This window comes from Diabrotica undecimpunctata, chromosome 5 (assembly GCF_040954645.1).
Source record: "Diabrotica undecimpunctata isolate CICGRU chromosome 5, icDiaUnde3, whole genome shotgun sequence".
Classification (NCBI taxonomy): domain Eukaryota; kingdom Metazoa; phylum Arthropoda; class Insecta; order Coleoptera; family Chrysomelidae; genus Diabrotica; species Diabrotica undecimpunctata.
In genome coordinates, this window is record NC_092807.1 from 116,295,182 (window position 1) to 116,367,270 (window position 72,089).

Below are 72,089 nucleotides of genomic sequence, written 5' to 3' on the forward strand. Positions count from 1 at the left end.
TCCACTCCTGTGTTATTCTCCATTATTATAGCGCTATTAAGCGCTCGATCAATTGATGCTTTGTAGTTATAATTTTATTAGAAATTTCTTATTCATAAGCTTTCATAGATTTTCTATTGCATTTAGATCTGGTGAGTTGCCAGAGCAGTTGTCTGGTTGTCAGCAAGGAATTTTTGCCTTGTTTTGCCTTGTGTAAAGACGTTGAGTCATGCAGAAACGTGAAACTCTTATTCAGAAACCACTTCTGGGCCTGGGAAAGCATTTTTGCTTGCAGTACTCTTAAGTACTAGTCCTGCCGCATTGTTTCTTCGACAATGTAGAGTCTACCGGTTCCTTGACTGCTTATGATAGACCACACCATGAAGTTTAGGGGGTGCTTTCCCGTTCATACAATACAATCAGCTTTATCTTTTTCTACAGGCCTTCCTCTTACAAATTCAGTTCTATCCATGAGGATCTGCACAATAGATTCATGCGAAAAACAAACCTGGAATATAATATTATTATTATTTTAGAATGTCATTACATACGGCTGCAAAACTTAATAAGGAGATAATATCGAAACTCAAAGTCATTCAAAGGTGAATGGAGCGACGCATGTTAGGTATAACAAAGAGAGATCGAAAAAAAAATCGAATTAATCAGACAGAAAACTAAGGTTATTGATTAAGATATGGTTATACCATAAACTTATAAACTTGTAATATTTTCTAATGTCCAATTACAAAAATAATTTTTATAAAATACCGTCATGTTAATGTTTTTAACTATGACATTTCGACATAAATAGTAATTTTTTTCATCTGTTCCGCTGTATACAAAACAAAAACAATTCACAACACGTTTACTTTTATAACGGTGTTTTTCAGAGCGATTTAATATAAAATTCATTTTTCCTCAATTTATTTCAGTGTGCATGACAGTGTTTATCACGAGCCGCAAAATCGAAAAAGGTCCTTAATATTCTGAGCTCTGTATTATGTTCCAAAAAGCCGTTTTATAAATATAAAATTGTAAAAGGTTCGAAGATTCCTCTACAATGAATACAAATGTGGGTTGTAACCCTTTCCTTAAAAAAATGTATATTCTAACAAATACTGGTCTTTCCTGTAGGATCCTTTGTCTGAAAAGCAGTAACAATTGGGGAAGGCGCTTGCCGGGAACCTGGGCTCAGTGACCGGAAATTATTAATAAGATATTCCCATTTCGCTCTATGATATTCCAGCGGGAATGACTATAGACCCTTTTTAATCTAATTGAGGCCTTTCGTTCCTTGTTATCCCCAAGTGACACCACACAATTGGCATATCTTACAGTTCACAAAGAAATTTGATCATACTCCAATGTCGTTTTGTGGTTATTGACGGAGTAATTGGAAATTGTTAAACAGGTAAATTGTTTTTAAAGTGGATACCGATCCTAATTTTTGCCATCTAAAATAACACACTAGTAATATAGGAACGTACAAATATATATATATATATATATATATATATATATATATATATATATATATATATATATATATATATATATATATATATATATATATATATATATATATATATATATGAAGTTAAATGTGTCGATAGCAATTAAAGTAAATTGTATACCCAAGCTTAATCAAGCCATTCAAAGCGATGCTGGGAATATTTATATTCCACTAAGCATCAACAATTTACCCATATTAATTTACCAAATTACCATCATTCTTGTACTCATTGAGTAAGGACGATAAATATACGAAGACGGTTGCGTTTCGATTTAATTTAAGTCTCTTACCACTCCCTAACACGTGTTTCTGGGTCTACTCGTCATCAGAGAGAGCTTGTAAGAAGACTCAAAGACGCACAATCGGTGCGTTTTGATTTAGTTTGAGTCTTCTTACAAACTCTCTCTGATGACGGGTAGACCCAGAAACACGTGTTAAGGAGTGGTAAGAGACTTAAATTAAATCGAAACGCAACCGTCTTCGTATATATATATATATATATATATATATATATATATATATATATATATATATATATATATATATATATATATATATTTATATATATATATATATATATATATATAGCCTAAATACGGTCAACAACAATAACATTTAAATTTTACATTTCATTTCATCACACAGGATATTTTATTATTTTAGTTGAATTTGGCCTACATGTGAATTTTATTCTTATTTTAAATGGCATACCGTGTATTCCATACTGTTCTCTGGAAGACACTTAAGCTTTCTTTATGTAAACCTAACCATTAAGTAAATTTATAATTAGAACTTTCTTATTTGAATCTTTGTGCCTTTAACTCGAAGACCTTTGAAGAGGCAAAATAGGCTAAAACTTAACCAGTAATATCCCAATCAAAATACTGTAACATTTTTTTTATAATTAAATTATTAAATAATTTTTAATACCTTCATCCCTGTTGCTGAGACGTCCATGGCCGTAGTGGCAAATAGCTATACGGGTGGTCTTGTTTACCATTAGAAAATTTTATTGCAACCACTGACTTTCTGAACCACGGAATTCTCACGTGCACAAGGTCCTACTTATTAAAAGACGCCGCCGAAATAGTATACTTTACGGTAGGGCTTGGATTAATTATTTTCCGGTTTCAAGCGGTTTCTGTTAGAACTTTGGTAAATAAAGTCGTAAAAAGTATTTTATAATATTTTTCTGTAAGAACCTAATCCAAAAGATTTCATATCTCCTCATGTTTCTTCTCGTTACTTCCTATGTCGTTAGAACCACTCTACCTTTCTAGAAATACATACAGGCTGGCCTGTCATTTGTAAGTAGGGGTTATCCCACCACTTTTTTTTTGGAAGCTTGTGGAATTTTGAGAGGAAGAACTTTACTTCTGGCGGGGTGGTTTTGCGTGAAAACACTTGCTACTCTTACCGTTCTCTTTGAATTTTTTCTTTAAGTGTGTATACACTTAAATATTTGAGTTTCTTAATCTAATACCATATTAGATTAAATATGGTTATAAAGTACCAATATTTTAATTAAATTTAGTGCTTGATACTAGTAAAAGTATAATAGAGTCAGTTTAGTGCAGCAGTCATCGAGATTTATTGTAAATTATCATAATCATATTACCTTCGAATACCTGGGCGAATAATATGGTATGTAATCATATTACCCAATTTTGGACGAATCTGCTTCAACCATTTCATCACCTGTAGTTAAGGTTAACTACTCATTTAGCAATTTAATTAAAAGAACATTTAATATTTTAATCCGAATTTTCCATCAGTTATTAAGAACTCTTCACTAATACTTATTACGAACATTTAAGTCTCAGTAAGAACAGTTCATCATTAAACAACAGTGCGAGACAGATAATTAACGTGCGGGTTGGTTTAATTTTTATAATATAGAATTCTTGTAAACTTTTTATTATTCTTTGTTATTATCTTATTTCATTCATTAATTGATGGTGCATTTTTTGACTTGTTTACATACAGCTGCCTATATAGGTAATTGTGTTAAATGAAATCGTAGGCTTCCACGGCCAGAGTCAAAATTATAGTTTATTCGTCTTCCGGGTTTGGACCGTGTCATTTGTGAGTGACCCAAAAGTGGGTTCATCTCGACGTTTCGCTACAATTGTATGTAGCTTCTTCAGGAGAACACAAAAAAAGAAAAAGAAAACAAAAGACAGGAAGATGGGTAGTTAGCAACGGTAACTCAGTTACTCAACGCAACCAGAGGCGAATACTAACTACCAAGATGGGCGTTTGGTCACAGTAACTCAACTACTTAACGCAGCCAGAGGTGAAAACCAAATGCCAGGACAGGGAGGCTCCCCGCCTCTCGACGCGTTAGTGTTCTGAGCTGTTGGACGTGAATCTGAATGAATTTTATTTCTCGACTACTAATAAAATTCCTGATAAAATAATACCTCTGAATATTTACTTATTACATTAAATTATTATTATACCTTCGACCAGAAGAAAGATCAGACGATCAAAGTTTCGTAGGTAAGTAGGTGAACGGAGTCCACCTAATATATTTATTATTTGTTTATGTAGTGTATTCACCAAATTGATTTAATAATTTACTGGTGATATCTTTCCTTGGACTTAGTCTAATAACCTAAATATCTTTCCTTATCTCTTTTCTTTTCTAGAGTTTCTTAATTTTCCCCTCTAACCCCAAAAAGTTAAGTGGCGCCCTTTTTCTATTTTATCTTATCTTTGGTAATTTTACCCATATATCTTTTTGTTTATTTCTGTATCTCTTCTAATATATCTTAATATCCTGATCTGTCTTTACTTATTTTGTCCGATGGACCCATTTGCGGTTCCAAAAATTAGTTTTGAACCTACGACTCGCTCTCAGCCAACCATCTGGCTGCCATCGGCAGTGTCTCCATTGGTGACCTTTCTAGCACCATCCAAAAAAGGATTCCGAGGTTACAATACTTAGTGTATAGATGGACCAAAATATTATAGTTACATTCACAAATTATTTACTTTTCAACGTTAAGTAAATATTTAATTGCAAAATAAGGTTATTTTTTATTTACAAAATATTTATAAAAAATCGACAAATTAAAAAAGTAAGAAACAAAAAAATTCAATAATAAAAAATAAATTAAAGAAAGTGTTGAAAGTGACTAACTGATTTAGATAAATTTGGTAAACATGTGACATTAAATTAAATGTTCTACCCGGAATACTGTTAGTTTTATTATTAATTCCTGTAATAGTATTAATCTTATCTCTAGTTTTAATTGTACTAACCGCGGAAAACTTTCGGTATATATATATTTAGATATATAACGATCTTCTATTTACTTTAATTTTCATCATTTTAAGAGCAATTGTAAATGTTTACCGGTATATCTTACCACAATACTTTTTAGATAGAGTTGAATTTAACACAAATATACTTTAAGTTATTATTTCTTAATGCATTGGTACATATTTGAAAATATGGGAAACAGAAGAGAAAGACCACATTTAAACTTCGTAATTCAAACCTCCCCAAAAGATTTTCCCCCAAATCTTGTAAAGAGTGATGTTAATCCGACGTCGTAATTCTTAGTAGAATTATTTACAGGCAATTTAGCGCCGTACATTGAAGTTCAAATAATTAATTAACTTTCAAGTAAGACACATCAAGAAGATTATATTAAGTTTGTTTTGTATGAGAAATTTTAAGATGGGACATGACGGGAATTTAAATTAATTCAAAACAAAATGTTAGTGCATTTGATATAATAGTCTACAGTATGTACTTTTATTTTCAACCAATTTATTAAAATCTGCTCTACTCTCCACGCATTGATTTTTAAGTCATCCTGACAATAATGTTTCACTCATGGACGTATAAATAAAGAAGGACCGGGCTATTTACATCTTTACATGAAGTCATGAGATCGTCACAGTCATAGGCACAAAGCCCTAATTTGACAAAATAATTTTGTCAAATTATTTTTTTTCCAAGTCAATCTTCGAAATAATTTTCGATTTTAAGTATAATTTATTTTTAATTTATAAATAAAAATGTGAAAAAGACAGCAAAGATTTGATTTCACGTACAAAGCGTCTATGTATTTGTTGATACGTATTTCGACTTAATAAGTCTCATCAGAACAGTTATTCATAGCCGTTCCCATTTTATTGTTGCTTCTAATAAGACAGAAAAGATTTATTTTTCACGTTGGGAACGGCTATGAATAACTGTTCTGATAAGACTTATTAAGTCGAAATACGTATTAACAGATACATAGACGCTTTGTACGTGAAATCAAATCTTTGCTGTCTTTTTCATTTTATTCGGATCTACTCTGTATGAGTACAAGAAACAAATTCGTTAAGGATTTCTGCTTAGTTGATAGACATGTCGTGAAATGCAAATTTTAGATTCCCCATGTCTCTATTAACATCTTTATCAGCGTCTGTTATACCTTGCAATTTTAGAGGGTTCAGATTAAAGCAGAAATCTGAATTTGTTTCGAAACTATCTTACCGATTTTTTTATCAGATGTCGCTATTGCGTCCATAACGAAGCCATTTTATTGTTGCTTCTAATAAGACAGAAAAGATTTATTTTTCACGTTGGGAACGGCTATGAATAACTGTTCTGATGAGACTTATTAAGTCGAAATACGTATCAACAGATACATAGACGCTTTGTACGTGAAATCAAATCTTTGCTGTCTTTTTCATTTTATTGGGATCTACTCTGTATGAGTACAAGAAACAAATTCGTTAAGGATTTCTGCTTAGTTGATAGACATGTTGTGGAATGCAAATTTTAGATTCCCCATGTCTCTATTAACATCTTTATCAGCGTCTGTTATACCTTGCATTTTTAGAAGGTGCAGATTAAAGCAGAAATCTGAATTTGTTTCGAAACTATCTTACCGATTTTTCTATCAGATGTCGCTATTGCGTCCATAACGAAGCCATTTTATTGTTGCTTCTAATAATACAGAAAAGATTTATTTTTCACGTTGGGAACGGCTATGAATAACTGTTCTGATGAGACTTATTAAGTCGAAATACGTATCAACAGATACATAGACGCTTTGTACGTGAAATCAAATCTTTGCTGTCTTTTTCATTTTATTCGGATCTACTCTGTATGAGTACAAGAAACAAATTCGTTAAGGATTTCTGCTTATTTGATAGACATGTCGTGGAATGCAAATTTTAGATTCCCCATGTCTCTATTAACATCTTTATCAGCGTCTGTTATACCTTGCAATTTTAGAAGGTTCAGATTAAAGCAGAAATCTGAATTTGTTTTGAAAGTATCTTACCGATTTTTCTATCAGATGTGTCTATTGCATCCATAACGAAGCAATTTTATTGTTGCTTCTAATAAGACAGAAAAGATTTATTTTTCACGTTGGGAACGGCTATGAATAACTGTTCTGATGAGACTTATTAAGTCAAAATACGTTTTAACAGATACATGGACGCTTTGTATGTGAAATCAAATCTTTGCTGTCTTTTTCATTTTATTCAGATCTACTCTGTATGAGTACAAGAAACAAATTCGTTTCGAAACTATCTTACCGAAATAAAAATGTATTATCTAGTTAGTATAAACTATTTTTAGATATTCTCATTTCGCAACCAAGGAATTAAAAGAAAAACATTAACTTTTTAATTTATTAAAAGAAAATATATTCTGATAATCTTAAATTTTTATATAACTTGGCATCATTGGTGATATAAACCAATCGTAGCGATTTGAGGAAAAGAAACATGGCGTTGTATTGTTTACCTTTGAGTTGATAATTTCCTTATTTGTGACATTTTAGTGAATTTGTTAATATATTTTAAATTTTAATTGAAGAATAGTTAATAGTTAAGTGTAATAATGGTGCGTAACTGTGTTGTATGCAGGAAAACTGCATATTTACATCCAGAACTGTCATTTCATTCGTAAGTATTATAAACATTGGAATTACGTCCATGTGCGTAGTACAGGGATGTGATATTACTTAATTCTTGACATGAATTGGAGTTTAATTTTGTTAAATAAAGTAAATTTTGTAGTATTATAAATACATTTATTTATTTTTTCTAATCTACACTATAATTGCTATAAATATAATAATTTCAATGAAATATCATATGCAGGTTCCCAGTAAAGAATCAACAGATGCTGGATATTTGGTTGTCTATATTCGACTTAGATAAAGAACAAATAACCAAAACTGCTATGGTCTGCTCAGAACACTTTAGAAAGCATGATCTAATAATACAACCAAGTGGAGGGGTTAATTTGAGGAAAGGAACTGTTCCAATAAATATTTATCATAAATCACCAGAACCAAGGTAAGTATAACGAATTTCTATGTAATTTACCATACAAAGTATTATAAATATAATGCATACTCATAGTATTCCATAATTATGATAGCATGTCTTTTTTTCATTAATTTAATGTTTCAGTTCTACAAACGATATGGAAAATAAAGAAACAGCTTTGAGTAGTATTGATAAGGATGATTTTTATGGACCTTCAAAAAGGTGAGTTTGTATCGATATTGTTTATTAAATTTACAAATAAAATCTAAATGCGTATTTTGATTACTTATTTCATTTTAATATTAAAATTACACCATTTTAGGAGTTTCATTGATACTGACGAATGTAATTTGGCTTGGGCTTTATTGTAAAATCTGATTCTCCTAAACTGTTAAAAAGAAGGTGAGTTTTGGCTTAATTTTGTATGAGATTTTTTTAATCTTAAACCAATTTTAATATTTTTCTTTAATGTACATAAATTAAATATTCTAGATGTTTAAATGCCAATGAAGAAAACAAGGAAAATATAGATATAGAAAACGCATCTTCGAGCAACATTACAGCATCAGAAACTGAAACTGTAGAGTTGTTACTTGGTGATAATACTTTTTCATGTGTTCCACGTAATATTTATAAAAAATGAGTTTTACGTTTCATTTATAAAAACAAGGATTATAACTATGAAAACCTAATTAGATCTTTTAGAAATAAAACCGTTGAAGACATGTCTAGCAGCGATTTTTCAATACCTGAAAAGGCCAAGAAACATTTTAGAGTGTTAAAAAATACTTATTTAAATTCGAGGTATTTCTTTGAATTGGTTCAAATCTTGCTTGAGAAATAGGAAAAAAATAGTTAGAGCAAATGATGCTGACTCTAGTCACAAAAGCATTGTATGTGGAGTACTGGGTTCTCTGCTTTTCCTTATCTTTATAAATGACATCACTAACTTAAAAATCGATGGAAATTTTTTTTCTTTTTGTTGATGATACCAGTATTACCTGGAGCAGCTCTAATATTGTAACTCTTCATGCAATTAACTTCTGATTAACTTAAAATAAAAACCTGGTCCGACTCTAATTTACTCTCTTTTAACGTAAATAAGACAGTAGCATTATCCTATAAAGGAGCTCTTCAACCCTTGCTTCTCAATAACAGCCAGATCAGTATCGTTGATTCTGTAAAATTTCAAATATTTTTACAGACAGCAACCCTAAATGGTTCCTTTATATCGATTTGTTACGTAAGAAACTAGTCTCAGTCTTCTATGCAATAAGATCTGTTTCGAAGGAAATCAATTTAGCATTTTCCAAAATAACATATTTTTCTTTGTTCGAGTGTCATCTTCGATATGACCTTCCTTTTTGCGGTTCTAGTACAGCTGCCCAATCTAATGTTTTTAAATTACAAAAAAGAAGAAGAATAACACATTGTAGAAGCTACTGCAAAAATTACGGGATTTTAACCCTTCCCTCTTTGTATATTCTAGAAATTGTTTTTTTAATTGGTAAACCCTATATGTTTTTCCAGCAAGACCCAATCATGACTACTCCACCAGAAATTCAACCTTTGATGTGTATTTATCGATCCCGTCCACTGAGCCAGTAAAGAAATCTATATTATATTCGGCAAAAAAATTATACATACAATTATCTCCCTTTGTAACTTAAATCTGCCTATCTATCTGAAAGACCATATTATTCAGTGAAAGAGTTTCTTAACGAGAAACTAAGAAATTTCAGTATGTTTAGGTACAAGCAACTAAAGTATTTATATATATATATATATATATATATATATATATATATATATATATATATATATATATATATATATATATTAATAAGATCCCCAAATTTTAGATAAAATTAAAATTAGAAAGACCATTAAAAAAATCGAGAATACCCTGTATATAAAAATAGTTTAGTTGTACGTGAGTGGTTTCCGAATAAGTGAATAAGTGATTCGGACAGTTTTCTCCGATAAAAAAAAGACAATACGGTTTGGACATGAGCAGTTAGATTTAGTACACAACTATTTGAAATTTGCGGTTATAATAGATTAGAAAGTAATAAGTAAGGATTATTGGTTATTGAGTTTTCTCCTTTATAAAAGTTAAAAAAAAGAATTCAAGTTCGTTTGAAGGAAAGTAATTTAACGTCAGGTAATTTTTGGAAAAACAAAAAAATTTTCATGGACTAAGAATCCGATGATGCGTTGGATGACGGGAGGACTGTCAAGAGAACTGTCAAACTAGAATGCGAATTGAGAGATGCTCCTAAAAAAATTATTAATTTTTGGTGGTTTTCTGATATTATAGAAAAGATATTCTAATTTAGAATTTATAAGAAGTAGTGTTTAGTGTTTTGTGTGGAAAATTAAGCAGCCATTGTGGTAAGCAGAGACGAATGCCAGTAGAAATAGAGGCATTACTGTAAGTATACACAGATATATTTTCGTTGTGTCTGAGAGGAAGCAGTTTGTTTATCTTGGAGTTTGGAGATTGTGGTAAAGACATCACGACATTTTCACATACTGTTTGTCTTTTTCTCTAATTATCAAAAGAAACAGTAGGCGGAATAGTGAGCAGGGAAATTGATAGGATCCGGGAAGTAAATTGCGATCTGGTCAGGGCACAATCCAAGCAAAGGAACCAATAATTCTTTCTAAAATTTTTATATTAAGAGATATTTGATTTAGAAATATGTGTAGTTAAATTTTATTGATTATTAAGGGATGTGTGATTTGATGGATGATTGATGATTATATTTTTTTATTCTATTTATAGTGTATGGTGTAAGATTTATCCTCAACGGAATTTTCAATTAATTTGATATATTTTAAAATAAAGGACAATTGTTATAATATCAGATTTGATTTTCTAGTATTTCTTTTTTTTTTTTTGTTCATCTTTCTTAAATGGGACTAGCAGAAGATACTTTGAAGCCACGTTTTAATTAAAAAAAAAATATATATATATAAAAATTATTTTCAGCCCTGAGATATTTTTTGCTTTTGATTTGTTTGATAAAGATAAATTTATTACATTTCAGACTATATAAGTAGATTTACCATTATAAGCAAATCACAACAATTGGCGCCCAGAACATGAGGGCTGATAAAAAAGTATTACTAGTTACATTTGGAAAGAGATACAATTTGAAAAATAAAAACAACAGGCAGTTATAGTTTTTTTTTGGTCAAGTGAATAATAATTTGGTACATTTTTTATGACATTTAAAATTTTTATCTAAATTTACATTTTCTAACAATTTATTTAATTTTTTTTTTTGATTGACGTTTGATAACATTTGAAAATTTTTGACAAATATTTATATTTGGGTGAACGGAGGATTTGCCGTATTTGCAACAAATTGAGGAAATTTAAAGTTGGCATTTGGCGGGGATAATATTTCAAGAGATAAACAAATGGCTGCAACGAGAAGCAAAAGTAAAGAAAACAAAAAACAAGAAGAACATTTAGAACAAGAAGACATTTTCGAAACAATAATTATGGAGAGAGAGAGAGAGTCAGGAATTATTAGGATTAGAGAAAATATTACAACTGATGCAAATACAATCACAAAAAATGGATAGAAAGCAACAAGAAACCTCAATGAAAAAAGAGGAATCACAACAACAAATAAAACAAACAATGGAAGAAACAAAACAAACAATAAATAAAAATCAACAGAAAACAAAACAAGCCATAGAGGAGAACAACAAAAAAATGGAGGAACGCATAGAAAAATATGAAAAGGAAATAAAAGGATGTTTGACAATGATGAAGAACGAGATGGGACAGCAAGAAATAAGAATTAAAGATCAAATGAAAGAACAAGAAACAAAAATTCAAAATACAATGAAGGAGATAAAGAACGATCATAAAAAGGAGCTAGAGAAATTGGAAATCAAATTTAAAAATGCGTTACAAGAAGACAAGCGAGAAATAAAAAAAAAAGTTAAGCAGAACGAAAGACAAATTGCGGAAATCAAGACGCAACAAAATTTTGGAGAAAGAAGGGAAATGCTTATCCATAGTACAGATGATGTGAAAATAAGGTTTGACGGGGACGTAAAAAAATTACACCCAGTAATTTTCATAAATAATTTAAAGAAGAAAGTGCGGTACATCGGTAACTTCGAAACAGCCAAAGAAACGATAAGGAACCATCTTAAAGATGAGGCGAGTTTATGGTTTGACAGTAAAGAAGAGGAATTTACCAATTGGGAAAACTTTGAGAAAAGATTTTTGAACTATTTCTGGGGTAAAATACAGCAATTGGAGATCAACAAAGAACTGCAGAACGGAAAATATAATGAAAAGTTGGGAGTATCAGAAAAAGTCTATGCTTTACAGATCTACAACAACGCCAAACATTTAGAGTACAATTATTCATCGGAACAATTGGTGGAATTGATTGCCAGACAGTTTGAGGAAACATTAGAAGACCACATTACTTTGCAAAATTACAAAGACATTGATAGTCTCTGTCAATTTTTACAAATAAGAGAATCACATTTACGAGACAGAAAAACTAGAAGACCACAAGAAATGCAGGAAAACAGAGATAGGAGACAAAATTATCGTCAAGACCGACCTAAAAGAGAATTTATTTCGAGAAGAGAATACGAAAATAGAGAAAACAGGAGAGAGAGATACGAATCCAGGAACCAGCAAGGAAACCGAGACAGATACAGAGAAAACCACAATAGAAATACATACACAGACTATAAAGAAAATAACAATTACAGGAGGACAAATGAACAAGGATATAGGGGCAACAGAGACGAATCCGAAAGGCCAGGAGGAGTGAGAAGAGAGGTAAATAACACACAAATAGAAGAAGTACAGAAAGACAACAGGAGGATTTTCGCGAAGGCGCTCACTAAAAACAAAGAAAAACACCGGAATTTTTTGTCACCCAAAGGAATTTATAAAACTCGCAGGACATAAGGACAAAGAAAATGGATCAAATTTAAAATATATAAACGGGTTTATAAATGAGACACCCATAAAAATTTTGATAGATTCGGGTTCTGAAATTTCGCTGGTAAATAGAAAGTTGATAGAAGAAGTTAATTTGACAAATTTAATTTATAAAATACCTAGGGTAAATTTAGTGGGCGCGAATAAACGAACGTTAGCAACGATAAATGAAGGGATACGAATTAGGATACGATTGGGAAAGAAATTTTTTTCACTACAATGTGTGATAATGCCAAATATGTCGCATGATATGATAGTAGGAGTAGACGAATTATCGGAAAAGCATATAGTGTTGGATTTTAATAATAAAACCATGAACATCGAGAATGAACTGATAGAATTGGAAGAAAAATTGGATAAGGACAAGGACAATGAAACAAGGAATATAGATGAAGCGGATGAAAAAAGAATAGTAGAAATGAATTTGGCAACGAAACAAGGACAAAGAAACATTGAGAAGATGCAAGCAGAGAAGTATAAAAGAAGTTAATGCCTGGCATTCCTCAAAAGAGACGAGTCCAGAAGAAGAAGAAAAGGAAAAGATAGAAGAATTTAAAGAATGGCATTCCTCATATGAGACGAGCCCAGAAAAGGAAAGGATAGAAGAAATTAAAGAATGGATTTCCTCAAAAGAGAGAAGTTTAGAAGAAGAAAAAGAAAAGGGAAAGGAAGAAAAGGAAAGAAAGTTAAAAGAAGACAGTCATACATGGGATGTATGGAATCCAGGGAGCATAAACGAAAAACGAGATGATAAGTTAAAAACAACTGTATTTGAAGAAAAAGTATATGCAAACGAGGACACCGAATACGCGGTAAATATATGTAAACAAGATAAGGAGAACGAAGGAGAACTAATTTGCGGGGAAGGACAAGAAAGGGAGATGCGTTTGATGTTAAAAAACTACGAAAATTTAATAAACGAAGAGAATAGAGTGGTCAGAAATTACGAGCATACATTTGAGGTGAAAAATTTGGGAAGTTTTCGTTCAAAAACATACCCCATCCCGTATAAATATCGACAAGACGTGAAAAGAGAAATCGAGAAAATGTTGGAAGATCAGATTATAGAGAGATGTGATTCACCCTATGTCAATCCAATAGTGATAGTGAAGAAAAGCAGTGGAGATTTAAGGCTATGTTTAGATGCAAGAAACATTAACCAGCATACAGTATCCCAATATGAATCACCATTAAATATTGAGGCTATTTTTGGAAGAATAACTGGGTCACATATTTTTTCCAAAATTGATTTAAAACATAGTTTTTGGTTGATTCCATTAGCAGAAAAATGCCGAAATTATACAGCTTTTTTAATTGATGGGACAGTATATCGTTTCAAGGTAGTTCCTTTTGGATTGCAAAGTGCATGCGCAGCACTGGTGAGAGCTCTGCACACCATTCTCAACCGTCATGAAGATTTTATTGTCCACTATATAGACGATTTATTGATTTTTTCTCCGGAGACGCAAAGTCATTTGAAACACATTAAATTGGTGCTGGAAGAATTGGATCAGGCTGGTTTGAAACTAAACATAGAAAAATGCCAATTTTTTCAAAAGGAAGTAGTGTATTTGGGGTTTAAACTGGACACGAGCGGAATTACTTTAGCGGAAGACCGAGTAAATTTAATAAATGATTATCCGAGACCGAAAAATTTGAAAACTTTGAGAGGTTTTCTCGGAATGGTGAATTACTTTAAAAAACTAATCCCAGATATAAGCGAGAAACAAATACCGCTAATTAAATTACTAAAGAAAGGAGTTAGATGGAATTGGAAGGAAGAACAAGAAAAAGCTTTCTTAAGATTAAAAGAAGAGTTCTCCAAAGAAATCAAGGTGTATCATCCTATTTACCACCAACCATTTATTCTGAGAACCGATGCTTCAATTCAAAAATTTGCTGGGGTTTTATCACAAATACAGAATAAACAGGAAGTTCCGATATGTTTTATTTCTCGAGTAACGAAAACGCATGAAAGAAAATATAGCATTACTGAACTCGAATTCGCGAGTGTTTTATTTTGTGTTGAGAAGCTACGATTCTACCTATTAGGAGCGAAATTTACAATCGAGACGGATCATGCCGCTTTAGTCCACATCATGAAGAATCGATTAGTAAATAACAGAATACATCGAGGAATTTTGTTACTACAAGAGTACGATTTTGAATTCAAGTACATCAGAGGAAAGGACAATATCATAGCCGATGCTTTAACCCGGGATGAAGAAACAGGAAAAAAGGATACGATTGAATTGCATGTCAAAAATTTGCTGGGGTTTTATCACAAATACAGAATAAACAGGAAGTTCCGATATGTTTTATTTCTCGAGTAACGAAAACGCATGAAAGAAAATATAGCATTACTGAACTCGAATTCGCGAGTGTTTTATTTTGTGTTGAGAAGCTACGATTCTACCTATTAGGAGCGAAATTTACAATCGAGACGGATCATGCCGCTTTAGTCCACATCATGAAGAATCGATTAGTAAATAACAGAATACATCGAGGAATTTTGTTACTACAAGAGTACGATTTTGAATTCAAGTACATCAGAGGAAAGGACAATATCATAGCCGATGCTTTAACCCGGGATGAAGAAACAGGAAAAAAGGATACGATTGAATTGCATGTAGGTTTAAACCGATTGGCACAAGAAGACGGTATTTTCTCGCTTAATGAAATAAAAAGGAATCAAAAAGGCTTGGAGGAAAAGGATAAAAGAAGAGCAGAAAGAGAAGACGATATTTTCTTTAAAATAATTGAAGGAAAAGAATTATATTTGGTGACACCAACACTGGCCGAGAAACTGATGGAAAACCTACATGTAAATAACGGACATATTGGAGCCCGGAAAGTATGGTTAGTTTTCCGTGAAAATTATATTTGTCGACAAGATTATTGTATAGCTAAGAAGATGACCCAAAAGTGCAGTAAATGTCAAAGATATAAAAGTAAGAATTACAAAAATGAAAATGTTGCCAAAAACATCGTATCCTGAAACAAATTGTACATCGTAGCAATCGATATGTTGAGTGATTTAATCATAACAAATCAACGAAATAAACACATCCTGGTAATGGTAGATGTATTTTCAAAATATGTAAAATTGTATAGTTGTCGCACGACAAAAGGAGTCGAAATATTGAGAAAAATTGACGATTTCATAGATTCCGTAGGAACGCCAAGGAGGATTGTATTGGACAACGCGACGTATTTTGGAAACGATCGTTTAAAAGGACAGCTGAGGGAAAGAGGAATAGAGACAAATTTTGTCAGCATTCGTCACCCTCAGAGCAATCCGTCGGAAAGATTTATCCAAGAGGTAACAAAATTTCTTCGTACTGCTACAGATGGACAACATAATCGATGGGACAGAAAAATAACAGAAATAGAAAAATATTTAAATACGATCCCGAGCACGGTGACAAAAGAAACCCCGGAATATGTTATGAAAGGAATAATGCCAGAGAGGCCGTGGGAAGATACAAACATCCGAGAATATCAACAAGTTTTGGAATTGGTGCGGAGAAGACTGCAAAGAAGTAATGAGAAATACGTCCAAAGACAGGACCGTAACAGGAAAAGAAGGCCTGTCACTTTTCAGGTTGGCGAAAAGGTTGCTGGTGAGAGCTCTGAGAGTATCCAACATCACCAACAATGTTTGTGCTAAGCTAATGCCGGTGTTTGAGGGTCCATATATCGTAAATAATGAAAACGGTGTAAATAGTTATGTCCTGAGACATATGGATTCTGAAAGAATCAGAGGAATTTTCAATATTCACGATGTATACAAATATCATGAATAGAAAACGAAAAGGTTTTTTTTTTTAAGTAGAAATAAAATTTTTGATTTAAGAAATTTTGTTAATCTCATTAGTTTAAAATTAAGTGTTGACGCGAGAAAATTTGTTGCATATGCGGAAAATTTTCATCTTTTCACCAGGCGGGGAGTTAATAAGATCCCCAAATTTTAGATAGAATTAAAATTAGAAAGACCATTAAAAAAATCGAGAATACCCTGTATATAGAAATAGTTTAGTTGTACGTGAGTGGTTTCCGAATAAGTGAATAAGTGATTTGGACAGTTTTCTCCGATAAAAAAAAGACAATACGGTTTGGACATGAGCAGTTAGATTTAGTACACAACTATTTGAAATTTGCGGTTATAATAGATTAGAAAGTAATAAGTAAGGATTATTGGTTATTGAGTTTTCTCCTTTATAAAAGTTAAAAAAAGAATTCAAGTTCGTTTGAAGGAAAGTAATTTAACGTCAGGTAATTTTTGGAAAAACAAAAAAATTTTCATGGACTAAGAATTTGATGATGCGTTGGATGACAGGAGGACTGTCAAGAGAACTGTCAAAATAACTGTCAAACTAGAATGCGAATTGAGAGATGCTCCTAAAAAAATTATTAATTTTTGGTGGTTTTCTGATATTATAGAAAAGATATTCTAATTTAGAATTTATAAGAAGTAGTGTTTAGTGTTTTGTGTGGAAAATTAAGCAGCCATTGTGGTAAGCAGAGACGAATGCCAGTAGAAATAGAGGCATTACTGTAAGTACACACAGATATATTTTCGTTGTGTCTGAGAGGAAGCAGTTTGTTTATCTTGGAGTTTGGAGATTGTGGTAAAGACATCACGACATTTTCACATACTGTTTGTCTTTTTCTTTTATTATCAAAAGAAACAGTAGGCGGAATAGTGAGCAGGGAAATTAATAGGATCCGGGAAGTAAATTGCGATCTGGTCAGGGCACAATCCAAGCAAAGGAACCAATAATTCTTTCTAAAATTTTTATATTAAGAGATATTTGATTTAGAAATATGTGTAGTTAAATTTTATTGATTATTAAGGGATGTGTGATTTGATGGATGATTGATGATTATATTTTTTAATTCTATTTATAGTGTATGGTGTAAGATTTATCCTCAACGGAATTTTCAATTAATTTGATATATTTTAAAATAAAGGACAATTGTTATAATATCAGAATTGATTTTCTAGTATTTCTTTTTTTTCTTTTTGTTGATCTTTCTTAAATGGAACTAGCAGAAGATACTTTGAAGCCACGTTTTAATTAAAAAAAAAATATATATAAAAATTATTTTCAGCCCTGAGATATTTTTTGCTTTTGATTTGTTTGATAAAGATAAATTTATTACATTTCAGACTATATAAGTAGATTTACCATTATAAGCAAATCACAACAATATATATATATATATATATATATATATATATATATATATATATATATATATATATATATATATTACATATATATATATATATATACATATACATATATATTAAACTTAGAGCTAAGATTAATATTATTATCAAAATTAATATTAAACTCACCAGTCTTCCGGGTTGAACTGCGTCGATATCCATTTTGCCGAGCTTTCGACATCCTCTCTGATGTCTTCTTCAGGGCTTCCGAGGTCTCAGTCTCCCGAGACCCCAGACACTACTACACTCACTAGTCACTTCTAGTTCACTCACTAGTTCACTACTACGACTGGGGCCAGGGGACGGTTCATTTATACTGTCGATGGTGACGTGGCCTAGGTGGGGGTTAGGGTAGGATGTTTACTTACGTTTATTAATATTTTCTTAAATACATATTCTTGAACTTTTATCTTATTTCTGTCTACTGCTATGTCTAACGTGACATACTAATGTTGCCAACTAACAATTAAGCTGGAGTTATACACCATAATTCACTATATTTTTTTAACGTATCACTCACTGAATAAGAGAAGAACATACTCAATACCCTGAACAGGTTAATGTTTGGGGAAGAATTTTTTAAACTTTTTATTGCTTGTGTATTATTTTAGTCTAAATAAAATATTATATAAAGTACTTCGCGATTTTATTTACTCCATCTTTATTCTCTTGTGTAAATCAATTTTTATAAATATATTTCTATACACTGAAAATTAAATTTATTCATCGTTCGTTGTTTCATACTCATTCGAAATATTTTATATGTTTACGATACTAAAAATAAAAGCAATCAAACCAATAGTCATTATTTATTCAAATGAAAAAAGTGTTTTAAATATCTTTCAATTATTGGAAGGTACGCCGCTGACTGAACGGTAAATGTTACAGTCTATCACCTCGTCTCTTTCCCCGCGCCTATAAACTTTTTGACTTCAAATTTAGGTGAACAGAATGCAGGGCATGACCAGTCCATCTTTATTTATACGTCCATGGTTTCACTAGTGTGAGTGTTCATTTCGCAGTCAAAAAAGTATTTATGTGATTTTTTCTCACTAAATTGTTACATAAAGATATCTTAACTGTCTTTTCCTTTTTATTCCGATATACTCTGTACGAGTACTAGAAACCAATTCGCTAAGAATTTTTGCTTAGTTGAGGAGATATGTTGTGGAATGCAATTTTAGATTCCCTATGTCTCTAATGTATATTATATTATATTTTCCACAAATCTAAATGGCAGACGAGAAAGAGAAAATGGCCCTCAGTCCTGGGCACCCCTTAAATGGGGAGAGGGTGAGAAGAATCCCCCCGTCAACTACCCAAGAAAGTGCACAGAGAATACAAATATACGACCGAATAGTACGCATTGCCACCTGGAACGTACGCAGCTTATTTATGTCCGGGAAACTGGCAAACACTGAAGCCGAGATGGTAAGACTGAAAATAGACATCTTGGGGATGAGTGAAGTAAGATGGCCTGGATCAGGAATACAAAAAACAAAACATGGATACATATACTATTCAGGTGGAACCGACCCAGAACATCAATATGGAACTGCTATATTAGTGTCGAACAAAATTGCTCAATCAGTCATAGACTTCATCCTTTTAAATGATAGAGTAGCAATGTTGAAATTACAAACAACTCACAGAAAACTAAATATTATTCAGGTCTATGCTCCAACAAGTGACAAGTCAGACGAAGAAATTGAAAAATTTTATAACAACATAGATGAAATAATGAGACTGACAAAAAGAGGTGAGATAACGATGATCATGGGTGACTTTAAGGCTAAAATTGGTCGTGGTGCTAAAGGAGACCACATAGGAGCATACGGTCTAGGGACCAGAAATAAGAGAGGAGATAGACTTGTACAATTCTGCGTAGAAAACAATCTGTTAATTGCCAATACCTTCTTCAAACAACATCCTATAAGGCTATACACATGGAAATCACCTGCAGACAGAAAAGACAAAATTGTTATAAATCAAATTGACTTCATTTTGCTCAATAACACCTTTAAGAAGTACATACAATCTACGAAAACATACCCTGGAGCTGATATACATAGCGATCACAATCCAGTTATAATGGATTTTAGATTAAAAAGATTTCTCAAAGTCAAAAAGAAAACAGTGACAAGAAAAATAGACATCTCACAACTGAAGAACCCTGAACGGAAAAAAGAAATAAGTATCAAGCTTGAGGAAGAAATAAAAACGATCAAAAACTTGGTACAGACAGAGATTGTAGTAACATAGACTGCTCTAAAAACAAAAATAACAAAGATACAAGAAGAAGACATCGGGTTCATAAAACACAACAAAAAACAAGAATGGATAACGCAAGAGATCATGGACCTCATGGACGTAAGACGAAAACATAAAACAAGCCCAATAGAATACAAGCGAATCAACAAAATCATTAGAAAAAAGTGCAGGGAGGCGAAAGAAAACTGGATGTCAACAAAATGCCTAGAAATCGAACAACTTCAGGAAAAATACGACACCTTTAATATTCATAAAAAAGTAACAGAAATGACAGGTAGACACAAAAAGAGACAAGCAACAATATTAAAAAATGATAATAACGAAATAATTATGGGTACAGAAGACAAACTAGAGAGATGGAAAGAATACATACAAACTCTTTTTGACGACGATAGACCTTGTTCTCCACCATCCACAGATAATCGAATAAATGAAAAAGGCCCAGAAATAACCAAAGAAGGAGTGATTCATGCAGTAAAATCTCAGAAAGATGGAAAAGCCACCGGTCCAGACAATATCAATGTCGAAATACTTAAACTAATTGCAGATAATGAAAGTAAAAGCCTAGATTTAATAACAGCACTATTTAATAAGATATATGACACAGGTAAAATACCAACAGACTGGCTAAAATCAACATTCGTAGCATTACCAAAAAAATCGAATTCCTCACAGTGCGATGATTATCGAATATTAAGCTTGATGTCTCATGTCCTTAAAACTTTTCTCAGAATTATCCATACACGAATTTACAAGAAGTGCGAGTTCCAGATGAGCGACACTCAGTTCGGATTTCGAAACGGATTGGGAACACGAGAGGCTCTTTTTGCTTTAAATGTGTTAACGCAACGATGCAGAGACATGAATGTAGATGTATATGCATGTTTTATTGACTTTCGAAAAGCATTTAACTGCGTTAACCATCAAAAGATGATCGAAATTCTGAGCACAACTGGAGTTGACGAACAAGACTTGCGAATTATCTCAGAACTATATTTCTCAGGCACCAAACGGCAACAATTGAAATAGAGACATACAAATCCGACGAGGAGTGAGACAGGGTTGCGTCTTATCACCGCTACTCTTTAATTTGTATTCGGAGTCTATATTCAGAGAAGCATTAGACGAGGTCCAAGGCGGAATAAAGATTAACGGAATCAGCATAGGCAACATCAGATATGCTGATGATACCGTCTTAATAGCAAGCAACGCACAAGAACTACAAAATATAATAAATGCGGTAGTTCACCACAGCGAAATGTTCGGTTTACATCTAAACGTTTCCAAAACTAAAACTTTAGTATTTTCAAAGACACCAATAAACGTACAGGTGTATGCCAAGGGTCAAATAATAGAACAGGTAAATTCCATAAAATATTTATGAACAAATATCAATAGTCAGTGTAATCCAAAAAAAGAAATCCTATCAAGAATCGAACAAGCAAGGAAAACATTCATGAGCATTAAAACATTTTTTACAAGATCAGACCTTAGTCTACAGCTTAGAATCCGAATGATCAGATGTTACGTTTTTTCTGTCTTACTGTATGGCTGTGAAAGTTGGACAATGGACTCCGAAATAGAAAAAAGAATAGATGCCTTTGAGATGTATTAGAGTTACTAATGTTGAGGTACTTCGTCGCATGTGTAAACAAAAAGAATTACTAAGAATAATCAAAGAGAGGAAAATGCAATACTTGGGTCATGTGCTGAGATGCGAAAGATATGAATTACTTCAAGTGATACTGGAAGGAAAAGTACAGGGTAAAAGATCAGTAGGAAGACGCCAGAACTCGTGGCTGAAAGACCTGAGGAGATGGTTCGACCGCTCATCCGCAGATATCTTTCACGCAGCAGTTTCCAAAACTACCTTCGAAAGGAGACGGCGCAATGAGAAGAAGAAGATGTCTCTAATAACATCTTTATCAACGTCTGTTTTGCCTTGCAATTCTTAGAAGGCACAGATTAAAGCAAAAATCTGAATTTGGTTTTGAAAATTAGTTTACGGATTTTAATATCAGATGTCGCTATTTGCGTCTATACGAAGCCATGTTAGAGTTGCTTTCTAAGACAGGAAAGATTTATTTTTTCAGAGCGACTGCGAATAGCCGTCTTTGAAGAGCTCTATTAGGGCGAAATACGTATAAGCGGATACACATACGCACTGTACGTTAAATCGAATCTTAACTGTCTTTTCCTCTTTTTTTCCTTGTTACATAAAAATTAATGTATAAAATTATTGTACAAAAAAAATCGATTTACCAAAAATCTCTACATCGTAAAAAAAAATATTTTAAATAAAAAATGTAGCTGAGATAATTCTAACCAAAAATGTTTATTAATATTTTTTGTGTAGAATGAACCGTTCTCTTAGAAACAACACTTGAAGCGATCGTCGAATTTTCGTGTCGGTTGCACGCGCGAAATCAATATTTAATAAAATTTGTATGAGCTCGACGGTAAAAATTCGATATCTTTTGAATCAATTGACCTATCGACAAGAATCAAAATGTATTTCAAATATAAAGAGTACAGCTTTCGTATGCAGTTTTGTGTTTTACCCTAAATAAACTCAGATTTTATACAGGTGTTAAATAAAAAACGAGACGCGATTTTTGCAATTTTTTTATGATTCTCACGAACTCAATACAATATATCCCTTTTATTGACTAGTCACTATAAAGTTTCTATTACTGGAGGCTAACCTTGAAAAACCTATAGCATGAAATTTTAGTTCTAACTTTTGGAAACAAATGTGAGGCATTTGAAATATGCTTAAAAACGCTGGAATTAAACTTGCATACAACAAACAATCTAAAACATTTAATTTTTTAAAAGAACAAAACTTTTGCAATAAACTACACCCAAAACCGTCTTTTTAAATGCATTTCCCGTGACATGTGATCGTTTGAAATGAAATATTAAATTCTGCGTTTTTAATTCATATTTCAAATGCATCATATTTGTTACCACAACTCAAAATTAAAATTTCATTGCATAGGTTTTAAAGATTGATCTCTAAATGTGGATAATTGTACTACAACTGGTCAATAAAAGTGATCAATTTTATTGATTTCACAGGAATATTAAAAAATGGCAAAAATCGCCACGTTTATTTATTTAGAGACCTGCATATAATTTAATGTATGAGTTTATTTACGGCAAAATCCAAAAACTGTATAACAAAGCTGAACTATTTACCTTTAAAACACATCTGGTTTTTTGTCGATGGGTTACTTGAAGCAAAAGTTATCGAATTTTTACCGTCGCGTCGAGCTGATACACATTTTATTGAACCTTGATTCCGCGCGCGTAACTGACATGCAAAATCGACGTTCGCTTCAAGTGTTGTTTCTAAGAGAACGGTTTATTCTACATAAAAAATGATTATTAATGTTTTTGTTTTGAAATTATCTCAGCTACATTTTCTATTTGAAACATTTTTTTCTACGGTGTACAGATTCTTAATAAATCGATTTTTCTGCATTTTTACCCCCCTGCGGAACACGTTTTAGGGGGCAGCCCGGGGTAAAAGTGGTAAACTTTTTTGCATCTTTTTTGGGGTCCCAAAATTATTATTTTCTGCAAAATTCAGCTTGGTCGTATGATTTTTAGGGGTCAACTTTCTGACGACTGGACTAACGAACTACAAAATATGATATATACAATATTTTGTAATAGCAAAATTTTCGGTTTACTTCTAAATGTTTTCAAAACTAAAACTCTAGTAGATAAAAAGAAATAAGAATGAGACTTACTCACAATCAATTTTTTATCCTAATTCTATGTATCTTCAGGTCAACAGTACATGGTAAACTAAATACTGAAAATCCGTATTAGGATGCTCTCTGGTACAAAAAATATATAGCAATTATGCTAATATTATATGTGTGTGATTTATTAAATATGAATTTAAACTAATTAAGTAAAAAATGATTTAATGAAAATTTAAATTAAATAAATATTTCTTATTTCTTTTTTCCGTATTAGGGTGCTGTCTTTGAAAAGCTTCCCTTCTTGTTTGTCGTCTACCTGAGAATTTGTGGTAATAATTTCTTGTTGCTAGTAGCACATTATCTATACCCTCCTGGCACAAAAGCAGGTTTAGTTCAGTTTTGTCAAAGTGAAGATTTAATAATAACTAATACATTCTTTAAATTACCCCCAAGACGACTGTATACTTGGACGTCACCTCAACACACTCAAGAAAAAGTAATCAGAAAACAAATAGATTACATAATGGTGACAAAAAGATACCGTAATGCCGTGAAATCTACTAAAACTTATCCTGGAGCTGATATCGGTTCGGATCATAATCCAGTAGTATCTGTGATAGAAGCTAGACCAAAGAAAATACATCATCCGGGTGTTAGACTTAAGCCAACTAGAAAGTGAACACCTCCGACAAACAGTGCAAGAAGAAATAAACACCGGCCTCAGAATAGCAGAAAGTCAAATCCGCAGAACAGACAACATAGATGAAAAACTATATAAACACTACAATAAGAACTACGGGAAAGAAACAACTAACTAACAGATCTGCAAAGAAACACAAGGTATGGATGACACCAGACATACTAGAACTAATGGATGAAATGCGTAAAATAAAGAATAATGCACAAAAATACAGAGAGGTTGATAAGAACATAAAGCAAAGAATAAAGAAGGCCAAAGAATTATGTATTGAAAAACAATGTGTAGAAATGAAAAATGTACATAAAAAAGTAAAAGAAATTACAGAAACTCAAAGAAGACATCAAATAAGTTTGCTTAAGAACAAAGACGGAAAGATTATTATAGATTTAACAAAAAAAATTAATAGATGGAGTGAATACATAAGAGAATTGTTTGAGGACAACAGAAATAACATTGTTCAGGTAAATGGTGAAACGGGACCTGAAATCCTAAAATGTAAAGTAGAAGCGGCACTTAGAAATTCCAAAACTGGAAAGGCAAGATATTTCTAAAAGTCATCCACATCCGAGTTTATCAAAAGTTGGAATCAGATATTAGTGATACACAGATGGGGTTCAGAAAGGGATTAGGTTCTCGAAAAGCTCTCTTCGGTTTGAATATTCTTACACAAAGATGCCTAGACGTTAATCAGGAAGTACATGCATGTTTTACCGATTTTGAAAAAGCGTTTGGCAGAGTACACCATGATAAGCTAAGAGACGTTTTTGAAAGAAAGGGCATAGATAATAAAGATCTGCGAATAATTCTCAATCTATATTGGAATCAGAAAGCTAACATCAAAATAGAAAATGAGATATCACAAGCAATAGAAATAGGTAAAGGAGTACGACAGGGATGCATTTTGTCACCGCTGCTATTTAATGTTTATAGTGAAAGCATATGCCAGGAAACCCTTTTGCAAGCAAACGAAGGAATCGTAATCAATGGAGAGGTTGTAAATAATATTCGATACGTAGACGACACTGTACTAGTCGCAAGAACAGTAGAAGAATTACAACGATTACTTACAGATATAAATATTGCCTGCAACAATTATGGCATAAGTATCAATATCAAAAAAAAAAGTATATGGTCTTTAGTAAAAACATAACACAACCAGCACATATTAGTATAAATGGCATACAAATTGAAAAAGTATCTAGTTACAAATACTTGGGTACTTCAATAAACGAAACTGGAGACCAAAACAAAAAGACGTATCGAAATTACCAGGGCCACTTTCATAAAGATGAGGAAATTCTTCTGCAACAGAGATATAAGTATCCCTCTCCGATTAAGAATGCTAAGAGGCTACGTATTTAACACGCTATTATATGGTGTAGAGACCTGGACTCTCAAGCAGAACAATATAAAAAGTATTGAAAGTTTCGAGATGTGGTGTTACCGTCGAATGCTGAAGATAAGTTGGGTTGAAAGAGTTACAAAAAAGTAATGCGAAGGATAGGAAAAGACCCAGAAATTTTGTCAACAATCAAACGAAGAAAACTCGAATATTTGGGTCACCTGATGAGAGGACATAAATACGCATTACTTCAAAATATAATGCAAGAAAAAATAGAAGGAAAACGGAATCCAGGCCGTAGAAGAATGCCATGGTTGCCTAATTTGAGTGAGTGGTTTGGCTGTACCACTATTGAACTCTTTAGCTCAGCTGTAAACAAGGTCAGGATAGCCTTGATAATTTCCAATCTCCGATAGGAGTGGCACAAGAAGAAGAAGAGAGTTGTTTTTAAATGCACTATGGCAGATATTTATCTTGTTCTGAAGCTTTTTTCTTGTGGCATTTTAAAGTAATTAATATTTAAATGGGAATAAGCCACAATTAAAGGTTAAAGTACGTTTATTGACGTTTCAATTTCCACTTTGGAAATCGTTCTCAAAATACAAACCAATGTTTGTATTTTGAGAACGATTTCCGAAGTGGAAAATGAAACGTCAATAAACGTACTTTAACCTTTAATTGTGGCTTATTCCCATTTAAATAGTAATTAGATATTAATCTGCCATATCTGGATGACATCTGGCAGATATACCTGCCAGATGTCATCTGTGAATGTCAAATACCAATTTATTAAATGTTAATTTTGTAAAAATGTTAAATTTTTAAAAAGTGTAAACATAAAATTTAATTGTTAAATGTAATGTTTATAAAATAAAATAAAGAGCTTATATTTGCCCAGCAAATAAAAAAGTTTCTATTTAGATATTCACGATCAGGAAATAACAAACTCTACATACAAAAAAAAATATACATATACATATTATATATATATATATATATATATATATATATATATATATATATATATATATATATATATATATATTTATATATATATATATATATATATTTATATATATATATATATATATATATATATATATATATATATATATATATATATATATAAGAAATACTAGATATTGTTGACTGTCGATATAAACAAACAACACAGTTTATTAGGGCTGCAGTCAGTAGGTTTGGCCGGGATGTTATTGCCGGCTACTGACTGCAGCCCTAATAAACTGTGTTGTTTGTTTATATATATATATATATATATATATATATATATATATATATATATATAATTAATATTTTATACCCTCAGACTTATTAGTTCTTTATTACTTTTTTTGTATAATAAATAGGAGCACCCCCAAACAACTATTTTAAATTTTTAAAGGTTTTAAAATACTCAACAGAAAGCAGTGTATTTCAAAGCTTTTGCCAGCTGTCATAGGGCTTTAAGTTTCGGGTAAAAACTCGAAGGGTGAAAGGTCCCAATCAAAAGTTGGACTACCCAGAGGGTTATTATATATTCCCTCTTCCTCGCTTTATACGATCCATTAGTTAGAATGGGTTTTATGTAAAAGGCCTCCGTTTTCAACATCCGATGTTTTTGGATGCTTTAATTTACAATTGACCTATCGAAATTTCTGAGTATACTTAAGTTGATATAGCTTACAAGGTAACAATAAACGTGTCCTTTAATTTTCTTTTAGCGCTTCTACGATAGAGTACTAGGTTTGAGAAATTAATTTGAAAATTTTTTATTGAGTTGAATAAATATTGTATCACAGAATAAATAACAATCAGAATGCTCACTCTGCTTGTCAAGATAAGTACGCGCATCTCGTTCGCGGAGACGGAATCAGCCATGTTTTAAACGGAACCAGTGCTGTTCAGTGATATTTTATCTGGTGTGCATAGAAAAATTAGCCTGGTTTAATTGATTTACGGCAACCATAGACATAATATGCAATATTTTATGTCGTACTTTTAGTTGAAGAATAGATTAAATTATTTCAAAATTATTACTAAAAATTTAAATTATGGTTTTGTCGTAGCTTGTCACAAATGTCTTAATCTGAGTTTGTTTCCGTTTAAAATATGGCGATCGCGTGCTGACACACTTCAAAGGCGGAATGTGAGAGTGGGCATTCTGATTATTATTGAAGTTATACTTCTATACGCGCGGTCCACGTTGGAAATTTGTACGGGAGTGAATCGGTGAAATCATTACATATGTAAGATAATGAGTAAGAGAAAGACAGAAGATATATTTTCTCTCTCTTCCTCTCTCGAGAATAAAAATGTTCCTTTTGTATATATACTTATTTAATATTATATATATATATATATATATATATATATATATATATATATATATATATATATATATTATATATATATATATTTAATGTTGTATATATATATATATATATAATATAATATTTAATAATATTATTATTTATGTGATATGTTTTGTATTATTTATTAAATGTTCATAATTATTTTAGTCTTTTATATTTCAAAATAATAATCTCAATAAATCACTGTATGACCGAGAACTGTCAATTTTGAAATACGTTTGTGTCATGTCTAATTGGCAAATATTTTACGTGTTTCGTTCATACGCTGGTGTATATGAGTTCGAATCCCAATATGAATTTTTTTTTTTTGAAATATTTAAAAACCCCACGTTAATTTTATTAAATATATGTAATATACGCAAAAATGCTAAATTTTAAAATAAAATAAAAATTTACAACATAATCCGAGTTGCTGGTTTTTTATTTTTATCCACAAACATTTTTTGAAGTTATACTTCTGTACGCGCGTTCGACGTTGGAAATTTGTATCTATTCGTATATTTACATTGAGTGAATCGGCAAAATCATTACATATGTAAGATATAGGTAAGAGAGAGACAGAAGATATATTTTCTCTCTCTCTCTTTCTCTCTCGAGAATAAAAATGTTCCTTTTGTAAACATATTTAATATTTATTAATATTATTATTTTTTTATTAATATTATTATCATGGTAAATTAAACATATGCGTAAGTAAGTTATGTATATTGTCATTTTTAAATACTTATGAATATTGCATTTTAATTTGTATTGTATTATAATATTGAATTATGTGGCAGTGCAAAAAATTTTTTTTGCATTCAAGTCCTTTTATACATATATGAGAATAGAAATATATATTTTTATTAAAATATTGATTCAATCGTTCATTTACTATACTCCTATTACAGGTTAAATGTTTATATACAGCAAACGATGCACCATATACCTATATACCCAATTCTTTTTCTGCTCTCTCTTATCTATAGCATTACATATGTAATGATTGTGCAAATTGACTCCCATATAAATTTGTAACGACGAACGCGTGTATAGAAGTATAACTTTTACCGGCAGTCCCACTGGACTGCCACATCCGTTTTTTTTATTCTGTGATTTTTTTTATTTACACATGAACAAATTATAAATAAATAAAATTATAAGTTATATGGATTAGCTAATTGTCATATTAGTCTTCTTTTAAATAAAGTTAACAATAATTAAAATTAATATTTCAAAAATGTTTGATATGTCATTTCGACATTATGACAGTCAGTATTATCCTTTTCGGACATATGTTACATAATTATAATTTTGAATTGTTTTGTTTAAAGGTTAACCTCAATTTAAGCTCCGTTGTGAAATTTAGATATTTTTCATTTTTAATAATAATTTAAATTCCTATAAGTGTCGCCAACGTCTGGAGCTTGTTGTAAATCGTTACAAATGTCGCCCAACTTGTAAGGTTTTTTGATAAATTTTGTTTATATTATTTGTAATAACTGTTGATGTGAAGTAATAATAAATATGTAATGTTTCTCTTTAAACCAGAAGTTGTAGAATTATTTGTTTTAAAAAGATTTTTACCCTTTAATATTTTTTAGGAAATAAAAGCCTTTTTTTCCATCCAGCAAGAGGATTCTTTTGAACGGCGTCCATTTCAAATAGGTATTTTTCTTTTATTTTCCTCTTTGTAGTTACTTCTTCCAGTCCCTCTTTTATTTACTTACTTACGACTCAGCGCTACTGAAGATAATATGATAAAATTCCGGGCTGAAGGAAGGCCCATCTTCTACCAGGATAAAACGTGGGTAAACTCAGGTCATACTCTAAAAAAAAAATTTGGTCAGATAAAAATATATTAAGCTCCAGGCAAGCCTTTATGGAAGGTTGGTCTACTGGTATCTCCCCACCTTCTGGTAAAGGCAGTAGATTAATAATTTCTCACATTGGCAGTGAAAAAGGATTTGTTAAGCATGGTTTGTTGGAATTTCAGTTCAAAAGCACAAAAGACTATCACGAGGAGATGACAGCTAATGTTTTCGAAGAGTATTTTGAGCAGATGATTGAACACATACCACCAAATTCAATTATAGTATTAGATAATGCACCTTATCATTCACGACTAGTAGAAAGACTTCCAACGACTGCGTGGAAGAAACAGGATATTCTTGACTGGCTGCGGAATAAGTATCTGCCTTACAAAGATGGAATGGTAAAAGCAGAACTTCTAAAAATTGCCCGGCAACACAAATCTAAGTTCAAGGAATACGTAGTTGACAAAATGGCGGAAAGGCGAAACATTACAGTCCTTAGACTTTCACCCTACCATTGCGAAATAAATCCAATTGAACTCATTTGGGCACAAATAAAAAGTTATGTGGCTAGAAAAAATACGTTATATAAAATACAAGCTGTACGTGAATTGTTATACGAGTCTTTACAACATATTACAAAACAAAACTGGAAAGATGCAGTAAGGCATGTAATAGAAGAAGAACAAAAAATGTGGGATCTTGATAACATAATTGATGCGACCGTAAAGACACAACCGCTAATTATTAACCCTCAAGATGACTCGGATTCCGAAGTTGATCCTATTTATTTTGAATTTGATTAGTTTTCTAATCGTAATTATATAAGGTAAATAATAATAGTTGTAATCGTAAGGTATTAAAGGGGAAAGGCGCAAAATGTCGCCTGTCAAAATGTTCAATGTGTTTTAAATGTATCCATTTTTTTTTCAAATCCTGAGAAAACTAAACAGCATTTTTGAAAAATTTAAAGGCAGAATAAAATATTTATTAGAATAAATAAAAAGTTTCTTTTGCATGCAATATTTTCAATTAAAAATTATACTATATTTTCTCTTTTATTTTCACCCCTGTTACATAACATATTAAAATAAACATTGTAGAAGTTTTCAGGGACTTTCTGCCCTCAGTTATAATGTAATCTTTCATTCTGCGTTTAAATTTTTCAAAAATATTTATTAGTTTTCTACGGATTCGAAAATAATGGATACATTTAAAACACATTGGAAATTATGCCAGGCGACATTTGGCGCCTTTCCCCTTAAATAAATAAATGTTACTTTTACAAATGGCAAGAAACTTTTTATTTTTGAATAAAATAAAGAAGTTTTATTAAAAAATACAATTTACATAAGTACAATTATATATTTATTTAGTTCAAAAAAATGTTTCAATCATATACTCTACGACACTGGTGTAACACATCTGTAACCATTCAAAATACCCTCGTAATAGGATTATAAAGTATTGTATTCCTTTAGATACAAGGTGGGTTAGTCGAAAACATCTTAAACCGTCAGTTTCAGGTTGGTTTTTACTATTATATCGTATTACCTATCCTCTCTGTATTTCAGCGCTCTAATTAGGGTTAAACTTGTAGTGAGCTATCGACAAATTGTGAACCGTGTATAGCTTAAATTGCTAACAAGAAAATAGCTTCATAACAATATTATGAATAATATGAAAAATATATAGGTATAAATAATTCTGTGTTCTTGATCAAAAGTTTAAATGAAGATAATAGAAATGGGTTGTTACTTGGTGATTATGATTATACAGTAAAGCTATTTTTAGGGAGTACACTACATAATCCATGTAGACAATTTCTATAATAAATTCCATATTAAAGAAAGATATGTAAAAGAACTTTTTATATATGAAAGAGAAGGTTTAGGTACTCTTTTATACAATGAAAGTGGCTGTAAAGTTGAAAAGATTCAACCGTTCTATTCTACAGCAACATTCTATAACCTAGTGAGAGATTAAAATAAAGACAAATTTGAAGATGAATTGCTAAATAAAGACATTATTGAACTTTCTGAAGTTAAAGATATTTAAAGTAACCTTATATAATATTTTAGTGTTATAGGTGAACGTCAAAAGAATCATGGATATACATGTAATATTTTTTTATTCGTTATTTTTCTTACATAATTTAATTTATTCCTGCAACCGCAAATTATATAGCTAAAACAGATATTAAAACATTAGTGTGATTTCTTTGACTAAAAATAAACATTGGTGTGCTCCGAAATAAATTTTACATTTTTCTTACACATAAGTAACCGCAACATAATTTGACGTGAAAAGACGGGTACATTTTATTCTATAAAAAAATGTCTAACCTCTAGATAACAATCTGTCAGATAAGACACTATTTATCTGAAGGTAAAATGACCGGCCCTTTCATGCAAGTTTATTGTTTTAAAAATTAAATTTTTATTACTATTGAAAGTTTGTTGACCCTAAAATATTGACTGCGAATTTGGTTCTCGGTGAAAAGTATATTACAAAACTCAAGCTTTCCCAACAAATGAATTGTCGAACTAGAATTACGCTGGTTTTTGTACGTAAATCAATATCAGATTAGATAAAGACAACTTTACGCAAAAGTTAGCGATTCTCGAAAAGTGCCTTAGTTGTTATAAAAATTGCACAACATACTGGCAGCCATGAAAGAACAAAAATGTAAAGTAATATCAATAGGTAGACCGACTTATTAGCCAACAGATAGAAACAAAATATCGGACTTAATTGATTTCTTCGTTATTAAAATTATCTAGATATTAATTTCAATTGGGATATAAATTCAGATCATTCACTCCTAATAATCACTGTGAGTGGTAAAATCATTAGAAATGATTATAACCCAATACTAACAAATAAACTAGCAGACTGGGAAAGTTTTAGTACAATCATCAAAGAGATAATTGAATTAGCGATGCCATTAAAAAAATCTAAACATTTACTAGAGGAAGTCGAGTCGTTAACGAGAAAATTAAAGAGAAAAGAAAAAAGAAAAAAGGAAGTGGCAACCAACCAGAGCTCCCTAAGATAAAACAAATTTGCTTAGGTGTTTAATAATAATAAAAATAGATATTGTCTGTTGTATACAACAAAACAAAAATTAGATTTAACATTTCATGATAATATGAGAATTTCAACCTTTTCGATGGTCATATTTACATTTTATTATCAATGCTTATATTTACGCAAATGTATTGTTAATATATTTTAAACCCCTTTATTTGTCCTATTTAAGGAAGGACAATGTTCACCAAAGCAAATAGACTGGTTGATTAACGCGGAGTTACAGAGAACAGCACTTCAATTAGTATAGGATTTGTTTAATATCGGAGGCAAAATAATGAATTTTGCAACATTATTGAACTTTGTGATAATTTATATCCTATTAATTATTATTAAGAGCAATATAATGTTTAAATTTATTATGGACTAGTTGTTTAATAGTTGTAGTGTAATTATACACTAGTATAATGAACTCGAATGAGTCACGAAAACCCTATTTGAAAAATAATATCAGTGATATTATTATAATATCATATACAGTGCTAGTCAAAAGTCAGTTGCCCCTCGTATCTTTTGAACAGGTTATTGTTATAATAGTAAAATTTGAAGGAAGGTAATAAACAGACGTAGGCTTCTAAACTAGTCGTAACAGGTGACGTAATAGTGACAGATGACGTTACAGAGCCACTGTGACAGATAATTTTAATTGTCAAAAAAATTGAAGTTGACGTAACAACAATTATGGAATTGAAAAACATCAACTTTTTGACAAGTAACCAGAGGCGGAGGTTTCAAGTTTCAAGGCGGAGGTTTCAAGGAGGTTTTGATAAGTAACCAGGAGCGAATATTTATAAATTAAATGCGAAACTACAATTTTATTATTTATTTAATTTATTTATCAAAATAAGCTTAAACTCAAATAAAATTAGTATGGTTAAATAGGTTTTTTTTATACCTTTTAAACGAGGTATCACTTGCCATAAGGTCCCATTTAAAATTATCTGTCATAGTGGCGCTGTAATATCATCTGTCACTATTACGTCACTTATTATGACTAGTTAAGAATCTTACGTCTGTTTATTACCTCCGTCCACATTTCACTATTATGAACGGACTTTTGACTAGCACTGTATAATACTATCATATTTAATAGTGCTATATGATAAATAATACTTTTTTTAATTTGTTAATGACTATTCATCCAATTAGAAGTTTTACTACCCCTGTTTCTACTAGGTATACAGACTTCATAAATACACCATTTTACAGAGTTATATTTGGTAATAATCATATATCTTCGATACAACTAGTGGAATCTTGAATACAAATGTAATTATAGCATTTAATATTTATTATTTTCTCATACTGAATTATTTTTCCTAGTGTAGTATCAAAAGGCAATAATTTTAACTTTGTCTGAGATTTTGCTTTCTTTATTTCATTTAAAAGTTCAACTGGATTTACTATAGAAATGTGCAAGGTATTTATTTTGGCCAACGAGATTGCAGTTTCTACTTTCTCAAAAATATCATAGATTGTTTGATAAAGTAAAGGAATTTGATTTATTATTATAAATGACTGAATAATGTATGTACATAGTTTTTTCAAATAAAGCTAATTTATTCTCTATAGCTTCAATTTTTGATTTTAAAATCAATTGATTATGTTAAATGTATATCATTATTAAATGTATTTATAGAATCTTGCATTAAAGATAATTGTCTTAGGGAACTGAGTTTTAGATTATCTTTTAATTGTTTTATTTCGTTTTTTATTTGATTTTGTCGTCTTGGAAGACGACAAAATCAAAGGCGTGCAATCCTGCAAATATTTGGGGGTCATTTTCAACAAGAAGGGAAATAGCGCAGATGAAATCAGGGAAAGAATAAACAAGGGCAGAGCAGCGACCCGTGCCTTAAACTCTCTTCTCTGGCAAAAAACAATTCGACGAGAAACCAAAAAACACATTTACGGTAGTATAGTCCAAAGTATTACACTTTACGGTTCGGAAGTATGGGACGTCACCAAAGCTAATAGAAACAAACTTTTGACGACAGAAATGGATTATCTGAGACGAAGCTGCGGTAGATCGAAACTGGAGAGAGTTAGAAACGAACAAATAAGAAACGAAATGAAAATGGAGAGAAATATCAATGATGACATAGAAAGAAAACAATTAATCTGGTTCGGACATGTTAAAAGAATGCCAGAGTACAGATGGCCTAGGAGAGTACTGGAATGGATCCCTCCTGAAAGAAGAAAGAGAGGACGACCACGGAGAAGTTGGCGCAACGATATTGATGAAGCAATGGCGGCAAGAGACTTAGAAGAGGCAACTGCATATGACAGAAATAGATGGAAATTGGGGGCGGAGAAGCGGCGACAGCCGTAATAAATCCTTTATTATATATATATATATATATATATATATATATATATATATATATATATATATATTTCGTTTTTAATTTTTTTTTGTGCGTCTTCTTGGTCCATATTTGCTATGATACATTTTATTATTGTTCCTAGAGGATTTAGAAGTCCTCTTTTTATTATTTTTTCTTCCTTGTACAAAGGTGCATTAATTTGATATATCTGTTCTTCTATTTTATTCTGTAACGTAATTAAAGGGGTGAATGAGTTCTCTAATTGTGGATAATAACTTGTTTGATTTCTGAAACTTGTGTATAGTCTTTGAGCTTTATTTTTTAATAAATAAATTTCTTGTATGATAAAAGTTTAATTGTAAATTTGTATGAATGTCCAGTATGTAGAAAGTATTTTGGAAGTACCGGAATGCCAGCGGGATTATTAATATTTGATTCTGTTTTAATTGAAATAATATTTATTCGATTTACTTGCAATATTCGGTTTACCGGGTTTATATTTTATGGTATATTTAAATTCTTCTTAATCTTTATCGAAATAATTTGGAGTTGGGTTCCTTTAAATGAAATAACCATATTACGGGCATAAAATTTCAAAAGATCTGTTGTATAAATAAGGTCTAAATGTTTTAAAAGCCCATAAAATTGGTAAAAGTTATTTTTCTATCGTAGTAATTTCTTTTTGTGTAGTAAGAATAGAAGAGTTTTTGACTAAGTTTATTTTATCTGGATTTGTTTGTACTATGTCTTTTGTTATAACATGATCTAAATATGACACCTCTCTTCGTAAACATTCTGATTTATCTAGCTGTGTTTTTAACCCTTAACTGGTCCGGCGTCGTCTGACAGACGATTCCATACTTTTAATTATATTTTATTGGAAATTGGCACTGCCTACAGGCAAGTCCTTCTATCTAATCCTTAAAATATTGGAGCTTGACAAGTGGGTGTATTTGCGACAAGTTTCTCTCAGTTCCTAAAAAGTTATCCCAATAATTAGGTCGAGAGTAGTTCCTCAGACAACGCCGGACTGTTGGTGTGACTTTTTTGTGTGTCGTGCATTTTTAAAAATTATAGCCGGGCCATCAAAACGAGTGCGTTTCGGCTATGGCGATTATGAGACAACTCTTTTAAAGTGGTACAATGAGGGATGTGACAGTGACAGTGATGTAGACGATATTTCGGAAGACCATAACATTGAATCTGAACACGATACATGTTCGGAATTTTCTGATTTTGACGAGCCTGCAGATTGTAATAAATTAGCAGTAAGTGATAGTTACAAAACCTATGTTTATGGTAAAAATCGACACAGGTGGTGTTCGTCAGAAGTTATCCCCTCATCTAGAACACGTAAACACAACATTGTCATAAAAGTGCCAATTCTAAAAACAAAGGCAAAAATGCTCGGCGAGGCTGCGATACCCTTGTCTGTTTGGAATATGTTGTTTAGTGATAACATTCTATAACATATTAAGCAAAATACAAACACAAAATTACGATCAATGCGTGAGAAATATTCTGCTAGTTCTATCCATCATCTTAGAGAAATGGATGTTATTGAGTTAAGAGCATTTTTGGCTCTGACAAGACTACTTGTTTACACTGCCATTTTCAATTCCAGTCACGAAAACATAGACCGTTTATTTGCAACAGATGGAACTGAAAAAAAATCTTTAAAGCAGTCATGGGCAAAAAAAGATTTGCTGTTCTTTTACTTGCTATCCGATTCGACAATCCCGAAGACAGGGAGGAATGCAAAAAAGATGATCCAACTGCAGCTATTTCATTTATATTCAATACTTTCATAGAAAATTGTCAAAGTGTATACGGACTTGGTCAATCTGCCACAATTGATGAAATGCTTGTAAGTTTTCGAGGTAAATGCCGGTTTAAAATGTACATACCTAACAAACCGGCTAAATACAGTGTCTTACGGATGAACGTAATGGTTATTTGTATAATGCTTATATCTACAGATGAAAAAACTTAGGATGGATTTGGTATCAGTGACGAGCACAAAAAATTCCTAAAGCCTACACAAGCTGCGTTGCGCTTAGCTGAACCGCCCTTTGGTAGCAACCGAAATATCAAAGCTGATAATTAGTACTGTTCTATTCAATTAGTCGATATTTTATGAACAAAAAACTTGACTTATGTGGGCACACTGAAAAAAAAATAAGGCTGAAATAACTCCATCTTTTCTGCCCAACAGAAACAGAGCTGAAGGGTGAACAATTTATGGATTTAGGGAAAAATGTACCTTAATTTCTCATGTAGGAAAAGTGGGAAAGGCTACAGTACTTATATCTTCAATGCATAGTGGACGTTATAGTGATCCCTCTTCTGAAAAACTAGAAATTATTTCTAATTATAATGAGAATAAGGAAGGTGTAGATTCCCTAGATGAGAAATGCTCCAAAAGCACCTCAAGCCGTCGAACCCGAAGATGGCGATTAACAATTTTTTTCCGCATATTGTACATAGCAAATTCATATATTCTACATCAGTGTTATAAAAACAATCCAGTAGTAAAAGAAAAAAAGTGTTTTTGCTCTGGAGTTGGCTATGCAGTTAGTGCAAGATCACATGAAAAGACGAATGACAATGACGAACATTCCACGTCAATTACGTCTTACAATTAGCCAGATACTTGGAGTTCAAGAAGAACAAGAGGACAATCAGACGGATGTTCTTATTTTAGAAAAACGCAAGATTTGCAGTTTGTGTCCGAGTACAAATCGCAGGATGACAAAATACCTGTGCTTGCGTTGCAAAAAGCCTGTTTGTTTGGAATGTACAAAACTACTATATAAAATTGGTAAAGTTTGACTGATGCTGGAAACAAACATTTTTTATTGATTTTTATTTTACCTAGTTTTTTGTTTAGTCAGTTTGAACATTTATCCTAGGAATACATTTTTTTTTTCATAGTGTTTTTTATATATTTTTTTAATTACTCTACAAAACTATGTACTTTTTCACAAACATTTGTATGGATGTCAGGTTTATTTAAAAATTTTTTTTTCTTAACCCAAATAATGCCCAAATCTAATAGGTTCACTTTTATATAAATATATCAGGGTATGGTTGTAACATTTTTTCTTAATAAAAAAATTATTTTTGAGTGTTGTTTTGCTTTCTTGAAAACAGTAGTTTCGCAGACTACGCCGGACCAGTTACGCTACTGCTACAGTACCGGACCAGTTAAGGGTTAAACTATATCATCTAAATATATATAACAGATATCGTTCTGATATCCTCTTAACACAATGTTCATAACTTTTTGAAAAATAGCTGAAGCGTTTTTTAATCCAAACGGCATACGTAAAAGTTCATAATGTCCTGTCTCTGAATTGTATTTTCATTCAGTTTGCGGTAATTGATAACTATTCTATACTTATTTTGATTACTTGCATACATTTTCTTCTCTATTATCCAAATAAGTAAATTAAAAAGCAAGTTTAAATCTTGTATTATTCCATTTTTAACATATCATTTATTTGTCTACTAACTTCTTTTTATAAACTTCCGAAATTCTATAATTCCTTGTGGAAACCGAAGTATCATTAACCAAATCTATTTTATACTTTATTTCATTCGTAAAACTGAGGCTTAATCCGTCTGTATAAAAAATATTTTTATATTCATAACACAAATTACTTATGGCTTGATATTCTTCGTCGTTACTATGATTAACTCCAAGTTTCTTGAATTGTGAACTGGAAATGTTTTATTACTATATCTTTTTTTAATTATGTCTCGAGTGACGTGAGTGAGCTTAGTGAAATCATGAACAAAGCGAGCGGGTTTTTCAAATAAACTTGTACGTCGATATACACTGAATAAGACAATAGAATAGAAATATTTAGAAAATATAATTCTCCTTTAGTTCTTAAGAATTTGTAAATACAGATTAGCATGTTAATAGTTTTTAAGAAATTTATAATTATAGGTAAAATTGTTGTTTGTTATCCAAATGGTGGATGGGTCTAAGTGCGACGAACTCTGATTGGAGGAGATTGGAAAAAGTGGGATAGGTATGTAGGAATGAGAGCTTAGCTAGATTTTTGAGGGACAAAAGATAATCAGTTGTTTTCTCAAGGGTTCAAGGCGAACAGTCGTTGTTCGTTGGCGGTTCTCCAGAGGTAGTAAGCAGTAGAAGTGACTTTTTGTGAGTTTTCGTGGAGTAAGTGTATCTGACGGAAGCTGATCCAGTAAAATATTGTAAGTTATATTTTTCTACTTATATTCCAAGAGTCACTGTTCAGGCCAGAACGAGAGATTCAGTTTATCGAGAGGAGAAGAGGCTAGCATCATTTGAACGATACGTGCATTTGAAGGAGATCATTAAAGACGATAGGCTCGCAATAATTTATTGTAAGATTGCTGATTACCTAGGGGACTGCTAAGAATAGATAGTGTAGGCTACAAGGAACAAGGATTTGGACAACTAATCATCAGAGAGATAGTTTTACCATTCGTCAGTTTTTTTTAATAACAACACATTCTTTTAACAATTGCTTTAAAAAAGATAGGAATATTTTGATCAGGAGATTTATAACAACAATTTTGATTTGAAATTTTAATTTATATTGTATATACCATTAGTTTTTTGAAGATTTACGTACGTAAAACAACATTTTGATAATCATTATATAAGATATTTTTTATTAAAGATATTTGAGTTTGAATTTTATTTCAATATATAATGTTGTATCATATATGTTTTTTATTATTCCGGTATTCTTCGGACCCTACCTATCATATGTAAAGCATAGATATTGAAGCACGAGTAAAACCCTGAGATAAGAAAATTAAATAGTGTGATAGAATCATAATTGCATTATTTAAATAAATTTAATTAATTAATTAATTAGCTAATTAATTGCTTGGCGCACCTCAGACTTTTAATATCACATTAATATATATATATATATATATATATATATATATATATATATATATATATATATATAAATATATATATATATATATATATATATATATATATATATATATTATGGAAAAGAAAAGAAATTTAATCTTTGCAGATAAGTTAAATAGTAAACTCTTAAATATTGGGGAAATCTGCAAGAAAGACTCTAATGAGTATCAATTGTTTCGCCGAACGTTTTCGCCAAAGAGAATTAATTTGGCTTCTTCAGGGCTGAAAGAGAATAAATTATAATTAGCTACCATATATTATCTATTAAAACATTATTGATCTTACCGTAACTTAGAATTGTAGAGTTAGAATATTAAAAAACTTTGGGACATAGTAGAGAGACCTTTGTAGAGAAGAAGTGGGAAATGCAATACATTAATCGCATCCTTAGCCTCTTCCAATGAGATTGACCGTAACACAAAGAAAAAACTAACAATAATGGGAACATTGCAAAGTTTTATGCTTTGCCAAAAATCCACAAACCAACACTATCGGTTCGTCCCATAGTAGCTTCCATTGGAACACCCACTGAAAATCAGCTTTTGTTACAGACATACTTACTAATGCATATAATTATGAAAGTCAATATTACATTAAAGATTCCTTTGAGATGGTAAACCAATATAATGGCTACATACTACCATCAAATTATGTCCTCGTTAGCCTTGACGTTGAATCCTTATTCAGCAACGTTCATCTAGAAATATGTTTGACATCAATAGAGATCAACTGGGACCGTATTAGAGGTTGTTGTTCCATGTCTTACGACAGATTAATCAGCATCGTCGAATTTCTCTTTAACAACACTTACTTCTCATTTAATGGTAAATTCTATCAACAAACTTTCGGTACCCCTATGAGAGCAAAGATTTCTCCTATCATTGCAACTTACGTTAGGGATTATGTATTAGACTCAGTCATTCCTTTACTATCCTTTAAAATTCCATTTATTAAAAAATATGTTGATGATATAATTTTGGCTATACCCAATGACAAGGTAGATGAACTATTAGATACTTTTAATGATTATGACCCCTACATCCAGTTCACTATAGAGAGGGAAGATGGTAATTGGTCCGTCCCCTTTCTCGACATAAGGATGATCAGGGAAAACAACAACATTAAAATAAATTGGTATCAAAAACCGACCCATTCTGGTAGATACCTTAACTACCACTCATACCATAATAATTCTACCAAAGTTAACCTAATCAAACAGATAAAAAATAGAGTAATTAAACTATCAGATTCTTCATTTCATACAAAAAACCTACAAATCCTACAGAAACTTTTTATTTCAAACGCTTATCCAACACCATTAGTAAATAAGATTTTGTTTAATACTATCCATAACGAAGATATTTCACCTTCCTTCGCGACTAACAATGCTGATCCTGATGTCTTAAGTGGGAACCCAGTCTCGGATACTCCTATCAACAAATATTTTTCATTACCATATTTCAGAGATATCACTCTGGGGTTAACAAGGATTCTGAAAAGTGTTGAAAATAGCTTTGGTAATAATAATAACAACATTAAACTTAATGTGGCTTGTAGATCAGCCCTAACAATTAATAATCTTTATTCTAAGATAAAAGATAAGACTCTCATAGATAGGCTTAGTAACATTGTCTACAACATTCCATGTCTCTCTTGCAACAATTCCTACATCGGTCAAACATCTCAATTATTGAAATCACGTATTACACTACACAAAAGTGATTCTCGACTTCACCCTGACCGTTGTGCATTAGCCAAACATGTCCATTCCACTGGTAATCTCATTGACTATACGAACACTACAATTCTCCACCGTGAGAACAATAAATCTAAAAGAGAGTTCATTGAAATGTCTTATATTTTCCTTAACGATTTCTCCATTAATGTTAAGAGTGACATTAAGAATCTAAGCGATATATACCACTTCTTACTTAAATCAGATACCAAGAACAATACAACATCACAGATAACTAACTTGACTGATATATCCATTAACAACTAACCTACCTTTATAATTAATTTTCATTAACTAAAAAAAGATAACATTCCCTTGCTTTTCTTAGATATATCTCAATAAGATATAATAATACATGAACAATAGAATATAATTAAATAAAGAAAATAAAAAAAATATTTTCCTATTCTTGGATTTAACCCAGATATTACTGAAACTTTTCTTGTTAACATTTTGAATTAATTTCGAATTTTCATGGAAATTATAGCATATGGAACCAAAAAACACAATCATATATTTTTTTATTACGATACCTGTCAAGTTTTGACATGTTCTTTTAAAAGGACGGTACAAATTTACGGTACCAGATATCATATATATTTTATTAGTATCAATTTACAAAGAATGAAAGGATTTAAAACAAAATTTTGGATGTAAAGGTATTTTGCACTTTTCACACAAAAACTGGACTTTTTTGTGACAATATCCACATCGCGATTGCTTTTCTTGATAAAGAACCAAGTGGTTAATACCGTCATATCTTGAATTGGCTACCGAATTCAAATTTCGCTTAGAAGGTCCGCGTTTTGTTTCTTTTTTAAAAGTTTCCAAAATATTAGTTGCAATAGATCTTCTAAATTCAAGTTGATCCAGTTTACCGTCTTGAGTTTTGTGAATCTGCCACGCATTTTGAATAGCCATATCAACGCAATGAGCAAAAAGGGGAAAATACCATTTCTTTCCTCTTATGGACACTCGATATAAACTGATGTTCTGGTCACTGCGATCAACGCCACCCATGAAGTTATTGTATTATCTAACAATATTTGGTTGAGGAACTTGAATATGTTTTTTCTCTGCTTGTGAAAATCTCTTTACAGAGAAGCAAGGCATTACTGGTACAAAATTGGAAGCAATAGAAACGATATTATTATCATGCCAGCGGCAAACCACTATTCCTGTATTTTTATCAAGACGATACTCGTATTTACCACGTTCAGTTTTTTTCATAATAGATGAACAGGGTAAAGGGCATTTCATGGTGCGATTTTCCCTTACAGTGCCTGTACCAAATATGCCTCTTTGTTTTAGCCCATGCAGTAAATGAATAGAAGTAAAATAATTATCAAAAATAAGATGGAATCGCCTTTGAGGCCATACTTCATTCAATCTGTCTGCATAGGCTAGAACTACTGATGCACCCAATCCAAGGACTTTATATTGTTCAGGTATTGTAGTGGAATTACCTTGGTAAGGAGAAAACCAAATTATGTATCCCAGACGAAGGGCTCCTACCCACATTTTGTACCCCCAATGGATTGGTTTTCCCTTGATGAATTGTTTTGTGGGATGGCGACCAAAATACGGAACCATTGCCTCATCTATGCTGTGATGTTGTTCTAAAGGGGAAAATTGTATAAATTTTTTGTTTATTACGTCGAACAGGGGTCGCATCTTGGCAAATCTATAAAGTTTATCTAATGACAAGTTATTGCAAACATGCAAAACTTTCATTATGTGGGAAAATCTATCCCTAGATATAGCAGCTACCACCATTGCGTTGTGCGAATCGTCACGATTTTATCAGTACATGTACCTTTTCGGCACAACCACATAACTACTCAATACAAGAACGCCTATAAAACATCGAATCTCATTTTGAGTAATGTCGTTCAAAAGATTTCTTTGTCCTGCGTAGATGTTAGTGTATTCGGTAACCAAATTGATGACTTCATCATCAAAAAACAAATTGAAAATTTCCATCGGCGACTGAGTCATTTTCGGTCCAAATTGAGTTTTCCAGTAAGTACAATCAGGGTGTTGATACAAGTCTCCTTGAATCCAGTGTGCAGATATTCTCTTCTCTAATTAATGGGGCAGCTTTTCCTTGGAAAGAAACAAAGCCAATGGTATATTGTCATCATCCGAATTTTCTTCTGGTAGGCTGGAATTCACAGAATCTTGTGGTAATTCAGTCGCGTTATCAAAAACAAGTTCTACATCGTTTCTCAACTGACTACCCGGTAAATTATTTATTGTAGTTAGTTCTTCATCGCCGGAGTCGCAATCGGTGACATCATCATTGGCATTTTCTGGGGGAAATATGATCAAACCATCTGGAGGGACTGGGATTTTATCAGAATCAAGCTCTTCTAATAGCTCATGCAATTTGAGAGGCCTCCTAAAACAATACGCACGTTGGTAGTATTAATTACTACCGTCCTTTTAAAAGAACAAAATTAAATCCCAAGCGGCGAGCCTTTGAAACAATGTGACAACTATTCGAGCCAAGAATATACGTACATAAGTCCCTATTATACAATAATCCACATGCCAATGCCGTGAAATAACAGTTTTTTAATTCTAGACTTACCTCCAATCCAAGCATCCATTTTGTAGTCCAAAACCTGGCAATTTACACAGATAACCTCACAATTACAGCATGTGCGCGCACTAAAATCGTTAAAACTTGTCGAATTCTGGCTCTTGAAAACACTCCATCTAGAGCCATCTATCAGTTGGTAGCTGTACTAACCTAAATTACGCATAATTTACAATGAACCTTAACGACATAAAGATTCATAAGAACTACTTGAATTTGTCAGCGCATGCGTTCTGGCTAAAACAGAACCTCACTTTTAAACTTTCTAAAAATCAAAAATTTAGTTATTGCCGACAATTCAAAGAATAACCTCCTTTTAAATGTAGTTACATTGGGTTTTTCGATTAACCTTGGGCAAACCTTTGCGTGTTAAGTACAAAGCTACCATACATTTCAAACCTTACAAAAACTTTTTTTGCACATAGTAACAAAAAACACCACTATGTTACTAGCAAAGTTTTTTAATATTCTAACTCTACAATTCTAAGTTACGGTAAGATCAATAATGTTTTAATAGATAATATATGGTAGCTAATTATAATTTATTCTCTTTCAGCCCTGAAGAAGCCAAATTAATTATCTTTGGCGAAAACGTGCGGCGAAACAATTGATACTCATTAGAGTCTTTCTTGCAGATTTCCCCAATATTTAAGAGTTTACCATATATATATATATATATATATATATATATATATATATATATATATATATATATATATATATTTAATTCTTATTATATATTCTATACATTTTTCTTTTATTTCCATTATATCTTTTCATTTTCCATTCATTCAATTTTCATTTTATTATTATATGTCCTTCTCTTACGTTATTACTCGTTATTTTATAATTAAATTAATTATTTGGAGAACGTCTATCATGTCTAAAGGTACTTCGTCAACTAAAGTTGTTGGAACTTGTATCCATTGGCTCAGGTCGCAATGAATTTCTTTGGGTAGGAATATATTGCTGATATCTAGGTATATTTAAAACTTCTCTTGAAAATTTGTTGCCATTATTATTATTAAAACCATTGTTTAAAAAAGTTGGACGAATATGAAAATTATTATTTGGATTTCTAAAAAAAATATTATTTCTGTATTGACTACAACTTGGGGAAGAATGTCGATTTTGAAAATAATTATAATGTGAAAAATTCTCATTTCGAGAATAAGTTATTTCTATTTGGAAATGAAGAATGTTGTGAATTAATATTTAAATTTTTATTAGAATTATTATGGGATCGAGAGTTAGTAAAATTTGAGGGTCTCGTAATATTCCTTCGATTCTTGTAAGTCATAAAACTTTCTTCTTCTTTAGCGAAAGCCATTGCTTGCTCCATTAAATGAGGATTCTTTATTCTGACTACTAATTGCATGTGATAATTAAGGGAATTTTTAAAAGTTTTAGGACAAAAATCTTCATATTGTTAAATTTTAATATTTTGGCCTTTAATTGGTCATTGGACATATTTATATTTGAACAAAAATTGTTTCTAGCATCCTGGACTCTTAAACCAAAATTTTGTGCATTTTTGTTTATTTCTGGTTTCATTGAAATTAGGATTTTTAAACAATTAATTGATATCTGGTCAAAAAACGTTACTATCAGAGAATCTTTAACTTTTACCCAAGAATCAAGTCCTGTTCTTGATGCAATAGGGTCTGCTGCTCTGTGAGTTAATTTACTTAATATCAGTATCAAAAAGACAAACACTTTTCAAACAAACATGTCCCCCAAAGTAAATCAAAAATATACAATATATTGGTAAAATATGTATTTTGGTAAAATAGTAAAATAATAATAATAAAAAAACACTTACATGAATATTTTTCATTTTCTGTAGACTGTAGACTATTTTTGTTCTTCCGTCTGAATTATCAGGATTCTGGACGATCCTGGTTCCTTATCCCTGGTCTTGGCTTTTCCAATGGGTTGTGGGTAATGTTTGTTCCTAGCCCTGGACGTTTGGCTGTTACCATACCCGAATTTTTTTTGTTTAATCTTTAAAAAGAAAAGTTGCACACGAAATTCGGCAAGGTAAACAGGAACACTGTAAAATTTTAAAAAATTCGAATGACTGCACCAGTCACGAATGGCGTTAACTGGAAAACACTATAAAACTTTAAAAAATTCTACTGATTGCACCAGTTACGAATGTCAAAACCGAAAATGGGTTTTTAAAAATTACACTCGTACCAAAATTTATTTATTAGAAACGTAGGTATAAGTATTGTAACAACTACAAAACAAAAAGCTCTTAATCTAATTAAACACTGGTATATTTAGTCTCTCTATATGTCGTCAAACATTAGATAATCCAGGGACGTAACTGTCATCGGCATAAACCACCCGCAATAAATTCGGTGATATCATGGTAAAACGTGTGTTTAATTAGCAGTGGCTAGTTCAATTCCATTGATCTATAATTTCTATAATATCTATAATATCCTAGAAGTGTATTTTTAAGTCAAATCAAAATCAAATGCGATGAGATCACAAAGGTACATAATTATTAATCCACGATAATCTTCAACATTATCCACTAAGAGATAAAATTAGAGAGTTTATTTCTTTTTCCAAACAGCTACAGATAGCAGGTATTTATCCAAATTATCAAATTTACAAACAATTCGAAAATAAGCAGACAGCGCGTATTTATCCAAATTATCAAACTTAAAAACATTTCGAAACAAAACATCTTCCATTTCTAGAAATTAATTTCAAGACAAGTGTATTAATTAGAAGCAACAACGTTATTGTATACTAGTTTAACTTATTTTCTAATTAAGTTAAGTAATAATAATTGTAATAATTTCTTTTATTTTTCAATAGTAAAAGCAATTCAAATGTTTCTATTATCTTTTTTACAGTGAACCCATACGAAGTAACAAATTTACTTATCGAGTATACAGTGCATGTCTGAGGAAGAGCTACAACAATAGCTCCGGTCTTGTGAAGTCATACTACAGATATTGCTTGCACACATAGTGTAAACTTTTATAATGAATTGGATCTTATAACTCGTACACGAAGGTTACAGTTAAACGTTATAAGTAACAACATTTGTTAAAAAAATGTATGTTCTAAGACGAGAATTACCGACCAATATCCTTGCTCTCACATCTGTATAAATTACTAGCTAAAATCATAACCAAGCGCCTAACACATAAGCTCGATTTCTATCAACCTATCGAGCAGCCTGGATTCAGAAAACATTTTAGTACCATAGACCACTTGCACACCGTAAGAACACTGATAGAAAAATGCACCGAGTATAATGTTCCAATTCATATGGCGTTCGTCGATTTCCATAAAGCATTCGATTCCATCGAATTATGGGCAGTGCTTGAATCTCTAGAAAATGCACGTATAGATTCAAGATACACTAACATAATTAAAAACATATATGAAAATGCCACCATGCAGATAAAGCTGGACGAAAGCACAAAAACTAATCCCATAAGACTACAACGGGGAGTAAGACAAGGAGACACCATCTCTCCCAAACTATTTACCCTTGCTCTAGAAGACATTTTTAAGAAACTAGAATGGAACAATAAGGGTATCAACGTCGACGGATCATACTTAAACCACTTGCGATTCGCAGATGACATAGTTTTAATAGCCGATAATATCCAAGAACTAAATGATATGTTACAACAATTAAATGCAGTTTCAGGAGCGGTAGGCTTAAAAATGAACTACAACAAAACAAAAATACTGAGCCGAGACCAGACAAATATAACAATACAAAATCATACCATAGAAAATGTTGAACATTATGTATATCTAGGTCATGTTATCAAACTACGAAAACCAAATCAAGGTGCTGAAATTAAAAGAAGAACACAACTGGCATGGGGCGCTTTCGGCAAATTAGCATATATCTTGAAAAACACCTCCATTCCTGTAAACTTAAAGAAAAAGGTGTATAATACATGCATACTACCAGTTTGTACTTACGGCTTGGAGACAGTAGCCCTTACCAAAAAATTTGCTAAAAAATTAGAAACAACGCAAAGAGCAATGGAACGAATCATGCTTGGAATATCACTAAGAGACAAGATTAGAAACACCGAGATAAGACGTAGAACGAAGATTAGGGATATTGTGGAAGAAATTGCAAAAATGAAATGGCGCTGGGCAGGTCACGTAGCCCGATATAATGACAACAGGTGGACACGGAGAATTCTAGAATGGAGACCAAGGACGACAACAAGAAGCACGGGAAGACCTCAAAAAAGATGGGTAGATGACATAAGAACAGTGGCAGGCAAACAGTGGATTAGATTGGCGCAAGATAGAGAAAGATGGAAGCAATTGGGAGAGACCTACATTCAGGAGTGGATGGAAAATGGTTGACAAAGAGATGTTCTAAGTACGAAAAATTATTAAATATTTAAATAACACTAAAATAATTTATAAACACACTACAAACGCATTCAAAACAAAACTTCACTAAACTCAAAACAAAACAATAATACATAATACACATAATATTATGTACATAAATTAATTATTAATTAAAAAATCTCGAGTTTCAGTTCTGGAAATGTACAGTGCGAAGCACTGACATATCCTGTCTGTTAAGCTAAAATAGGCAAACAAAATAATGAAAAATATCTAGAATTGTAACCAATTAACAGTACTAATATTTATATAAAAACGAAATCAAAATGTAAATTAAATAAATTTTAATTTAAATAAATGTAGTAAAATATAAAAATAATTTAATCTAGCATTCAATTAATATGCACCTTAAATGTAAGTTCTACTCATTATAATTATGTATGTTATCAAACCCTACCTATGCAATATGTCATAATTTTTTAAAAACGAACTTTTTAAATTTGTTTTTAGTAAAATTAAGAGCAGTGGCATTACTTCAAAATAAAATGCAAGGAAAAATAGAAGGAAAACGGAATTCAGGCCATAGAAGAATGTCATGGCTGCGTAATTTGGTAACAAGGTCAGGATAGCCTTGATGATTTCCAATCTTCGATAGGAGTGGCACAAGAAGAAGAAGACGAAGAGAGCAGTGGTATAATTAATCATAACTTGGGCTACATTATATGTAAAGGATCGCTTGTAGTGCTGTGTACGATCATAAGGGATAGAAATAGTGTTTTTTTGTCTAATGTTAATATTATGTACATCAGTACGGAATTTTATTTTAGTATAGTGATATGGTGGTGTTTTAAAAATATAAATTTTTTGGAATTGACAAGCTGAATGAAAATGTCGTTTGAGTTTCATACTTAACCAACCTGTTTCTTTAAGTTTGTAACTTATTGTTTGATTTCTACGGATACCATGTATCAAACGAAGGCAAGAATTTTGCATTTTTTGTATACGATAACTATCACGTTCTGTAATACATGAGTTATAAATAGTATCACAATAATTAAAGTGTGATAACACCAGGGTATCACACAGCAATTTTTTTAAGCCTTTAGTCAATATATGCCGAAATGGGAATATAAATTTCAAATTTGGTTCGGCCCTGATAGCGATCAAATCTACAACGTTATCAGCTGTCCCGAAATATAGTCATTTTAAATGGTAAAAACAAATCATAATTTAATATTTTATACCTCTACGACAAATTTAAGTGCATTAGTTAGTGCTGACAATATTATCTCAAGTGAGTAGCACTTCTTTTCGCATTATTTTTGTAACAATAACAAAATAACCTTTAAATAATACCTTCGTAAAGAGATAACAAAAATTCCAGTTGGGTCTTGACCAGTTTTTTGGACCGGCCACAGGACCGGCTCAACTTCTGATCAAGAAAATTAATTAAAATGACTTCATACAACAATAATACTACACACAACTCCGTTAAACGCAATTACTCAGATGTCGTAAATTATTTTAAACATCCAACAAAACAACAAGCAATAGTCATTTCCAGCATTGAAGGCACAAAAATCCATGATTACGTCGTAGCTGTTGGATCACTAGTGGGTCCAATTAATGTACTTTTTGCCTCAAGAATTGCTAACAATAGGATATGCATATATCTCTCTTCAAAAAACACTGTTGATGCTCTTCTTCATTCTTATAAATATATCGAAATAAATGGATGTCAAGTCGAAGTAAGAAGATTAATTTCTCCAGCCCAGAGACTTCTAATATCTAATGCATGTCCTACAATCCCGAACGAAATAATTGAAGAAGAATTACAAAAACTTGGTATTCACACTGTATCTAAAATGACTTTTCTTCGAGTAGGTATGTCTGAAAGTGAGTACAGTCATGTTCTGAGCTTTAGAAGGCAATCATTCATTACACCCCTGGAAAATATGTCTATTCCTGACTCTTTTACCATAACTCATGATAATACTTCCTACCGAGTATTTCTCTTCATAGACGGATTCAGTTGCTCCAAATGTAAAACCATTGGTCATCAAGAATCAGAATGCGCTAACATTTCAAACCAAACTAATTCAACTACCCTATTAGATTCAACTCAAACCACATCAACATTATCTAAACATCATCAACCTAATGATACCCTTTCAACTCCCCCCTCAAATTCAACTCTAATCACATCGTCATTATCTAATCCTAATGAACCTAATGATAAAATATATCAATCTATGGAAACCGACCTCATCCAAAACATATCTAAAGATAATACAAACACTTCGTCGTCTTCTTCCAAAACAACATCACCAGCTGTAAATAGCACTAAAAATACTACGGAAACCGACATCATCCAAAACATATCTAAAGATAATCCAAACACGTCGTCTTCTTCTTCCAAAACAACAGCACCAGCTGTAAATAACACTGAAAATACTACGACACCAGAAACATCAATAACCTTAAATAATGCAGTCAATTCTAAACAGCTAAAAAGACATAGCATATCATCTCCTGAAATTAACGATGACAACCCAAAAACCGACTCATCCGTTTTTAATACCCCTAAACAAAATAAACCAAAAAAGAAACCCAAAACTTCTTCCAAAACCCCCCGCGAAGATGTCATCCACTCCCTAGAATCCATCAAAGACAAAATCGAAAATAGATCACCTCCATTTATACTAAATTTTAATGAAATATGTGATTTTATGGAAAATGTTTTAAACTCTCATAACCCTGAATTAACTTCTAAAGATTACTCCAATGAACCAGAGGAACTAATTCAAATCCTTAATTTTGTTTATTGTTACACCCAAAATTCTAGGTTAAGAAATAATATCACCCGACTAAAGAAAAAAATAAACCCTAACCCTTCTTCAGCTGACGAAACTGACGAATCGTCACTAGTTGAAAAATAATTAACGGATGACTAATTCATTTATAGTGCAATGGAACATAAATGGGTTTTATACCCATTATGAACAGTTAAAACTACTAATCGGCGAGCTTTCACCTTTAATTCTTTGTCTTCAAGAAACCCACTTTAAACAAAATAACATAAATTTAAAAAATTTCCAATGTTTTAAAAAAAATCGAATGGCTCAACAAGCTAGTGGTGGAGTAGCTATTTTCACCAGAACTGATTTGGAAGCTAAACCGATCGCGCTAAGTACTAATCTTGAAGCTGTAGCAGTCTCTATTACCTATCATAAAAAGATTAACATATGTAACATTTATTTACCACACCCTAGTAATCTAGATATGCACGAATTAAATAATCTTATAGACCAAATTCCACATCCTAAATTAATTTTAGGAGATATGAACTGCCACCACCCGGCATGGGGAAGTCACAAAACTGATAAATACGGTAACTTATTGAAAAACCTAATTGATTCTTCTGATTTATTGTTACTTAATACAGGGAATCCAACTAGATTTAATTCTTATAACGGTTCATTTTCCGCCATTGATATATCATTATGCAGTCAATCACTCTCAACTACATTGTCATGGAACACTTTGAACTCATTATATAATAGTGACCACTTTCCAATTTCTATAACATCAGATCACATTCATCCCCTTGATTTCCCAATATATCAGTCCTGGAAATTAAAAAATGCAAATTGGGCATCCTATCAATCCTATATCAATGATAAACTTGAAAACTTCCATTTAAGCAATGATATAAACTATGATATCACCTCTTTAAATAATATTATTATAGAAGCAGCTTTAGAAAATATAGGAAAGACAAAACCCTGTAAAAGGCAACCCGTACCTTGGTGGAATAGTGAAATTGCAAAAGCACTCTCATCTTGTAAACATGCCTTTAATAAACTTAAAAAACATAATACAGACGAAAACTTACTTAATTTTAAAAAACTCAGAGCTGAATCAAGATATCTTATGAAAAAAAGCAAAAAAGATACTTGGAAAGACTACGTATCGTCCATAAATTCATCAACACCTTCACAGGTTATTTGGTCTAAAATTCGGAAACTTAAAGGTACCAACTCCTTTAGGCATATCAATGCACTAACATATAATAATGAGATCATCACCTGTAAAAAAGCTATTGGTGAAACTTTAGCCGAAGTTTACCAAGAAAATTCTAGCGACCAAAATATAACGCCGGAATTCTTATTACATAAGCAAAATATAGAGTCATTCAAAATCGTTGATAAGGAATCTGGTGATCCATTAAATGCTACCATAACTCTTCAAGAACTAGAATACTCTATTGTAAACTCCAAAAACACATCCCCGTTTTTTAAATCATAAATTTCCAAAACTCTGGTCTCAGTCAATAACTATTCCCATTATTAAACCCAATAAACCCAAAGATATACCCTCATCGTACCGTCCTATTTCTCTCACATGCAGCATGTGCAAAATACTGGAAAAAATTCTAAATCTCCGTCTAACATGGTATTTAGAAACAAAAGATCTCCTTACCCCATTTCAGAGTGGTTTTCGCAAGGGACGGTCTACATTAGATAATCATATTTCACTGCAAACCTCAATCAATGAAGCCTTTGCAAACAATCAGAAGTTGATTGCAATATTTTTTGACATAACCCAGGCTTTTGATAGGACATGGAAACACTCTATATTAGCAACACTTAATAATTATGGAATTCAAGGTAACATGCTTGCTTTTATAAAAAATTTCTTAAGTAATCGTTCTATACAAGTTAGAATAAATGGAATCATAAGTTCTCCAAAAATGCTAGATAATGGAATCCCTCAAGGATCCATTTTAAGTCCAACCCTATTTTTAGTGGTTTTTAATAGCATCATAAATGTAATCAGAGCTCCTATTAAAGCTAGCATTTACGCGGATGATATTGTTATTTACACCAAATCTAATAACCTAGTTTCAGCAACAAATATATTACAACTTATGTTAAATCGACTTCAAAATTGGGCATTACAAACCGGATTCAATTTTTCTGCAGAAAAAACTCAATACGTAATTTTTAGTAAAAATAACACTCACCATACAATAAATTTAAGATTAAATGATTTACCTATAAAACAGTCAACAGAAGTAAGTTTTTTAGGCCTAACTTTCGATAAAAAATTAAATTGGAATGTGCATATTAATAAATTACAACAAGCATGCCAAAACCGGTTAAACATACTTAAAATATTATCTAATAAATTTTGGGGTGCCGACTGTAAAACATTAATTAACCTTTACAAATCACTTATTAGAAGTAAATTAGATTATGGTTGCATATCTTACGGTGCTGCAAGCAAAACTGCTTTAAAAAAACTAAATAGCATACAATCTACAGCTTTGAGATTAGCACTGGGTGCCTTCAGAACTAGTCCTATTAGTAGCTTACAAGTTTTAGCGAGAGAACCACCTCTATATATTAGACGCCAACAATTATCCCTAAACTATATAGGGAAAATATCAGCACAGAAACAACATCCGGTATTCTCCCAAATTTGCCATCCGAATATTGGTTCTACAAAACCCACTAAAAATAGTACTCCCCTTATAGAACGAATAAAATCTTCTAACTTTGATATGGATAAGCTAAATCGATCTCTACAAGTCAGTGTAAATTTTCCTCCATGGATAATCCATCCACTTACCATTGATTTAACCCTCACAAAATACCCCAAATCAACTACAAATCCGATTTTCATTAAACACTTGTACTCCGAAGTGATATCTCATTATCCTAATCATCTCCAAATTTTCAGTGATGCCTCTAAAGATCATGACGGACATGCTGCTGCATACTACTGTAAATACACTACTCACACTATATCCATACCTACAAATTGCTGCATCCTCACAGGCGAGACCACAGCCATTTTGGAAGCCTTAATTTTCTTCAAAACGCGTAGTGAGAATAAATGTGTCATTATCACTGACTCATTAAATGCTCTATTAGGTGTAAAACAAACATACCCTACAAATCCAATATTTCGGGCTATAAAAAATGAGATAAATGTAATTCAATCAACTCAAAAAGAAGTAGCATTTATCTGGGTACCGTCGCATGTAGGAATAGCTGGAAATGAGAAAGTGGACAACCTAGCAAACACAAGTCGAATAAACTCACAATACACAACCAAAACAATAAATTACCCATATTCCGATCTCAAAAACCTAATTAAAGACCACTGTATGAACATATGGCAAGACTACTGGAAAGATTCAGGAACCAAACTATATGAGATTTATCCCCTTGTGAAGACCATCTTGAATAATCCATCCAATAGAAGGGATCAAGTAATAATTAACCGACTAAGAATTGGACACACTGCACTGACCCATAGATTCTTAATCAACAAAGAACCTCCTCCAACCTGCAGAAACTGTTCTCTCCCATTGACGGTGAAGCATATTCTGACTGACTGCCAGTACCACGAAGAAACAAGAAGAAAATATGGAATCTCAGATGACATCAAAACCACTTTAACCATAAACACTGATCATGTAATAAATTATTTAAAAGATTTACGTTTATATACATCTATTTAATGTAAATAAAATGAACTTTTGTGTACGTTACTCCACTAATAACCCTTCGTGGTTGATGTGGATTATATGTTTTTTCTAAATAAAAAAAAAAAAAAAAAATTCAAATTTACATAACTTTTCTGCAAGCACTTGTCTATATGACCACCAAATCCTAAGTTTTGATCTATATGTAAGCCTAAGTTTTTGACAGTTGCCTTAAATTCTATCGAAGAATTATCAATGGTGATCATATGAGCAAATTATCTCACAAATATTTCTCTTTGTGTCACTGAGCCAAAAACTATACCTACAGATTTAATATTATTAAGACGAAGACAATGGCTAGAAGAAAATTAAGAAACTCTTTCTAAATCATAATTAGCAGCTGTTTAAACTCATCAGGCTTAAAGGATAGGGAGATCTGAGTGTCATCAGCAAAATAGTGCTGATTACAGGAGAGAAAATTAGCAGGAAAGTTTAAAGTATATATACTAAATAATTTGGAACCCCAATATAGTGCCCTGTGGTATTCCTTTGTTTGTTTTAAGATAGTTCGATGTCTTACCATTGTAATAAATAGCTTGACTTCTATTATTGAGATAACTGAATATCACATTAGATGCCTGCTTGGATATACCGATATACTTAAACATTGATATCAACAGAGAATGTTCAAGCGTATCAAAAGCTTTGTAATAATCTAAAAGAATCAGCACTGTACTTAAGCCATTATCGCAACCACCAAATATGTTATTTGTTATTTTTAAAAGGACATTAGTACAGTTGTGATTCTTTTAAAAAACCGGACTGACTTTCTGGCAGAAGTTTATGTTTATCTAAGTGAACCTTAGTAGTTGCTGATTTAAAATTTTCTCTAGGATTTTTAAAAATTTAGGTAGTATACTAATTGAAAGTATTTCATTAAAACCTGTCGGATTCTTAGTTTTTGGTAACGGTACCATTTTAGCAACTTTCCACATCGATGGGAACTCTGCTCTTATAATGCAAACATTGATAATATGTGTCAAATACGGCAATAAAAACGGAAGGCACATATTAATTGTTAGTATATTTATTTTGTCCGGTAGCAGCACTCTTGATACTGTTAATGACATTTAAAACGTCACTTTCTTGGAAAAAGTTGTTAACTGTTAAATCAGGATTTATATTAGGAATACAATTTATAAAGTATTCATTCAGTGCAGGAATATCACTTAAATTTCCTGATAGTTGCGTAGTATTTTCAGTATCTCTACCAAGACCTATCATTTTTTAAGAATCCCAATCTCTCCCGTTTTTATTATCCAATTTGTTTGAATAGAAGGCTTGTTTTCTCTTCTGACAGCCAAAGTAAACATATTTCTAATCGTTTTGTATTCCTCCCAAGTTTGCATGTTTTTGTATTTTTTGTACAGACTCAGTACTTTGTCCCTTTCTCTTTTCATAATACGTAAAATATCAGTCATCCATGGTGCATAATTTTTCGAAATTTTGTAAGTTACGTAGGAAGCATGACGATCCAGTAAGCATATTATATTATTAGTACAAAATTGAACTTTATCATCAATACTCTCAATATCAAAAACATTCCGCAAAGGTAGAGACTGTAATTCTTCATAAAATATTTTATGTAGATTTTATGGTTTATTGCCTTGAAGTTCCTGACAGTTTTATAAACAACTTCTTTCTTTTTAGTTTCTATCTTTATTTTGGATATCAACAACCCATGGTCACTAAAATCAACATATTTCACGGCAATATCACGAATCGAACTTCGTTTAGTGATTAACATATAATCAGTAAGGGTTGCAGTACTTGATGTAATTCTAGTCCACTGATCTATGACTTGATGTATCCCCATTATTTAAAAAAAATCAGAGATAATTTTAGTATCAGGACAATCAGTATTTAATAAATTAACATTAAAGTCACCATCACAATATAATGTTTCAACCAAAGGTATAATATCAGATAGGATATTCTCAAACTCGTCAACAAAATGTCTGACATTCAATTTATGTGGTTTGTATGCAACACAAAATCCATATGAATTATTATCAATCAATCAATCAATCAATCAATCAATAATGTCTTTTTATTTCCCATTAAAAAAAAATTCAATTTTCTCTTTTAGTGACATTTGTTCTCCTTGGCACATGCCATCAGGAGGGTTGGCAAACTAATATTATTCCCTAATTAATATACAAAAAATTACACTAAGGCTCATTACATCTAACAAGTTCATTAAAATTAATAAAAAATAAATTAAGTAAATATTCATATAAATGTAATTAATAAACTAAATGTGTATATCTTACTAAGTAGCACTTCGCCCTAGACTAAACAGTAATAACAAAGTATAACAGTAAGGTATATATTGCATTTTAAATGATTGAATGTGTCCCTTAGAGGGGGTGAAAGCTGTTGATGTAATAATAATAATAATAACAAGATAGTCAAGATAGACAAGACAGATAAAAAGATAATAGCTATTCGCAAACAAATTATTAATACTAATTTTAATATTTTAATACTATTGAAATAACACCATGCTAATAGATTTAGTAATTAAATAGGCTCACTAACTCATACCTATACGCCCATGCTTCCCTACAATAACCTGCTAACTCAGCCTTTCCCTGTCTCATCATTGTAACTACTTCCACTCTACTAAGTTCATGTCTACCCAACCACTTTAACCTAATATGTCTCAACACCGAACATTTTCCCAAAAAATGTATCACATCTTCCCTTTCCTTCGTGTTACACATTGAGCAAAACCTTCTTTCATCATTTCTGCCAGGTCGATCATTCAAATATAGAACTCCACATCTTAATTTGAAGAGCCATCGAATGTCCCCAAAATTTTCCATTTCCAGTAGATAATGCATGTATACTCTTTCTTCTCGCAGTTCTTTGTAGTGTCCACAAAAATTTGATTCGAGTGCCCTATTCTCAGCCTGACGCTGTATCTCCTCCTTCTTTTTTTTTCTATCATATTCTCAATCATACTAGGCCAGCTTTCTCTCCATTCCCATTCACACCTTACCTCAATTCCAAATTTGTCTCCCATGCTCATCCAATCTTTCCACCAGCCACACCTTGCTCTTATCATTTCTTTCAAAAGAAATTTTGGCAACCTACCACTCGAATATCCTAGTATTTTTTTAACATATTTTTGATGTAAATTCATTGTATATAGGCTACTCTAGCAATACCTGTCTCCAAATCTAACATAAAGTTAGGACAATACCTTAGACAAGAGAACATTTTTTTTATATAAAATCTTCTGATTATTTCCACCTCATCGTACTCAAAAAGACCCCATACCTGAGACCCATAAGTCAAAATTGATCTTATCACCGACTCATACACTGTTACTTTAGCCAAAAAGGGTATATCAGCCTTAGACACTAACCTACTCCAAGCCGTGTGAATTGCTACTTTTGCCAAACTCTGGCGCTTTTTTAGATGAGCTTTAAACGACAACTTGGGTGTTAGTATTATTCCCAAATAATTATAGTTATTCACTACCTCTAATACTCGATCATTCAGCTTCCAAGATTCCCTGATCACACCACCTCCTCTTCTGAATACAAGAATTTTAGATTTGGATATGAATTATTACGTAAGAATAATTCCAAGCCAATGTATTCAATATTGTTACTTTTTGTTTGTAGAGTTTTATATTTAATTTGAGATTTAATATAAAATGTCACACCTCCTCCAGTTCCATTCCTATCTCTTCTTATTACATTATACCCATCTATACTTATATCCTTATGGGCAATGAAATTTGTAAACCAAGTTTCACTAACTGATAACATATTAAAATGTTTTAAAAGGACACTGTTTTTGAATTCAATAAAATGTGCAGTTAGTCATCTTACATTAATATGACCAAAAGTAATCATAATATATAAGACGAAGAACAAATTATTTATGAATGTAATATTATAATAATGATTATATCGTACTCATAGATAAAGGCATAATATTTAAATTCGTAGAACTGTACATTTATTTTTACAATAATAATAGCAGGAAACAATTTATTAATAAAAAAACAAAATAAAAAGTAAACTAGAACTCTACGTAAAGTTAATGTGCTTGTTTGTCAAAAATAGTACTCAGTTGGCCCAACAACTCAATATTTTGTTGATAGCCACAAAGCAACAAATATATTTTTTACTCACAGGTTCATTGGTCTAAATTTTAATTTCCTATATCCAAGCTGGTAATATGTTTCTTCGCACAACCTACACTTGCAAAAATTTGGCCTTTCTACGACCAGTAGCACTTGTCACCAAACTTATTACATGTGTATTTATAAATAGCTTGATTTTCTTTTGTTAGAAGTTCCATTACAAATAATCCACTGCCCTTCAATTTTGATTTATTTTTAAGCACTAAATCTCGTTTCCATCTGTTCCAATCCGATAACAATAATTAATGTCGCTTTCGGATATTTGTATATTTAATTTATTGTTAACGATTTGTACTACCTGTTGATGTAGTTGTTCTGTATTACTCTCAGGAATATTGTTAAACACGAGACCGTTAAGCAAGTAATTCTGATAATTGTGTTCCATCCTTTTCTCAGAGGAATTACACTTATGTATTAATTTTTCTATTTCTCTTTTACTACTATGAACTATCAACGATTTTTGAAAAGTCTCTTCGAGCACTTAAATTTTGTCCAAGAGATTATTACTTTTGGGAATAAATGCAGAACCCGCATCCGTAATTTGATCAATAAGCGATTTGATCTTCTCAATACCAATTTTCACGTCGATTTCTAGCCGCTTAACCTGACTTTCAAGATGTTCCTGATCCGACGTATTGGGCTTCTGTTGTCGATGGGTTTTTCTTAAATTTTCATTCATCGTGACTTAATGAAGAATAAATACGATGAATTCTAACTATTAACAAACAATTATAACTATTTTTCACAACTATATAATAGGAGCCAACTTAACACAACCTACACTTACAGCTCCATCTTGACTGTTAATTATTATCATTATCAATTGAATCAATTATCCACCATCGTTCTATGGCTCTCTGTGTTTGATATATGCTGTTATCTTTAGACAGTCGGCGTAAGTTCCATCGTTTTTGATTCTATAAGTAGCAAAAAGATTTAATATAAAAACTTATTCGTAAATAATGTCACACTTTTGCAAAGATCTAACTGCTGGACTGTACATATGTGTTAATTTTTTTTTTGTATTTATTAAATAAAAAACCATAAATGTTTTTGCAAAAAAATCATACGTACAGATAAATAAATATTTTAAGTATATATGTTTTTTATTCCATAAGAATATCTCTCATTTTGTGTTTACAATACTTTATGCAGTATAGGGTTAATAGATTTTTATTTCAATAAATTGATATTCATTCCCATTATCAATAAACACACAGCAGAAGTCACTATTTGTATATATTTTCGGATATATTTCATGTTACACACTTACATAAAGTTTCATTCCTTCAGCATAAATAACAATTTACAAGAAATCCCTTATCCAAAAATCAATTTATTTCAATTTCCTTGGGGAAACTGAAATAAATAACGAAGAAATAAGTGATACTTTCATAGCTCTGAGCATCACATGAATACTTTTTCCCATTTTAAATCTACTACAGCGGCTTGAGATTTGGACTCGTTGGTCCCTAAGGAAAAAAAAAAACGAAAAAGGCTTATTCCCATCTGCACCAAATGACAGTTTTTATTTTCTTTTTTTACAAATTCAGTATGTTTATGAATAATAAAATAAGGGTTAATATATATCACATATAATACATAAATGGCGAGTTTAAGATATGGCATTTTTCTGCTCTACTCAACAAAACTTTTTTAAATTCTAAAAAAGACCGGTTAGTTTTTTCGTCAAAAATACTGGTTTAATACAAACATTAATATAAAACTACACTTCTCAACAATTGAAGTGGATATTATGAAAATGTGTATTTAATTTTTTGTTCATAAGGTCAAAAAATAGAAAAATGGAGTGATATAAATAAAAATTTATTTTTACTTCGTATTTTCATACAGATAAGCCGAAAGAAAGAAATTCTTTAAGAAAAACAAAGTAGAAAATAAACAAAAATTGTAAAATTAACAACCTAAAATTTCTATTCCTGCTCAATTTCTAATATCCCAAAAAGAAAAATTAATAGTGTGTGGGTCTACGTCTGTGTCGCCTTAGTGCTCTAACTGTATTTGGAAGACCTCTTATTAAATTATTGATGAACTTCTGCGGTACAGGTTCCCAAATCGCGCGTAATGTATTGGCCAACTGATCTAAGGTTTGGGACGGTTGAAGGAGCCTGTTTTGTTGCTTAGAGATTTCGGCCCAAATATGTTCAATGGAATTCATATCAGGTGAACACGGTGGCCACTCCATTCTTGTAATGCCATGAGCTTCTATACACTCGTTTCTATTTCTCGCACAGTGAGGGCGAGCATTATCATCAATCAGAACAAATTGTTCGCCTATTGCACCAAAAAATGGAACAATTATTGGTACTATGACTCTGTCTCGATATCGTGTAGCAGTCATTGTCTCATTAATTAAGATGACTAAGTCCGTGCGACCGTCAAAACATATGCCTCCCCACACGCAAACGGATCCACCTCCAAAAAGAGTGTTTGTGACACTTATAGTGTTAAATCGCCCATCGATATCTGCATGCACGCTGCTCCCTAGTTAGTCGTGGATGGGTAGCGCGCCGTCTAGCCCTTAAATTGGATGCATGTGACCGTCTTCTGACAGTTTGACTAAAAATCGCCCGTTCAGTAACATGCCTGAAGATACTGTTAATTCTGGAAGCCGTGAATGTTAGGTTTCTTCTTGCCGTCAGAACTACAAAAAGGTCTTGCCGACGAGTTGTAGATCATTCTCTTCCTCCTCCATACCTGTGTGTTGCAGATTCAGTTGCCAGTTGCTACATACCGATTCCATGCACGACTTATCTCACTTTGCGACACATTTAGCATCATAGCAACCTCTTGTTAAGTTATGCCTTGTTGGATCCAACGAACTAATTGCTCGAGCTGCACTAGTTCTAAACGTCTTTGCGGCATAATGTTTTTGTGATAAATGAATTTCTAGACTTATTGACAACTGGTAAATCCAATACAAGCACTTTTATACTAATGATATAATCAAGTTTGGAACAACATGTCTCTCTTTGTACGAGATAAGGGCTGATAGGAATAGAAAGAAAAAAGCCACATGCAAAAATATTGGCAATAAAGATAGCGTATAGAGTATAGTACAGGCAATTATTTTAAAAATTGTTTTATATTTTAATTTTGGGAATTTTAAAGTTATCCACTTCAATTGTTGAGTAGTGTATTAGTATCTACTAAAAGAAGATCTCACTTTTGGGTAACTTTGTGATTTGTAATAAAAAGATAAATTGTTTGACATAAGTTTTAGATAGTATTCAATAAAAAATGTTACCGATATCTAGTATGCTCTTTAATTACCGTTACTGGGAGTTACGCAATTTGAATTTATTCAATTTGACTAATTTAGCTGACATCAATTACTTTTCACTTAAATGACATTATCCTCATTCTTTTTTAATAGTATTTTAATTAAGTTTGTGAAGATGAAACTTCTTGACATTGTAATGTATTTAAATATTCTGGTGTTTCTGATCTTGAGTTTATTAATAAACTGATAGCTTCTGATTTTAATTTTATTAGTAAACGGAAGGATGTACATAATAACAATATTTATAAACAGGACGATATTGACAAGTATAAAGGATGTCTTGATTCTGTTATTTTACTCTATTAAAAATATATATTTAGATGTAACGATTGAACGACTTATTAGAAACGGTGGGTGCCAATGAATAACAATATAACTACCTCCGAAAGTTTGGAGCTAATATAGAACAATAAAAGTCACAACTTTCTTTGCGAGCCAATTGTAAGGCATGGTCAAGCTGAGTCTCTCAGGTGTGAGAAAGTCTTTTCTCAGAGAGCAAATCTTGCCTAAAGCTTTAAATAAAAAGATTTTTAAATGATACTTATGGCTTCTGATGATGTCTTCCAATAGTTAGACAGAATCTAGATACTTTTATGTTTGTATCTTCAGGTGGCCATTGAGTTTTGAATAGCAGCTGCAGTTGGTACTGCATTGTCGACCATGTGCCGTGGAAAATTTTTACCGAGACTCGAGAAGTTTCATTCATACGGTTTCGATATACCCCACCAAAAGGTGGACCAAGAAAACTAATAAGGCCCAAAAACTAAAAAAATTAATCTTGTGTTAGCAGCTGCATATACAGAGGGTAGCCAAATTATTAGGGACAGTAAAAGATTTCTTAATTTTTTAGTTTTACTGATTTTTTTTTGCAATTTGTTGGCTTTAAGGCTTGCATTTATTTTTTGTATAAGAGATTGAGAAATTGGGGTCACAAAAACATTAAGTTTTGTTAGTAAAACCATTTATTTTTTTCGCAAAATTTTTTTTAACATAATATGACTAATTTTAATATTTAGTGATGCCACCCTTTGCTGCAATTACAGCTTCTACGCGTCGGGGCATGCTCTGAATACAAACTCCTGCGTTGTGTTTTAAGTTAGGGTTATGATGCCATTCTCTAATAAGAGCTTCAATCAACTGCCGCTTCGTGGTGATAACATCTTTGGCGATCTCCCGTTTGGTTAACTCCCACATGCTCTCTATAGGGTTCATGTCAGGTGAGTTTCCCGGCCAGGGCAGAACTGCAATATTTTCTTTGATCAGATATGAAGTTAGACTTCTGGCTTTGTGGCACGGTGCAAAATCGTGCATAAAAATGTAATTTTTTTCACCAGGGACCCATTCTTTGAGCTGGGGCAGTAGCCGAGTTTCAAGTACTCGCTTATACTGGTCCTGTCTCATTGTCCCTTCCACGATGTATAAGCGTCCCATACCCTTTGCCGAGATTACAGACCACACCATGACACTCACCGGATGTTTAACTCTCTCCACAATGCAATCTGGATGGAACTGCTCCCCAGAACGTCGTCGGACAAACGCACTTTTATCCACCAAAATCTGAAATGTTGATTCGTCGGAGAAGCATACCTGTAAAAATGATAATATTCGCTGTTCACAAACTTCATTCGTTAAAAAAAGTCATACTTACTCGACTCCAGTCTTCAACAGTCATACTTCGGTGTTCTTTGGCCCATTGGTGTCTCTTTCTCTTCATGGCTTCGGTGAGCCGTGGTTTTTTCATAGGCCGGCGACCTAGCAGATTCTCTTCGGCCAGTCGTCGTCGTACTGTCCTTCTGGAAACATTAATTCCTTCATCATTAATCATCGTAGTCAGATGTGTCACACTCTTTTTACGATTTTGGAGACAAATATCCCTAATTTTACGATCAGTACGAGGAGTAGTAATCCTTTTCCTGTCACATTTTCCAACACGGCCCGGTTCCAATGCCTCGTTTGAATTCATTTTTATTTTTATTCGATTAACTACAGACTTTGAATCACCTGCAGTAGTTGCTATAACTCTCTGGGAAAGCCTCGAGTGCAGTAATAATGTTTTTATTTCTCTAATTTTCCCTGGAGACAAGTCTGCAATTTTGCCCATGCTAAAAAAATAATTTTGAATTTAAACAATCTTTTTAAATAAACTCGTGTCATTAAATGTAGGAAAAATTACTAAATAACAAATATTACTTACCTGTTAAATATATCTGACACGAAAACCGACCAAAAACAATTTAAAACGATTTGCAAATATTTTTAAACCTCACTGCGGTGACAGCCGATGACCAACTGAGATGCAACAATAATTATTATTTTATAGATAAGCAGTCTGCCAGTGTTGCCGCTTATCAAAAATTTTAATAGTTATACCAGAAGAATTACCAAGTAAAATACAGATATGAACACCAATTTTTTTGGTCAAAAAAATAATTTTAAGTAGAAAATACAAAAATATATGCAGTGTCCCTAATAATTTGGCCACCCACTGTATCTAAATAATTTCATTGTCATATGAACATTAAAAATAATTACAATTTTAAATAGCAAATATCAAGGTGACAAGGATAAAATGAATATATTAATATTATATGAACTAGCTGGCTTATATTAAATATACTACCTGCATATTAGACGAATTATAAAACTAAAAGAACTATATGCGGAACAGGTTATGTATGTTTAAAAATTTCAAATTATAAAAAGACAGTAACCCTAAAAAATATTTAACAATATAAATAAATTTTTAATAAAGAAATGCGTTTTTATACATAAACAGCAACTTCTTTTTCTACTTTAAAGTACAACTGACATGAGAGAGTAGAGTTGCCAAATTACAGATGTACTTTGTCTATTGAAGTGAGGCATAGAAATGTATGCGTTATACGTGTGTCTGTGGCATAGAAGAGACTGGAGTCAATTACAGGAAATAGGACTTTTAACCTACAGGAATAGATCCAAAAATAATAAATATTAAAAATAAAAAATAAAGATTAAATGGGATGTTTTTTTGATTTAAGAGTTAAATAAAAAGTAGAGCGCCAACTATTTTTAAAATAAAATATACAGTTAATAGATTATTAAAGTCAAAGTAAATTAAAATAAAATAATTATTTAAAGAAAAATAACAAACATGTGACGATTGTAAGGTTACACAGTTAGTTTTTCTCTCTTTTTTCTTCTGTCTGATTGATTTCAGTGCCTGCCTGATTATATCATTGTAACAAATTTAAATAAAACGATCGGTTCGAATTTATATAAATATATTTATTTATAAGTTTACAGTTCGGTAATATCTTATTAACTTACTTAACTCATAGAAGATATACTTATTTATAAAAGTAATTATGTACTAGAACATTCTGGAGTATCCCACCTCTAATTCGCCTATTTTGACGATCCCTCCCGCGCTCCATACATCGCTGGAAATTTCTAGTGGCTTTCGAGATGCAACCGTTACACGGGCCACACCGAATGCATGTTCGTAACATTAATTTAGTATGTTCTTTGTGTATATATAATCTAGTTCGTTTACTTCTTTTAATCGTGACTGTTATTTTGTTTTCTTTTATTCTTCTTTATAGGCCAGTATATTTTTAGGATTTTTATGAACGATTTAATTGTAAAGGTTTACAATTTCTAGATAGTTGTTTCTTGCTGCACCCAAGATTTGGTTAATTCTGATATATCGCATGTGTTTTTGTGATTTTATTTACGAAATTATATGCACGCATGCCTTAACTTTTTTTATCTACATCTGATCTACTAGCGACTTGTCTTAATATGATTGATCCCAGATATGTATAGTTATATACCTTCTTTATTTGTCTTCCAATTATTTTAATTTTAGTTTCTTGGCTGTTGAGTTTTAGAAGTTTAATTTTGTCTGCTTACATTGAAGCATTTTGCAAGCTTGTTAATCTTCTTCTGCATATGGTTGCTGTATTCGGTTGGAAGATAAATGCCATCATTATCATCATCATCATCATCATCATCATCATCATTCTGGCCTTACAATCCTGCGTGGGTCCTAGCCTCCTCAAGAATTTCTCTCCAGTCGTCCCTATCCATCGCCTTTCTCTGCCAAGCATGTATTCTCATATTTCTCATGTCTTCATCGATGTTATCAAGGAACCTTGTTGTGGGTTATTCTCTTCTTTTTTGACCTATGAGTTTATCAAGGAGCGTTTTTCTAGCTGGGTCATTTTGTTCCATCCGCATTATATGTCCTATCCACCCCAGACGTCCTATCTTAATATGTTTTACCAAATCAGGTTCGTGGTATATTCTATAAAGTTCAGTTGTATCGTCTTCTCGACACTCCATTGTCATTTACTGCTCCAAAGATTCGCCTTAGTATTTTTCTTTCGAAACATCTTAACATGTTTTCATTATTTTTTGTTATAGTCCAGTTCTCTGAACAAGGACTATGTCAGGACTGGGCCTATTATTGTTTTGTAGAGTTTTATTTTTGAATTTCTCGATAAAATTATGGATTTAAGAAGGAGATTGAGACCAAAATAGCATCTGTTTATCTCTGTGGTAGTTTATTTTCAGTGTTTAGGAGCGCTTCAGGTATACAAATTCGTTCACTGCTTCGATGACGTAGTTTTCTATTTAAGAGTGGTCGTAGGATTTGTGATTGCGTGCTTATTTTCATATGCTTCGTTTTGTTGGTGTTTATTATTAAATCCATTTTTGTAGCTGATTCTTTTAATGCTACATACGCCTCTCATGCAGCGTTTTCCGTTCTCCCAATAACATAGATAATATCAGCATAAGCCAGGATTTGCACTAATTTATTATAGTGGTTGTGATTTGTGACATGCGTATTACTTTTTGCAGAGCCAGGTTGAACAGTATACAGGAGAGAGGGTCTCCCTGGCGCAGCCCATTATTTGTTTTAAAAGGTTCAGACAATTCCCCCTGAAATTGTTAGTTTTGTCAAATTTACCAACCGATGTGGTATTCCTAGCTCTTTCATCGCTTTAAACATTTCTATTCTCAGAGTCGTAGGTTGCTTTGTAGTCTATAAGTATGTGATGAGTATCAATACCACATCCAGTGTTTTTTCCAAAACTTGTTTCAGGGTTGCAATCTGATGAATTGTAGGTTTACCACCTCTGAAACTAGCCTGGTATTTTCCTTATTTTCCTACTACCTGTTCTGCATTTGGTGCCAAACGGTGACATAGTACTGTGGAAAATATTTTATACGCTGCAAGTAGAAGCGTTATTACTCAGTGTTTAGAGCATTAAAAGATATCTCCTGTATAGATAGATAGATAGCTGCTGTAATGGCATAATGGTATCATCGCCACCTTCTTTATATAGTTCAGCTGGGAGATTATCTATTTCGGGTGATTTGCCTTTGGCTAGTTTTTTAACTGCATCTTTAACTTCAAGAATCGTTGGTAGTTCCTCTTCCTTCTCCTCTGCTCCCCTTACATCATCTCTTTCGTCTTTCAGGCTTTCCTATTCTTCCTCCACATTAAGCGTCCGGATGAAGTACTCCACCCACCTATTCAATATATCTTTCCTTGTTGTTAATAAGTCGCCATTCTGACTTCTGCATTGTCTTGTGGTTGCCTTGATTTATTTGCTGTTGATGTTAAATTTCTTATAAAATGCTATGAATTCTTCCTCTCTGTTAAGGTTTTCTATATACTTCTATATACTTTCTAAATAAGGTTCCGTATTTAGGTGGTTTCGTTTTTTATTTTGTGTATCCTCTTTTCTTCTCTTCTCTTTGTCTGGTAATTCTCTACAGTTTTTCTTGTTCTTCGGGTAAGCATCTTTCTGTAGGCTTTATTTTTGTCTTTTGTTGCATTCTTGCATGCATCTATTACCCGTAAAAATCATTGGTCAAATCAATAATTTTAACGGGAACAAATTTCTGTTCCTATTTCATCTTTCGCTGCTGCTTCAATGTCTTTATTTATTCTGGTCCAGTAGGAGTCTATATCTGTCTGGCCTTCTTTATTTACATTTTAATTCCTTAGCCTGTTGGTGATGTTTTCCGAGTACCTTTCTGCCAATTGTCGCATCTCTTGGCTTTTGCACATTCCATTTTTTTGTATCCATTTTATTTTCTGTACTGGTATTTGAAATTCTAGACCTTAGTGTTGAGATCCCTAGGCAATGATTTAAGTATGTTTGCGCCTCTATAAATTCTGCAGTTTATTACGTCTTTTCCATGCCTTGAATCTATTAAGAAGTGATCAACCTGATTTTGTTCTTCCATCAGCAGAGGTCCAGGTTACCTTGTGTAAGTTCTTGTGTTCTAAATAGGTGGTTACGACTCTCATATTGAGTGCTGCTGCTAAGATTATCAGTCGTAATCCATTATCGCTGTTGATGTTGTGTTGGCTATGCTTTCTTATTGTAGACATGAAAACTCGCTCTAGCTCCATTCTTGCATTCATGTCACCTAATACAATCTTAATGTAATTTCTGGGACATCTCCTGTAGTTTGGCTATAGGTCTTCGAAGAACTATTCTTTTATTTTCTCTGGTTTATCATCAGTTGGGGCATGTGCATTGATTAAACTGTAATTTAATAATTTCCCTTTCAAGCGCAAATTGCACATTATTTGACTGTAGGCTTTAAAGTCTTTAAAGGCTTTAAAGCCTTTTGTTCTTCAGTTTACAGTAAATCCCACCCCATCTATGTGTTGGCTTTCATTGCAGCTATAATATATTGAATGGATTCTCCATTATCAAGAGTGTCAGTTCCCGTCCACCGCATTTACTGCAGTGCTAAAACATCTACTTTGTATGTGTTCACTATGTCTAGTAAAGATGTGAGTGCTCCAGTTCGGTACAGGGTTGGGGTATTCCATGTTTCTAATCGCAGTTCCATTTTTTGTTTGCAGAGTCGTTGTCGTGAGTTCCGTCCAGCTAATAGTTCCTGAGGTCCCGTAACATACGTTTTTTTAAGGAAGAGGTTGTCAGCCTCTAGCGCAACCCCTAACCTGGAGGGCCAGGGACTTTTCTGTTAGGGTTGCCATACGTTAGTCTGTTTTAGTTCGCGGTTGGTATTTTTATTTCCCAACTACCCACCGGTCCTATTACCGGTTAGGACGTTTCCCAATCCACCACCTGGGGGCGCGTCCGATGAGAGACAGTCAACTCCCACGGGATAAATGCCATCTGTGAATTCAAAGTACTCCAACTGGTTCTGCAAGTTTCACCTAACACCTGTTTCTTTATTGCTTACGATTTTTTTTTTACTTTTTATTCCACAATAAATTTGAGCAGAGTCGCAAAATCCATATGCCCATGTGAATACAATGTTATATAGTGTGCAATTAAATGGTTACATTTCAATAGTTACATATTAAGCACTAAATAACCAAATAAATATACAAAACCATAGGTTATAGCAAGTGTTTAGTACAAATTAAATGTTCAACTATGGAGTAAATGGTCATCCAGCTTATTTTTGAAAATATTGACAGATGGAGCATTTATGATCTCAGCCGGAAGGCTATTCCATATCGAGAACACTCGATTACAGAGAAAAAATTGTCTAGTTGTTGTTAAAAAAGTTTCCTTTTTAAACTTAAGTTTGTGGCTACAAAGACGATTGTCATTGTCTAGTATAAACATATCCCCCACATTTCCAAAGTTGTATTTTACTATCCGAAACGTAATCATTAAATCGCCCCGAAGTCGACGTTATTCAAATCTAGTGAGATTAGTCATATTTAGTCTTTCTGTATACGTAGGTCTTGAGCGACCAAAAGACATCCTACTGCACTGCTGCTGTACGTTTTCGAAAATATTACGATCGCACACTAATACGAAACACCAAACAGTTCCGCAATATTCCAGAACTGGACGAATGTACAGTTTATACAGATGAACTGAGCTCATAAATGACACTTTTGCAAACGTTTTATTTAGTAGATATAATCTACTAATTATAATACCTAGATCATTATGTGATTTCAACTGTTTTTAACACGCGCCCATTAATAGAGTAAGGAAGACACGGATTATTTTTACCCATGTGAAGAACTACACATTTGTCCACATTAAGTAACAGCATCCAAGTAGAGCACCATTCCGATATGCAATCAAGGTCATCTTGTAGTAACTGGAAATTTACGGAAGGATCGGAAAATAGCTTCTTGTCATCTGCATAGAAAGCTTTGCTGCATTTAATGTGAAATTGTAGATCACTTGAGTTTGCTATGAATAAAAGTGGGCCCAAAACTAATTCTTGCGGTACCCAACTTAAAACCGTTCTCTCAACTAAGAAAGAGTCGCCAACTCTAGCATAAAACTTTCTATCTGTTAAATTACGCGTCGATCCATCTCAGTAATTGACCATTAATACCAAGGTGTTCCAATTTATGTAATAGTCTTTGCTTTGGATCAAAAGCTTTAGCAAAATCGAGGTAAATAATGTGCACCGGGGCTTTTCTGTCTAATGCTCTTGACCATTCATTGACACACCAGAGAAGATTTGTCATTGTAGAACGTCATTTTTAGTGAGTTTGACAGAGAAGCCTTAGAGAAAGTCCTGCCGAGGACTTCGGCATTCTCATAGTTACTTTGGGATATATCCATATTATCATTTTTCAGTAAAGGTATAGAAACTTTTGTTGTCAACGAAGATCTAATATACTTGTACAATTTTTTACAGTTATTACTAATGGCTATACTCTCTTCGAAGGTAACACGAGCTTCATGTAAAGATTTCTTTAAATCTGTAGCAAAGTCTCGATGAATTAGTAAATCTTCTATGCGATTTGTACGTCTATATTTGTTCCACAACTTTATTTTATACTTGATCATATTAA